The 72,089-nt window shown below is 35.4% G+C and overlaps 5 protein-coding genes across 7 annotated transcripts in view; 4 read left to right on the forward strand and 1 right to left on the reverse strand.

Annotated features, from left to right (window-relative positions):
* The first annotated feature begins 16,066 nt into the window (after positions 1–16,066).
* Positions 16,067–17,382, forward strand: LOC127813460 (probable inactive receptor kinase At3g08680). The gene is made up of 2 exons (XM_052354420.1): positions 16,067–16,538; positions 16,820–17,382. Exons 1-2 carry the CDS (start codon positions 16,067–16,069, stop codon positions 17,380–17,382), a joined length of 1,035 nt encoding a protein of 344 aa, XP_052210380.1.
* Positions 17,383–23,948: 6,566 nt separating this feature from the next.
* Positions 23,949–24,647, forward strand: LOC127813461 (secreted RxLR effector protein 161-like). The gene has a single exon (XM_052354421.1). It carries the CDS (start codon positions 23,949–23,951, stop codon positions 24,645–24,647), a length of 699 nt encoding a protein of 232 aa, XP_052210381.1.
* Positions 24,648–33,123: 8,476 nt separating this feature from the next.
* LOC127812651 (subtilisin-like protease SBT2.6) lies at positions 33,124–37,072 on the forward strand. Of its 3 annotated transcripts, none has more exons than XM_052353138.1 (3): positions 33,124–33,253; positions 33,411–33,558; positions 36,761–37,072. In XM_052353138.1, the coding sequence occupies exons 1-3, from the start codon at positions 33,177–33,179 to the stop codon at positions 36,815–36,817; spliced, it is 282 nt and encodes a 93-aa protein (XP_052209098.1). In that variant the 5' UTR covers positions 33,124–33,176; the 3' UTR covers positions 36,818–37,072. The 3 variants fall into 3 exon arrangements, with proteins under 3 accessions (XP_052209098.1, XP_052209099.1, XP_052209097.1); XM_052353139.1 differs by lacking the exon at positions 36,761–37,072 and adding an exon at positions 33,648–35,027; XM_052353137.1 differs by lacking the exon at positions 36,761–37,072 and adding an exon at positions 33,715–35,027.
* Positions 37,073–59,404: 22,332 nt separating this feature from the next.
* Positions 59,405–65,539, reverse strand: LOC127813210 (probable polygalacturonase). Its single transcript, XM_052354055.1, has 5 exons — positions 64,735–65,539; positions 62,372–62,492; positions 61,717–61,891; positions 61,002–61,072; positions 59,405–60,462 (listed from the first exon to the last, which is right to left on the reverse strand). The coding sequence occupies exons 1-5, from the start codon at positions 65,068–65,070 to the stop codon at positions 59,834–59,836; spliced, it is 1,332 nt and encodes a 443-aa protein (XP_052210015.1). The 5' UTR covers positions 65,071–65,539; the 3' UTR covers positions 59,405–59,833.
* Positions 65,540–70,375: 4,836 nt separating this feature from the next.
* The window catches only part of LOC127813545 (uncharacterized), a 1,956-nt gene continuing 242 nt past the window's right edge, over positions 70,376–72,089 (forward strand). The window contains exons 1-3 of the mRNA XM_052354564.1: positions 70,376–71,245; positions 71,683–71,823; positions 71,903–72,089. The exon at positions 71,903–72,089 is cut by the window's right edge and continues 242 nt beyond it. Coding sequence (XP_052210524.1) covers positions 71,140–71,245; positions 71,683–71,823; positions 71,903–71,994 — 339 coding nt within the window. The 5' untranslated portion in view covers positions 70,376–71,139 and the 3' untranslated portion in view covers positions 71,995–72,089. The remainder of the gene's footprint in view (positions 71,246–71,682; positions 71,824–71,902) is intronic.

The following is a 72,089-nucleotide window of genomic DNA, read 5'->3' on the forward strand; positions in this document are numbered from 1 at the left end:
TTTTAAATAGAATTATCTAATTTATTTCATATGTTAGTTTTAAAATTTTTAATTAAAATTTTATTTATTATTTATTATTTTTTATATTTTAAATAGAATTCTTTTATATTTTTAATAGAATTTTTTTAATTTTTTAATTTATACACATAAATATTTTCTTATGACAATAAGAAAATATTAAGTTTATTTTTAGTATATAAACTTAAAATATTTTATTAAGTTTATGTTTAGTATATATTTTTAGTATATAAACTTAAAATATTAAGAAAATATTTTTAGTATAGAAACTTAATATTTTTAGAAAATATTAAGTTTCTTAAAATATATGCTTTCTTAAATAGTAAGTTTATTTTTAGTATATAATTTTTTACGTATTTTATTTAAAATTACAATATTTTTCATTAAAAATATATCTAAACTTAAAAATAAAAAAATAAACATTATTTACACATGCACGAGTTTCCTAGTCCAATTATTACATATCAAAATAACTAAATAATTAATTAGTTGTAGTTTAATTATTTAATTAAGCATTACAAATAATATAAACAATTAAACTAAAACTAAACTAATTAATATAAAAATAAACTGCTAAACTAACACAAAAATAATAACTACAAATAAACTAACACAAAAATAAAATAACTACAACTAAACTAACACAAATAAATTATAATTAAACTAACAGAATATAATTAAAACTAAAACAAAATAAAAAACATAAAATACTTAGCTTGAGAGCACCGAAGATAACTGAAGAAGAAGAAGAACCAAGAAGACTGTGAAGAACCAAGGAGACAAAGAGACTGTGAAGAAGAAGAAAAACCAAGGAAACTGTGAATAAGAAGAAAAATTGAGACAGTGAGAGAAAGGGAGGGGGGTCGTTCAAAGGTGTGGAGGAAGAGTGGGAGGGAAAGGGGGGGCGGGGGTTATTTTAAAGGAACAACTGTGACAGGACATGTCAGTCGCATCACAGTTCTGCGACGGGACGTCAGTCCCCGTCACAGAACTGTGACGGGGCGTCAGTCCCGTCGCAATTCTGTGACGGGGCGTCAGTCCCCGTCGCAGAACTGCGACAGGACTGACATGTCCCGTCGCAATTCTGCGACGGGGCGTCAGTCTCGTCGCAGAACTGCGACGGAACATCAATCCCATCGCAGTTTTGCGACGGGAAACCTCGCTCCCGTCGCTGATTTGCAACGAGAGATTATTTTTCGTCACTATTTTGTGACGGGATACACTATCCCGTCACTGATATGAGACGGAAATAGATATCCCGTCACAATTTTGTGACGGTAATTTCAGACCGTCACTAAACCACTTTAGTGACGGCTTTCCATCACTAAACCCGTCACAAATTAGTGACGGGAGCATCCCCGTCACAAAATCCGTCACTAAAACTGATTTTTCTTGTAGTGAGAAAGAGGTCCAAAATGGGAGGTTCGGGAGACTTTCCTAACAGAGTAGTTGGGTACCCTCGGGAGAGTCTCTTAAGAGCCTCTCTTAGGTTCAAGAGGTACAATTTTTAAGGGATCCTCTGTAGTATAACACGAAGAGAATAGATCAAATTAAATTTAAGATTTTTGCTTAGAGATCTGTAATAGACAATCATGAAGGTCAAATGCCTCTCCACTTAACAATGTCAGTCTCTATAAATAAGGGGCAATCCTTCCGATCGATGTATATAAGAACTTCTATACAAACAACAATTGAATACTTCTTTGTTTTTCAGCTGAGTCAACTAACTTAAGTTTAAGTATCGGAAGGTTTGTACGGAAGACACCCCACCCCCTAACTGTCTTCTATTTTACAAGTCTTCAAAAGATTAGAGACTAAAGACAATCACTCTTGCGGTTATAAATTTGTGTTATATTTGGACAACAACTTATTTACAACTTATCTCATTTTTATTTTAATAATTTAAGTTATATATTATAACTAAAACTTATCAATTCCTTTTTTTTTTAGGTAAATTGATTGTTCTTTTCAAGTACAACTTTTCGATTTCTATTAAAACTAAAAAAATGGTAGGAAGGTAACTCAAGGCCACCTTAATTATCAAAGAACTCAAGAAATTGATCCCTTAAATCTATCCCCAAAAAAATCACCTCTTATGTGAATTGATAAATTAAACAGGATAATGGGGCAATGATTGGCAGTGGTTACTTTGATGGGAGGAACTACTTGCACCTACTACTTAAGCAGTTATCGTCCTCTCTCTTCCTATAAAAATACACAAAAAAATCACATAATTAAAGCGCATCCATCTTGAATGAATTCTATGAATTGAGTGACAAAGGTCTAGAAAGAGAAACTAGTCTATACCAAATTGCATTCGAAGACGATCCAAGTGTTGTAATTCTTTGATGTTTGAAGGTTCGAGATGACAACTTCATCATCAATCAACTCTGGCACGCAACTTTTGTTAACATTATGTATAGTATGAAATCATGTTAATTTTTAAGATTCTGATTATACAATTAAGAATACCAAATATGTAATTTCAATTAAACTATAAACCATATATATGTCACGAGACTATAATTAAATTGAACTCACAACGTCTCCTACCATGGCGATGGCCCCAGTCGGCTAAGCCCCTTCTTTTATTAAATTCTATACATATTTGGATGGTTTGTTTCAGTTTTGTCACAGGCAAGACCTACCATATATTTTACTTTTCCAGTTATTCTTGTCTTGGCAAGCTTGGTCCTTGCTTAAATCTCTTCAGGGTTATCTCCTAACCCTCTTTCTAGTTATAGATGCTCTTTATTTTTCTCTATTCATTGCGACCTTAATGATATATCAGTAAATATATATAATAAAGTAAAACCCACAACCTCAAGATGGAAGATGTTTCCAGCCATCTTAGATTTCAAAGTAAGAGAGTTGGAAGGTTCCAATAATATGCTATTTGACATGGAGATTGAAAAGATGGAAGATATAAAGTTGAAGCAAATGTATGATTCGAGGAATGCCAAAATGTTATCCTCTCTCTGCATTATATAGAGCTTGTGTGTGTGTGTGTGGATGAGATGCCCAAGCAACCAAGCATCTTTCATATTCTTTTAAATAAACAAAAAGATAGATAAATTTGTCTTCTGGCTGATTCAAGGGCCAATCCATCTTTTTCCTTTGGAATATAGATAGATCACTGTCTTATCTTCTCACCATAACTAGACATGTGTTCATGCTGTGGTTCAAGAATGTCAAAATGCTTTCACCACCATATATCACATGGTAGCTTGAACAAATTGGCTTTAAGAATACAGTAAGATGCCACTGAATTGATCCTCTTGCGTAGTGGATACACATATGATAACCTTAAACATAAATTTTATAAAGAAAAAGTTGGTATAATAATTGTAAAATAATGTATTAATTGAAATATCTTATAATTTCTACTATAATATTGCCACATCCTTGTGTATATGTGATTACTATAGAGAGACAATTCTATATTAGTGCAAGTCAATGGAGAGTTGTGATTTATAAATAAGGGGTCACTTTCTTTTACTCATAATTAAATTATGCATATCGTAACTTAGTTCTCATACAAAACAGATAATACTTCACATAGGAGAAGTAAGATTTTGATAGTATCATATGGGGTCTCGTCGATATACATATAATTCACCTAAGTTGAAGAAATTTCTATTGGGAAGAGACAATTTTGACCGTCTCAATATTAATTACAAGAGAATTAATCACTCTAATTTCATAACAAACCCTTTTAAAACAAAACCATATTAACTATACCCATGTGTCCTTTGATAAAAACAAATAATATGATCATCAAAACTTTAACAAATTGAATGAGTTTTTTCTTCATGAAAATCGTGCGGGGATAACATTTTTTTTTTTGGTTCCTTTCAACATGGGGCAACCTTGGTGGGACTGGATTTGGCAGAAAAAAGAATTGTGCCAAAGATATGAAGACCCCACCAATTAAATTGCATTGGGGGTCTCATGCATGTCTTCTCCACATCTCCCTTGTTGCCACATCCTCTTTCGCCACTTATATAAAGGGAGCTTCCCATCCAATCCATTGCCCCAAACCAAAACAAACTAAGTTGAAGGCCAATAGTAAAGGAGAGAGAGAGCTATATATAATATATAGGTTATGAGCGGTTAGCACAAGGCATTGGTTGCTCCCTCTCCCTCAAGGGCTTCTGGCCTGCGGCTGCGCGCTTAGAGAGGGCATGCGTTGCACCCTTCCCTTGTGCATGAATGCCTAGCTAGGAGCACATGAGGGGGACCGAACAAGCCATGTCTTGCCCCAACTAGTCTCTGCGGTGCCCCTGCCCGGTAAGCCACCATTTGTCTTTAGAAGGATCGAATTGTTATTTGCAGTCGATTATCTAAATAAGTATGTATCATTAGGTGCGTCCAGTCGCCCTTTTAGAATCCTATCTACACGACATAAATGTGGGGATCACGAGTAGGATAGTCGTGATAGCATAGGGATTTATCCGGAAGACAAATCAAAGGAAAAAGTCGCTCTTCACAAGATTATTCAAGCGAAATTTGGACACCTAAATCATAAAAAAAATGTATTATTAGGGGTGTGGTTTGTATCATGCAAGTTAAAAAATATATTTGATGATTAAAATTTAATTTTTTAAATTAATATTTGTACAAAGACAAGTTTAGGTGCATTGAAATAATTAGTTTTATATTAAATATAATAGGTTATGAGTTCAAATTTATTGGGAATTGTAATAGTCTCTTGTTAAAAAGATAATTGTGTCTCATATTTATCAATTGTTTATAAATTATGTGATTATTATTAGACAATTATTTTAATTATATTAAAAGGTGATTATTTAAGATTGAGTTTCGGTCCATATATATAGTAGCATAGAGTTATTTTTTATGGAGAATGTATGTTTATCTCTATTAATAAGTTTTTTGATTTTGTCTATAAATATAACTTGTGTCATTAGACACATAAGTGTATATAAGTATCAATTAGCAACATATGATATATAATTCTCTAACAAAATATTTGTGACACCTTATTGAAGAGGTGGGTATTAATTATATTACTTACTAGAGGCAAATACGATATGTGATTTATTTTCATTTTCCCTTGAAAATGAATATTAGAAAACTATTTTATATAAAATAAAGTTTTACAACGATATCAATAGACTTTCAAACAATGTTTAAGTTGCTTGGACCTAAGTCTCTAGGTGTTAAATATTATGGTCTCATTATACTTTGACTCTAGGATTAAATTGACCACTATCACTACAAGAGAATTAATTTTTTCCGGCGGTTAAAAAACCGCCGGAAAAAGTAAAAAAACCGCCGGTAAAAATTTTACCGGCGGTAATTTATTCTGCCGGAAATACGTCCGTCGGAAAATATTACCGGCGGTTTTCAACCGCCGGAAAAAAAAATTTACCGACAGTTTTGTTGAACCGCCGGTAAAAATAAGAATTCCCGGCGGTTACTCAATTCTGCCGGTAAAGCGAAAAAATTTCCGGCGGTTTTAAAACCGCCGGTAATGATATTATTATCGACGGTTTTAAACCGCTGGCAAAATAAAAACATTTCCGGCGGTTTAAAACCGCCGGTAATAATATCATTACCGGCGGTTTTAAAACCGCCGGAAATAATCTTATTACCGGCGGTTTTGAAACCGCCGGTAAAGGTGAACCGCCACAGAAAACCAAATTACACCAGCTAAAAATTTTTTTTTTACAACCTGTACCTATATCATTAATCAAATACAATCAAAATCAGTATAACAAAAAACTACCAATAATTTTAAAAGATCCACCCACTACACACAATACATATAATAATTGTATATAATAAATCTATTTAAATACCATTACAATTTTAAAAGATCAATCTTGTCTCATCTCATTACACAATATCATTTTTGCACATACAAATCAACCCTAAACTAAAACACATCTAAGTGACCTCAGATAACCCTTGATTACCACCATGCTGCTTCAACCAAAATTGCATATCATATTTTTTCAATCTGCATTGAAAAACAATAGATCTATAAGTATGTACATTAACTATGAAATTGCATAAAAAGATAATGCATCTGACATAGTAAATAGTAATTAGTAATTAGTCTAGATCTCAAATCTATATCACAGAGCCACAAAAGCATATTCTATTATATCCTGTTCTCATGGTTTCTTACCAAATAAAAAGGAAACAACAATATGCCGAGCAATTAATAACAGAACTTTTAAAGTTCACACTGGTGCCGGTCCTACAAGCCAAAATTTTGGCACATGCTTAGTTTGTCCTCACAGTGGCAGCCAAAATACGGATGCCCCCAAACTACTTCCAGCAATTAATGTCAAGCATATCCAGAGTTCTTGCACAAACAATCAATCTAGAGAGTTCTAAGAAATGGTAAGAAAGTACAATAAAGCAAAACATAAGTTCCCATTACAACAGTGTCGGGTTAAAGTACACTCCTAGGTTTACTGAAACAATGCCCGCTACAATTTGAACTACAGAACACAAACCCAAGAGAGGTAAAGGTAAATTCACAGAAACCCAAGTTCGAAATCCATCAAATTTTTTCTTAGTTGCCAAAAAACATAAAAGGAATCCATCAATATTCACCAAAATAAAAGAAAATTAGAATAAAATCAACCGCAAACAGGAGCAAACATATATAATATACATACCCTAAACATGCATTGGTTAAACAATAGATCTATAGTTTAACCAAGTACTCTTATTCCATGGGAATATTATTGATCTTGTGACTGTACTAGTGTGAAACACATTCTATTCTTCACGTGTGTGTATTGATTCATCAATAGTCCCACAGATAACAAGAATATCATATACATTAAACTACATGGTTAGATTTCATTTAAGTGGCACAACAGTAGCCTCACTTTTTCTAGGTTTTGGGTGGGAACGAGGAGGAGGGGGGGGGGGCTCAATGTAGAAGTATCATGGTTGCAGGTTGTGTCTGATTCCAAATCCAAAGATGAAATTTTTGCCGGCTTTGAAGTCCTTTTAAACTTTTCCTTTAGCCTATGATTCTCAACTCTATATTAGGTATGTTCAGTGAAACCATATAGCAACTCACAGACAAACATCTCTATTCTTAGAGCTGATGCATTCTAAGTTGTTGAATGTGGATCACATTTCTATTTCTTTTCCTTTTTTGTTTCCTCTCTCAGAATTAAATTATTTCAATGAGCTTACCCAGCCTAACTCATGAAAACAGAGATGAGCAGGCAAGAGCACGTGTAATGCCGTGTTCTACCTTGGAGATAGCTAGCTAGGGTGGGTAGAAATACAGAACTTAATTATTACAGATAGCTAGCTAGGGTGGGTAGAAATACAGAATTTTCCTATATATATTTATGTATAAGGCTACTCAACATAAGCATATCCAATGTTTGATCCAGGAACACGCTCTTACTCATGAAAACAACATTGATTGACATCTTGTTCCTCCTAAAGTATGTAATCTAAAAACAACAATGTGTGTCTTAATCATACTATGTGGGGTCAGCTACAAAAAATCTAGCTTTCCAATCATTTCTATCTATGGCCTTATCATCTCTAAGGCCCTTATAACCCATATTCACACCTAAGAGTCGTTCACCAAGTTTTTCTTAGTCTTCTCTATCTCTTTTGCTAATCGCTTGTCTTATAACCTGTGCAATATAAAAATAAGAAAAAAAAGACTACAACTTCATCGACTACTCAAGGTTTTAACTTAGAAAACAATCATGCAAAAGGTTTGGAGCAGGACAAGGTAATAGGGAATTTTACCTCTAAATGATGACCGCATTCTGGTGTCAATAATCCAGAAAACAATCATGCAAAAGGCCTAGTTTTCTAAATTTGTCATGTATTTCCTTAAGGTTGCGTATGGATAGGTTCATGACTTCATCATTTGGAATTTGAAAAATTCCAAATACATTTTTGGTTATATAATTGTTGGAAGCATTTGTATTTGGGTCCAAATCCAGGATTTGAAATGCAAGTATTTCAAAATGACAGAATCAAACATGGTCATTTGAAATTTCTCAATCCAAATGCAACATGGTCAAAATGTTTAGTGTTTATATATTCAAATAGTATTTGGATATATATATATGAACCAACATTTTTCTTTCTGCTTCCTAATGCAGCAGCTAAGCATTTCATATCAGATATCAGATTCAGGGGATTTGGTTATGCAATTAAAATTTCACCAATCCTTTTTAAAATTTGAGAGCACATACATCAGTAAATATCAGATATATGCAAACAACAATTGTGAGTAATTGAGGGGATTTGGATTTGGATTGACGAACAGATTCAGGGGCTCTGTTCGTCAATCCAAATCAAAGCAGAAGCTTCGAGGCTAACCTTTTTTGAGGGCAAAGGCGAAAGCAAGCGAGGGCGAGAGCGATTGAGGGCGAGCGACAGAGACAGAGACGAAGAGGGCGAGAGCGAGCAGCGAGGGCGAGAGCGCGCGACTGAGAGTGGGCGAGCGAGAGCGAGGCGAGGGAGAGAGAGGCAGCGACTCAGCGGCGAGAGCGAGGGCGAGTGAGCGAGCGAGAGAGACACGGCGAGGCCCGAGCGAGAGAGGGTTCTAGGGTTTGCAGGGGGGATTTTAGAAGATAAGGGGATGAGAGGAAGATTTGGGCGGGGGCGCGAGGGAGGGGTTAATTTTGGCGATGCTATATTAAATCATATCCCCGGCGGTTTCAAAAACCGCCTGGGATAGTGAACATCACCGGCGGTTTATAAAAACCGCCGGTGATGTGTACTCATTACCGGCGGTTCATAAAAACCGCCGGGGATTTTTATTATCCCCGGCGGTTTTTGAAACCGCCGGGGATTTTGGTGTATTCCCGACACTTCTTTAAACCGCCGGGAAAAATTCGCCGGCAATGCCCCATTTTCCTGTAGTGTATATAAGGGTTATATAAATTATTATATTTTCAAATCTGGCCTATATTAGGTATTATGATAGATGTCATCTTAATGTTATCTAATGTTGTTGCAATTTTATTAATAATGTCAACTCCATCCCTAATCAAGATAACTTATACAATTGCAAACACCCAAATGGAATCCTAAATTCAAATTTAAAGACCTTCACACAGCTGTTACAATTTATGTCTTTTTAAAACACAATAATTAATTTAGTCTTAAATTTTAAAATACAATAATTTATTTGAAACATTGTGCAAATTAAGGGTGTCAAAACAAGTAATCGGTTCGTTGAGTTACTAATAGCTTGTGATCTGTTAAGATTCAATCCAAACTTGATCAGTTAACTTATTAGATAAAAAACTCTCAACTCAAATCTGGATATGTTAACTAAACCAGTTAACCTATTAAAAACTTACTAATATTATAGCATGTATAGCTCAAGTTTACTTATTAACCTGTTTAAGTATATATTTAAATTTAAATATCAATCAAAAGATTTAAACTAAAAATAAAATAAAATAACTCACAAATTAGAATCATGCTACATGTACATCATTTTTGTACATCTTGGGCTACACAAGAGGTATTATGACCAAAATATCCTACACTTCTCCATGCGCCTCACACGCCTCTATACGTCTCATGAGAGATATTTTTGTCATTGGTACACCTTTGTGTAGCCTAATGTGTACACAAAAGTGTACCAATAACATTATTCCACAAATTATTGATGGAATGATTAGTTTTATTCTATTTTTGCTGAATGATCCAAAATAGTCAATAGTCAAGATATAAACTAATAATCGTACATCCATCGTCCATGATACAACTTAGAAAATGAACAAAATATTAAAATTTTGTGTGAAAAATGACTTGGCAAAAAATGAAAATTGAAAAAGTTGTTAAGGATATTTTAAAAATTAACAAATATTCTAATTAATAGGTTATAATGGGTCAATTTCAATTTTGAGTTTGGTGTTAACCTATTTAAACTTGTTTTATTATCAGATTGATTTTAGGTTTTTTTGAGTTAATTTATTATCAAGCTTAACCAATAAACTCTTATTGATCGACACAATAACAAGCAAAACTTGTTAAGCGTAACTCAAAATCGACTAATTTCATGTTAAAAATTTGGATCGGATCATCAAATCTAACTGATCTATTAACAACTCTGGTGCAAATATTATATATGCGAGGCCATATTCAAGATCTACTTGTGAATCTTTGGTCCTAAACTATTGCCACACCCCCTACAAACATACATTGATCCAACGGCCATGATCCTCAAGGCTACCAATTTTGATTCACTAAGCGTCATATGGCAAGTACATTCACTGGATACTGCCATACCCCTAAAGAGCTCGATTTGTTCACCTCCTTTAACGGGTGACCATCACTCTTAATATTTTTTAAAATAAAAAATAATATCAGTATTTTTTTGGGTAAAAAATAATAAAATCATACTTTTGAGGGTAAAAAATAATCTCAATGTTTTTTAGGGTAAAAAATAACGGAACTACAACACGGTGATAGTCACCCCCATTAAAGGGGTGAACAAAATCGCACTCCCGCTCCCCCTATTATTTTACTATTATTGCCATATATACATCCATACATATATGCATATATATATATATATCAAAAAATAATTAATTAAAATTTAAAGAAATAACGGGGTGGCCAATCTTCAATGAAGACTATTCAATGGATCCATCTTGGGATCTTGCAGACCCAAAAACTTGCAATTAATAAATTGGGTCCCCTTAACCAAACCGGACCAACCCATGAGACCCAAAAGGATGTGAATGTGATAACAGTGTAGATGTGGAGGATACTAAAAATGATTTGAAAATAATAAAAAGTTGAAAAAAAATTGAAAAATAATGAAAAGTTGAAAAAATAATATATTAAAATAATAAAAATACGTTCTTTTTGTTATTTTTAAAAATATATTTTTGAAAACAAAAAAAAATTACAAAGAAAACTCAAAACAACAAAAAGTTGTTTTAACTGTTTTCATTTAAAACAAACTCTAAATTCAAAATATATTTATTTATTCGTGTTTTATTATTGTAATGGAAAAAAATATTACAAAATTCATTAATTTTAAAATATATATATTTTTAATAATATATTAACATTAAATATTTCTAATTTACTGAATAATCAAATTTATTGAATAAAATATTATTAAAAAATTATTTTCAAAATTTCAAAGAGAACGCTTTTCTAATTTTTTGTTTTGAGAAATAATTTTTCAAAATGACAAAGAGAATACGTTTTGAATTTTCTAAAAATAGACTATCAAAATAAAAAATTAAAAATAAATTTAAAATTTAAGACTAAAAATAAAAAAATAAAAGAACGCAGCTTTAATTTATGAACTTACTTAGGATAGGTTGAGTTGGGTCAAATTTAGGCTTATGAGTCTAAACAATTGAGCCTAACAAAAGCTCATTGAGGTGACCCAATTTTAATATAGTTTTAAAATTAATTTAAAAAATTATCTTTATTTAATCAATGGGATACAAAAATTAAAAAAATATATATATCAATTTTAAAATAAAACATTAATAAGTTAGTAGTTAAGAGTTAAAAAGTTTGGAAATTGAAATTTTTTATCTTTTAATAGTTTTCATTTTTTAATTTTTAATGATCTAATTACATTTTTAAAAATATATTAAATTTTATAAATATCTAAAATTTATATAAAAGTTCTCCATTCAATAAGTAATATTATGAGTAATTTCTGAAACACTTGGTATGGACTAAACTTTACTGAGCAGGTTGACCCAATCTCCCAAAATTCAATAGGCCTAAAGCCGAGGACACCACAGCAAGGTCGTAGATCGCTGAAACCTGAGCTCTGACAGGAAGAATAAACAAGCTCCCAACAAGACCTTTAGCTCGCTAGCCAATCCAATCAACTCACAGGACAAAAAGACAGCGTGATAATCAGAGGCAATATTCGCCTGCTTTATTTAAAGCAAACCACATCCCTGGTAATGTGGAATTTACCCCCGATTTTGTAAAGCTGATAAGGACAAATTATCCCTTAGATATTATCCTTCTATATTTACAAGTCATCAAAATTGTAAACACCTCATTCTATAAATAGGGGTCGAAAAATTATTGTACAAGCATGATGAATTACATACTGTTAATCTGCTAAAATTATTAGATAACAGTAATGGAGTAGGCATCATTTTGGTCGAACCACGTAAAAACTCTCTTACGTATTGCTTGTTATTTGTACTATTTGTTTCTTTTCTTTACATTCATGTTTATCTTATTAGGCAGGCCAACAAACCACGGTCGACCAATTTCAAATATCGACAAGTACATATTTAAAATTTATTTAAGGTGATCATATATAATTGTGTATGAGACAAATTTATTTAAATACATTATTACACATCAAAACAAGTAGCAATATATATATATATATATATTGAGGGTCACTAGATAAAATATTCAATGTTATAGTCTATATAATAATGACATGGTATCATTATTGCATTAAATATTTTCTTGTCCTAATAGTCATGGACGAACCGGTACAAACTAAATGGATTCAAATCCATGTGAGAAAGGGATCTATTTCAAATAAGTTTAATCCTTTACAATAGAGATGATAAAATTGTTTATAAAATGTCGTTACACTCTCTATAAGAGATTAAAATTACGAAAATAGTGATAAAAACCCTTTAGACCAAATGAAATGAGCAGTGATTTAAGACAAATATAAACACCCACTAAAAGCATTCGATTCACACCTGATGGTCAATCTAATTAAAATCGACTTTGAAATCCCAACTTTTCAATAAATCTATTTTTACCTATCCTCCAATGATGGCTTGGGACTCAAGTTATGATCAATCTCCTTGGATGCTGATTGAGCTTTGGTTATTAATAATTTTGATAATTAATTTTATTGCTAGAAGTATCCTTTGCCCCCAAACATATATGACAATGTCAAAAAAAAAGGTTTCTCAAATAAATTAGCCAAAGACTAAACTATTTTTCTTTAAAAATAATATTTTAGTGTCAGACCGATTTTAATAAAGACCTGTGATGCATGAAAACACTTCCTCAGTGTTGTTTTGAAGTTTGTTGTACCAAAATGCTAAGAAACACGAAAAAAAAAATGATCTATTTTTACAATTTTATAAATATTTCAAAATTATTTTGTAATATTAAAAAAATATTGTAAATACGTTTCTGTCTATGAAAAGGTTAGAGATAGAATTTTTCAAAAAAAAAAAATTCTTATATTATATAATATAAAATTATATGAGGGTTGTGTTAGATAGCCGACAACTAACGTAAAACTTAGTCGAATGCAAAACATGAACTCTACATAAATTATGAAAAATCGTTGGGGCGTGGGCATAACCCTTCATAGCGACGAGCTACACTGCTCGCGTGTAGTGTTAAGTGAGTTAGGGTCGTTGCATTGGCGCTCGGATGTAGTGACAAATGAACAAAGGTCCCCGCATTTGCTTGGACAGAGTGGGTAAAGAAAGTAGTCCAAAATCAAAATAAAAACAAATTCAAAATAAAAAATAAATTCAAAGTCAAGGCTAAAAACAAAATCATAGATTAAGGATTGGGTCATGGAACATAGGAACATTAACAGGCAAAACTATGGAAGTGGTAAATGTGATGATTAGGAGAAAGATTAATATTATGTACCTTCAAGAGACGAGATGGGTAGGAAAAAAAGCAAAAATTTTATCAGAAACTAAATATAAAATATGGTACACAGGAAATGATCGAGCGAAAAATGGAGTGGAGATTATTATGGATAAAAGTTTAGTAGATGAGGTAGTGGATGTAAAGAAAATAGGGGATAGGATTATTATGGTGAAGGTTAGTCTAGCAAGAACGACTATGAATATCTTTAGTACATATGCACCACAAGCGGGGTTAGGTGAAAAGATAAAAGTAAAATTCTGGGAAGACCTAGAGGGACTCATACAAATGATAGCAAGAGGAGAGAAATTGATTATAGGAGATTACTTAAATAGGCACGTGGGTAGAGACAAAAATGGCTATAGAGAGGTACATGGAAGGTATGGATTCGGGAAAATTAATAATGAGGGTAAATTTATTCTAGATTTTGCTATGGCATATGGGTTCATCATAACCAATACTAGGTTCAAAAAATGGGACAAACACTTAATCACATATAAAAATGTCATATCAAGCACCCAAATAGATTATTTCCTCATGAGATAAGATGATCGATACTTAAATCAAAAAAGATGTTAGATGAGTAAAGGAAGAGTACTTTGGTTCCTATATACAAGAACAAAGAAGATGTTCAAAACTGTGAAAATTACAAAAGAATTAAGTTAATGAGTCATACCATGAAACTCTGGGAGAGAGTAATAGAGCAAAGGCTCAGAAAAGAAATAGAGGTCTCGAAAAATCAGTTTGATTTCATGCCTGGCAGGTCAACAATGGAAGCTATATACCTACTTAGGTGCCTAATGGAAATGTATTGGAATCATTAAAAGGACCTACATATGGTGTTTATAGATCTAGAAAAGGCCTATGATAGAGTTTTCAGAAAAGTATTATGGAGGGTTTTAGAGAAGAAAAGAGTCCGAATAGCCTATATACAAGCCTTTAAGGACATGTATTGTGATGCAGAGACAAGGGTCAGAACATGCAAAGGGGATACTGAACTGTTTAAAATTATAATTGGACTCCATCAAGGTTCTGCACTAAGTTCATACTTATTTGCTCTAATAATGGATGAACTCACTAAAGATATTCAAACAGAGGTGCCATGGTATATGCTATTTGCAGACGACATAGTGTTGGTGGATGAAACAAAAGAAGGAGTGAACACTAAGCTTGAGTTGTGGAGAAACAATTTAGAATCTAAGAGATTTAAATTATGGAAAAGAAAACATAATATATAGAATGTAAATTTAGTAAAAATGCAAGAGTAGATGATGTTGTAATAAAATTGGAAGACCAAATCTTATAAAGAAAAGACTATTTTCGATATTTGAGATCAGTGATTCAAAAAGATAGAGAAATTCACTAGAATGTCACACATAAAATTAAAGTAAGTTGACTAAAATGGAGAAATGCATCAGAGGTGTTATGTGATGGTAAAATCCCATTAAAACTGAAATGAAAATTCTATAGGACATCTATAAGACTAATCTTGTTGTATGGTTCAGAATGTTGGGCAATTAAATACCAGCATGAGTAAAATACTAGCGTAGCGGAGATGAGAATGTTAAGATGGATGTGCGGCCATACAAGAAAAGATAAAATTAGAAATGAAGTTATTCGTAATAAGGTAGGAGTGGTGCCAATTGAGGAGAAAATGAGAGAGAATAAATTAAAATGGTTTGATCATGTGAGAAGGAGACCAAGAGACGCTCTTGTGAGGAGAGTTGATGAAATGGAATAATTAATCAAAAAAAGAGATAGAGACAGAACCAAAAAGATTTTGGGAGAAATATTAAAATTTGATATGAAGTGTATGGATTTAAATGAAGATATCACAAAAGATAGAAATATATGGAAGTTTAGAATTCATGTAACTGACCCCACATAGTGGGATAAAGACTAGATATGTTGTTGTTGTTGTTTTTTCGTATTTTTTATTTTGGCTTTCGTTCTAATTATATAAAGAATGTAAAACAATGTTCATGGCCCAAGGTCAAATATTTGAGTTAAAATATTATATATCCGAAGCCATATTCAACGCCAACTTGGTGAATCTTTGGTCCTAAAATATCGTCACATCCGACAAACAAACATTGATCCAACGGCCATGATCCTCCAATAAGGGTGCCAATTTCGATCTTATAACCGTCGTATGGCATGTATATTCACCAAAGTTCACCCCATTATCATTGCCATATATACATACAGATATTAAATAATAATTAATTAAAATTTAAGGAAATGATGATGGTGCCACCAATATTCAATGAAGAGTATTTCAATGGATCCGTCTTGGGATCTTGCGGACCCAAATGCTTACAAAAAACAAATTCCATAATCTGCATGCATGTATTCGATGAGACCTAAGAATCCATTGAATCAAGCTCCATCTATAAACTCGCCCAGATGATCTCTCCTCAACCACTCTCCAAAGATGCTGTCCAGAGCCTTCACGAAGCCCAGCAGCCACAAGCAGAGCCCCAGAAACGATGAGCAGCAGAGCCACAGATCAGTGTCCATTCATGAGTACGAGGACTGCATCTTCGGCTTCATGGACATCGACGTGCCCTTGATCGTCTGCGACGGGCATGACCGGGATGCCGGCGGCGAGGCGGCGTACTTGACGCTGAGGGAGGTGTTGAGGGCGTCGGTCGGGATGATCGGCGAGGGCCTGCTGGGGATGACGGAGAAGGTGGTGCTAGACCGCGGTAGGGTTTGCGCGGTGAAGAGGTTCCGGAAGTTGAGCGTTCGTAGAGGCGAGTTCGGGCGGAGCATCCAGCGGCTGGCGCTGGCGAGCCGGCGTTGCCAATATCTGGTGCCGGTGAGGGCGTACATGTATGCCAAGAGGATGAAGTTCGTCGTCTCCGATTACTATCCCATGGGAAGCCTCGCCGACTTGCTTGATGGTATGCCCCAATTCATCATTTCTTGCTGGTTTCTTCACTTGTTCTTGTCCAATTTGTCTTTGTCTATAACTTAAATAATAGTTATTAGATTGATGTACGTAGCTCTTCAACATTCATAGATAGAGAAATATGAACAATCTCATTCAAGTTGCTCATTCTTCAAAGCTATGATTTATGGATGTATATATATGTTGTCATATATCTTGTGCATAAATTTATGCAAAAATGATGTACATTTATCATAAAACTTCACGAAAAATGAATATATGCCAATGTTATAGGTGCCAGAAAACATGGGCACACAGCTCTGGGTTGGAATCAGAGGCTGACCATAATCCTCAACATATCCCTGGCCATTGCCTTCATCCATTCCCAGTCTCCAGGCCAAGACAAGCGCCTCCCCATGAACGTCCATGGCAACATCAAGCCCTCCAACGTCCTCATCAACGTCGACTTCACCGCCTGCCTCTCCGACTACGGCCTCGCCCAGCTGGCGGAGCGCCTGGAAGTTTCCGACACCAGCTGGCAGCTCAAGCCGCCCCCTCGGCCCCCCCAACCCGCGCCTTGCGCCACCGCCCTCTCCCAGGAGAACGACATCTACAACTTTGGGGTCATAATGTTGGACTTGCTTGGAGGGATTAAGTCTATGAAAAGATGCAGCAAAGAGGAGAGAGTAGAGATTAGAAGGGGGAAGTTTGATCTTCTTGAGGCTCCAATGGAAGGGAAAGGGAGAGAGGAAGCCATGAAGGTTTTCGAGGTTGCATTGGCTTGCACCGATCCATCCCCTGAGGCTAGGCCTTCCATAGATCGCCTACTCTTCGACTTGGGGAATGTATGCTATTAGTTAATTAGGAATCGACATAGAAGTGTTTTGATGGCGAGTCTCCGTAATAACAGTTATTTTTTTGTGATTAAAAAGTTTTCAAATTTACAACTTGTACAAAGTAGGAAACTTTAGCACTGATTATGTCCCTTTTGGTACAACAGCTCATAAATGGATTTAGAGTAATATTAGGAATCATCACTAATAATAATGTGTCATATCTTCATTGGAAGATATGTTATGTTAAGTAGAGAAGACAATAACGCGTCATTTCCTTAATCTCTTTCAATTAGGAGACGCTACGTAACTGTTGACATCATTATCAGTTATGACTCTTAATATTATTCGTCTCTATAACTATGTATAGATTGATTGTGTTATATGAATCGTTAGGGCAAAGGATATAAAAGAAAATATTGGGCCATAAATTCAAACAATGAAAGAAAGATGGCTGAGGATGTCAGTTTCTCTTTTTTTTCAAAGGGTAATTATGTAAAAGCACTTTTAGTTTTGTTCTAATTTTATAATGAATTTTTAATTTTTACAATAAACTTTTTATTTAATCACAAAATTAAAAGTTCGTTATAAAATTGAAATAAACAATTGCTTAGATCTACTGGTCTTATGAGTTCTGCTTTTCCTATTGAAATAAACTTTTTATTTTTCTAAAATATTTTTATATATATCTTACTTAAAAAACAATCAAATAAGTTATTTCTTAATTTAAACTTATTTCCTAATTTGGGTTTGTAATGCATGGGCTAATTAATGCCCTAGCTAAGGTCTTTTGACCTGTTTTATACATTATTTTTCTTTTACACTCAATTTAATTGCTAATGGTCACCCTTTATATATTTTATTTTATCTAGCACATTCCACTTCTCTAAGTATAAATATATATAGCGGTAGAATGTAAAACAAAAAAAAAAAAAAATACTATCACAACAAATATGACAATGATTTTTTTATGAACTATGCTATATGTACTAATGGGATGACAAACTCGATGATTGAATCAGATCCGATGACTTCATCATCGATCATCAAAGTGTCACCGAGGGGGAAGCCTGATCATGAAGGCTGATCGGACTTGTTTTATGAAATATGGGACTTCATCCAAAGATGACAGAGGCTAATTAGGTGAGGGTATTTTTGTTATTTAATACCTTCGGTCATCCTTTTAGTAACTCAATTATTTATATAACTAGCATTTTTTTTTTTATTACGAGTCACATCGATTCATATTGTTTCTTTTTTTTTTTGCAAATGTAAAATATATTTTTAATATATAATCATTAGTTATAATATGTAATAAAATTACAAACTCCACTTAAAAGACTAATTATTTCAAACTATTAACCAAATTAGTATATATTGGCATGACACATGAGCAAAGATTGGCCATATGGCAAGGAGATAAGATCAAAAATACTCCAAGTAGAAGCATTTTTGTCTTAGATACATATAGAGTCGCTCCAAGCAAAAATACTATCTGATTCTTTCTTGTTATAGGTTGATCATTTGATAGAGACTTGTTGAATTTTACTAAGAAATGTTTTGGAGATCTTTAAGGCTTTCTAACCTTATATTTAACATATTATAATAATTGCCTCGTATGATACAAATTCTTGTTTATAACAGCTCGTTAACATCAATTTGTCTATTTTACATTAAATGGATTATTTTGATTTGTTGTTACTTTCAGATTGAAAAGAGTCGACACCAAATCTGTATGAGTCTCCAACATCTATTAATAAGAACTATAAGTGGAATCTCTTTAATGCTTCAAGCCTTCACCTTTTATCAATTATTTCTAAGATTCAAGCATTTTAATTTAGTTCTAAAAGGATTTTTTTTAAGGGCTATATTAAGGGTGTCTCTGAGTTTAAGTGGACTTGAGATCGAACAGAATCATTGTGATTGATTTAGTTTGGTTTCATCTTTTTAGTAGAGTGGTTCCTTTTGAGTCCAGATTTTTTAGTTTATAGATTCCATTCGAAAGAATAAAATTAAGTGTCACTAAACTATATGCTCTAAAAAATTAAATAAATAAAGTAATTATTTTTAATTCATTACATTGAAAAAAAACTAAGAGTATGAAATAAGAATAATACTAGAAGTCACTACTGATGGCGAGAGTGTTATCAGTGATGTAGCATTTTCTCATTAAAGAAGAGTAAAAAGACTATATGTTATCATCTTATCTGAATATCTTTTTCAATGAAAATGCAACACATGAAGCCCCTAGGGCATAGATCAACTAGCAAAGGAAGAATGTGCTGGGGTGTTGTTCTTTGGACCCCTAGGTTCTGTGTTCGAGTCCTGACCAAAAGATAGTTCAGTAGGTAAGGAGCGACCCTAAAAAATGAAAAATACTTGCCGCCCTCACATTTGCGGTCGTGCTAGGAGTCGAAACATGTCTGCTGGATTCCCTGATTTACCTCTGCTGAAATTGTGGGGCCAAACAGCGGGAGCGCTCGTGATGGTGTGTTAACCAAAAAAAAAAAATGCAACACATGACTGATTACACTATCATCGTTATCACTTCTAACATTACTTATTAAATAATTATGTTTTAAAGATAGAATAATATAAGTAATTTTCTTCGTTCAGCTCCTCGCCGTCAGTGAGCCGTTGCGCTCCTTCCACCGCTGCTAGTGTTATTGGAACTCACTGTCGGTTATTGTAGGACCGTCACCGGCCACCTTCGCCACTTGTCGTCACTGGAAATAGCTGTAGATTTTCCCAACCATCGCCGCACCAGATCGCCGGCGCATGTTTTTTTCCAATCAATTCTTTCTCCTCCGACCACCAAAATCTCCATATTTCCTCTTTTCCTCACCCTCTCGCTTGTCTCGATCTCGGAAAACCACCGGTTATAAAGCCAAAGTCTTTCATCTTAATTTGCTGCGTGTCAAGACCGATTTATCACTGGAAAATGCGTCAATCCTCGCCATTTTTTTTTTTTTTCCGAATTTCCAGTTCTTGATTAATTCTCCACAAATCCCGACCAGAATTTGGAAACCTCAGCAAGATTTCGGGGATGTTTTGTGACGAATACCTCAATTTCCCCAATTCCGTATTGGTGTGAAAGGTAAAAAATGTTGAAAATAAATTATTCAATATATAGAGCCACAAATGTATTTTAAAATGTGTAATCCTATCTTAAGATTTATCCAATTAAAAGTGATTTATAAAGTTTATTTTTGGTCTATTAGGTATTAAACTATCATAGAACTAATGTGTAGAGACAGAAGTTATATTTCTAAATTGATGAGGGGTCAATTTGAAAATATAAGAAGTTGTTAACTGCTATATAAATGGGTTATGGTCCTCAATTGATTAAGTAGTTTTATCTCTCTACATCCCCATCAACAGAGAAATTCTAAGAAATTACGAATCAATTAGAAGATCAAAAAACCTGTTTTGATCAATTATCACAATGGATACAGGTACACTTCCGTTTATTGTTTATTTTGTTTTTAGTAATTTGACATGAATGTTCTTCGAATTTGGATAATAATTCTACAAGTGGTATCAAAGCAGTTTCATGTTAAATCATTAAGAATCGTATTGTTTTTATCCATGATTTACTTTTCACGTTATGGTATTTGAGTTTTTTCATGGATTCAATTTTTAAAATAAAGTTTTTACATTTGGTTGCGGCACAGTAAAAGACTACGCCGATAAGGAACAGTCGCAGCCATCTGGCCGCGGCAACAAGAAAATCAAAGTCGTGGCCAGTGGCCACGGCATCAAGATGGCAGCGGCCAAATGGCCTCTGCATTAAAGTCATGAAAGCAGCGGCCAGTGGCCGCCCATTCCAAGAAGCCGTAGGGAATGATCCACAAATATCTGTATGAATCAATTCTAAGACGTCTGAAGTTTTGTTGGCACCTAATCTCTTAGTTTTGGTCTATTTTCCCTTGATGCAATCAATGTAGATATCAAAATCTGTGAAGTCGAGGGAATCCAAAATGCCATTAGACACAAGTTTCCCAATTCTAGCTTTTGAGATATGACCTAATCGCTTGTGCCATAATGACGCTGAATTTTCTTTGTTTAATTTGCGTTTAGTACCCCGAGATTCCACATGCAAGGTTTCATAACATGACGCAATAGTATCAAGCAAATATAGGTTATCATATGCACATAATGAACTAGTACCAATAACATTTGAATGTAATGGAAGACTAAACTGATTGTTTCCAAAAGAACAATAATATCCAGATTTGTCCAATAAAGAAACAGAAACCAAATTCCATCTAAAAGACGGTACAACAAAAGTGTCTTTCAAATCCAAATAATAACCAATTGCTAATAATAACCTAAAAGTTCCTATTACATCAGCTTCCACTGATTTGCCATCACCAACAAAAATGTATCTTTCACCATCAGTTGGCTTTCGGTAGCTTGGGCAACCCTGCATAGAAATACTTTTGTGAGTAGTAGCACCAGAATCTAACCACCATATGTTTCTAGGTACTGAAGCTAAATTAACCTCAGAACAGACCAAAGTAAGAATTGTACCTTTCTTTGCACGCCAAGCATGATATTTGGCATAATCTTTCTTCACATGTCCAGGCTTATTGCAAAAGAAACAACTCTTATTGTCTTGCTATTGTTTCTTCTGTGCTGGACCCGTAGGAGCAGCTTCATTTCTTTTTTTTTTCTTTTCTTTTCTTTTCTTTCCCTTATCTTTAAAGGTGTTTTCCAAGTGAGCACTTTCAATGGACCATTCCCTACGACTTCTTGGAATGGTCAACAATATTTTATCTCATTCATATATAGACGATTACTCACGTTATGGGTACCTATATCTCATTCATGAGAAATCTCAGTCTTTGGACGTGTTCAAAGCTTTTAAAGCTGAAGTTGAGAATCAACTCAACAAAATGATTAAAATCGTCAGGTCTGATCGTGGTGGTGAGTACTATGGCAGATATGACGATTCAAGCGAACAACGTCCAGGATCATTTGCTAAATTCCTAGATGAATGTGGAATCGTCCCACAATACACTATGCCAGGATCTCCTAGCATGAATGGTGTAGCTGAAAGACGAAACAGAACTCTTAAGGATATGGTGAGGAGTATGATTAGTCATTTTACCTTACCAAAATTATTCTGGGGAGAAGCACTAAAGACTGCAGCTTATATTCTAAATAGAGTTCCAACTAAAGTAGTTGTCAAAACACCTTATGAGCTTTGGATAGGCAAAAAGCCTAATTTAAAGCATTTTCACATTTGGGGATGTCCAGCTAAGGCAAGGCCTTATAGGCCACATGAAAAGAAATTGGACTCCAAAATAGTGAGCAATTACTTTATTGGTTATTCTGAGCGATCTAGGGGCTACAAATTTTATGATCCCATACTTAAGTCAATTTTTGAAACGGGAACTGCAACATTTTTTGAGGATATTGAGTTTGGGGGGAGAAATAAGGTTAGAGACATTACCTTTGAGGAGGAATCAGTTTCGTTTCCTACTATTATTTTTGATAATGTACAAGCTTCTATACTTGTCATTGATCAAGAAAGCAATGTTGAACAACTTCCCATTTAGAATGAAGTAATTATTCCTGAAGAACAAACTCAACAACCTCATGAACTAAGGAGATCCACTAAAGAAAGAAGAAGTGCTATCCTAGACGATTATATAGTATTTCTTCAAGAACGTGAGGAAGATATTGGAATGGTGGATGATGATCCAATTAATGTCCATAAAGCCTTGTAAGATTCTAACTCTCAAAAGTGGATTGATGCCATGAATGAGGAGTACAAGTCAATGCAAGACAATAAAGTTTGGGATCTTGTCCCATTACCAGTAGGTGCGAAACCCATTGGTTGTAAATGGATATTTAAAACCAAGAGGGATTCGAAAGGTAATGTGAAAAGATATAAAGCTCGTCTTGTAGCTAAAGGCTTTACCCAAAAGGAAGGCATTGACTACAAAGAGACTTTTTCTTCGGTTTCTACGAAAGACTCTTTTAGGACTATTATGGCACTTGTTACACATTTTGATCTTGAGTTACATCAAATGGATGTTAAGACTGCGTTTCTCAATGGCGACATTGATGAAACGATCTATATGGTGCAACTAGAAAACTTTGTGTCAGGAGACCCAAAGAATATGGTTTGCAAATTAAAGAAATCCATCTATGGGCTCAAACAAGCTTCCCGTCAATGGTACCACAAATTTCATCAAGTCATTATCTCATTTGGTTTTGAGGTTAATGCTATGGATGATTATGTGTATCAAAAAGTCAATGGGAGTAAACATATTTTCCTGGTTGTGTATGTTGATGACATATTGCTTGCCACTAATGATATATGCTTGTTGCATGAAACCAAGAGATATCTATCAAAAAATTTTGAGATGAAAGATCTTGGTGATGCCTCTTTTATATTAAGGATTCAGATACACTGAGATCGTTCTCGGTATATTCTTGGATTACCACAAAAGAGCTATATCAATAAGGTGATTAAAAGATTTGGCATACAGAATTGTAAGCCAGGTGACACCCCAGTCGCTAAGAGAGACAAATTTAATCTTAGTCGGTGCCCTAAGAATCAACTTGAAGTTAAGGAGATGCAAAAGATTCCCTATGCGTCAGCTGTCGGGAGTCTAATGTATGCTCAAGTTTGTACACGTCCGGATATAGCATTCATTGTTGGCATGTTAGGCAGATATTTAAACAACCCTGGCATGGATCATTGGAAAGCAGCAAAACAGGTTATGAGATACTTGCAGAGAACAAAAGATTACATGCTCACATATAGGAGATCGGATCAATTGGAGATCATAGGGTATTCCGACTCTGATTTTGCCGGATGCCAAGACAGTAGAAGCTCCACTTCAGGCTACATTTATCTACTAGCTGGAGGAGCCATTTCTTGGAGGAGTGCCAAGCAAACACTCATAGCATCTTCCACCATGGAAGCAGAATTCATGGCGTGTTATGAGGCATCCAACCATGGAATATGGCTGCGAAATTTTGTCACTAGGCTACGCATTTTGGATGGTATAGAAAGACCACTTAAGTTATATTATAATAATAAATCAGCAGTTCTGTATTCCAATAACAGTAAGAGCTCATCTAAGTCTAAGCATATTGACATAAAGTTGCTAGTTGTGAAGGAAAGAGTGCAGAGTGAACAGATTTCCATAGAACACATTAGGACAAACTCCATGATTGCGAATCCGCTTACCAAAGGATTACCACCTAAGATCTTTCATGAGCACACTGTTCATATGGGTGTTGTATTGTGTGAGGATATCATGTTTTAGTGGGAGTTTGTATTCTCATTGTTTTATGTTTGTTTATAAAGACATTCTTGTATTTGAATATTTTCTATACAGAAATAAAGTATTCGGTTCATTTCACTCTGATATATTATATTCAGTATTGATCTCACTAAAGAATAAGGTAGGACCAGTTGGAAATAGACATGTTTGGATCACATCACATGTAATTTTCATGCTACATATCCATGATTGATCTATGTAGTTTGGTTGTATTGGTATACGTGACCATTGATGAATTTAGTCACGCTAAATGTGACGAAGATCACTTTGATCCTATATCAGTATAATTAATGGACAAGATTATTTGGAAATACCCTTAATAGTGATAGGAAAAATTTTGGAGCTCATAAGCTTGTGCACATTTGTAAGGTTACATATGTGGCCCAGTGGGAGATTGTTGAAAATAAATTATTCAATATATAGGGCCACAAATGTATTTTGAAATGTGTAATGCTATCTTAAGATTTAGTCAATTAAAAGTGATCTATAAAGTTTATTTTTGGGCTATTGGGTACTAAACTATCATGGAATTAATGTGTAGAGACAGAAGTTATATTTCTAAATTGATGAGGGGCCGATTTGGAAATATTAGAAGTTGTTAGCTACTATATAAAGGGGTTATGGTCCCCAATTGATTAAGTAGTTTTATCTCTCTACATCCCCATCAACAGAGAAATTCTAAGAAACTACGAATCAATTGGAAGATCAAAAGACTCCTTTTGATCAATCATCACAATTGATACAGGTAAACTTTCGTTTATTGTTTATTTTGTTCTTAGTGATTTGACATGAATGTTTTTGGAATTTGGATAATAATTCTACAAAAAATAAATACTAAAAGTAACATTTTTCTCTCCTTCCTCTATAAGGCCCATCAAATCGTTCAGCTGATTTCATACTCATTTGCTTGAAATTTGAGTCTAAAAGTCATATTTTAAACTGTTCATTAATTCTCATAATTTATTTTTTTATAATTTTTCGAACTCAATTATTTTCATTCCAACCATTGATATTGAAACCTGAGATCATCACAGTGCTTTCGATTATGTTCATTTTGGGACCTATTTTTTAATTTGTCTCAATTTGATCTTGATCGAATTTTACATAGGTTGGAGGTAGGTTACTCGATTCACTCGTTATGTATTTTAACTAATTTTAAGCTTAAATAACTTTTAATCCATATTTCTAGTAACATTGGGTCATACAACTCCATCTTTATGTTATTTATGAAGCCTAATATTGAGTTTGACTCAATTTGATCTAGTTTGCTCGAATTTCATGTCCAAAATTCGAATCCAAAATTAGAAATATTTGACTTATTTATTATTTTCTATAAATTACACTTGTAACCTACCCCTAGGGCAGTTCCCCCAAACAAGTCTTTGGGAGGCTTCTTGGAGGGAAAGGCAATCATTCTTGGGAGAAGCCTTATCCTGAATTAGCCTCGAAGACTTGTTCCACATGTATACTCGGACGAACAGTCTTTATGGATAAGTTTTTAAGGAAATCACCATTTTGTCACATCACTTTACCTCATGTTATTCTACACAACGTGGCATGCCCTTCTTCGAGTCTCCTTCCTTCAAGGGACCATTCCCCCGAGGGGGAAGGATTTTCACCAAGGTTTCTTTGAGCTTAACCCCAAGAGAATCATAGGGCCGTAATCTGAGGAGTCACTCATCCATTGCACATGCTTGTCATATGTCCTAGTTGCATACCGATGCACATAAATACCCTTTGGCACTTTGTGTTCAAGGATAATTTTCTACTTCTAGACTTTTCAGGTGAACTGAACGACTTTTCCACTCAATTTGTTTTGGAAAAGCCTTATTCTTTAAGACAACTTGCTACACCATTTTTCCACACCAATTGCATATTGTATCCATACTACATAGTGTATTCTAGACTTCACTATAACACTATCTAACTTAAACATCGAAGGGCTTGCATAGAGAAATTCCTACATGCCTTTTAATTGCTTTCTGTCTAGCAGACCATTCCTTTGGTGACACTTCTTAGGGGATATTTTCTTGTTCTCCTAGAGAGCGAATCAAACACTCTTGCGGCTATGTTCCATAGGCCTTGCATCATTTGCTTGGCCCTATCGATTTCTTGTTGAGCTCCCCCAAAATAAACAAATGTTACTTGTTGTAGTCCAAAATCAACAATTTGGAGTTGTTTGTAGGTTATGAGCAAAACATTAAATCAATGACGAATGCAAAGTGCGCTCGAGTTAAAGAACCCCCCCCTCCCCCCAGTTAGCCCTTGAAACCCGAAAAGTAGATGTCTTTTCTAGCAAAATATGAAAAGCTCAAAATGAGTTATAAGGAGTTGAAAATGAGACATAAAGAAAATTCAAAGGTGCTTGAGGACATGCCAAGCTTATTACAAGATCTTTTTTCTACTATTGAGTTACCTTCCTCAATTTGACACTTGGCCTCATGGAAAGACAGGTAGTCCTATAACTCTGCCAAGGGCCATTTTCTCGCTTGATTCCATCTGAAGATAGATACACGACCAAGCAAAGAAAAGTATGGAGGGTTGTGGACCTAGAAGAGGGTGCCCCAAAGGGACAATATCGTGCATCACATAGACAAGATTGTGCCTCATAGATCACTCTAAGGTCCCAAGTCAGGGAGATCATTGAGGAAATTCTGAAGTAGGAATAGATTGTTTATACCCAAAACAAAGACCACCAAGAGGGAACGTCAATTCAATGCCAACTTGGTAAAGTTAGTGCTCATTTAAAATATGAGCCTACAGAATTTCCTACTTGCTCTGAAAGGCGAAATTCCATTTACCGCAAGTAACAATTAGGATCCCTTACGCTTTCTCAACGGGATGATGCTACAATGAGCTGTACTTGGTCTACTATTGTACATTATCAGTGTGGGCAAGAGCATTTTAGAAGGAGAGATCCCTTTTATCTACTCAACATTTGCTAGGAGTGAAACAAAACATTGAAGCAATATCTAGATTGATTCAACAATGCTATTTTGGAGGTCCATAAAATACATGTTGACATGGCAATCTCAGCACTCATGTAGGGGACTACTTTCATCCCTCTGAAGGAATCTTTGGCAACCAACCAGCCCATATCATTGGTCGACCTCTTGCTACGTGCCAACAAGTTCATAGTGTAAGTGAAGATACTTGAAAAGAGTAGCTCCTCAAGTGAAGAGGAAAGAGGCGATAGAGAGAGGCTAATCAAAATCCATCTTGGCTTACTCAAAGTAAAGGCTCGGAAGATTAATGCAATCGTCAAGGCAAGGTTCCAAACTTTCACACCTTTCTCAGAATCCCTCACTATCATACTCTTTGATATGAGACTCACAGGGCTAATTCACTTTTCTCATCCCAGAAGCCTTGAGGAAAGGACTCGAACACTTTATACGAGTTCCATAAATGCTCGAGTCACTGAAATGAGGGAAGTAGCGACCTAAAGAATCAATTGGAATTTCTAGCATGTACTGAGAAGTTTGACCAATCCATCCTCAATCGATCACGCCAATCCTAAACTCAAGTTTAGGGGATAAAAGAGTGGGATTATTGGTGAAGAATTGTGTTTGACAAATCTTCAAGAACTTTCTTAATGTACTACCATGAACGTATGCGAGATATGCTCAATCATGTAAACAAAAATATGTGTGTAACACACTACATCCGTGGATGTAGACTTGTAAATAACTCTAAGAGTGTTAAAATAAAAAAATATATTGATAACTTTTAATCTTTTTGGTCTAGTTAGAAAAAATATTTTTATATATTTACTAAAGTTGGTTTTTGCTATGGAAGAAAATAAAATAATTAAAATTTATCACAAAAGTATTCTTCATATAATTGATATTAAAAAAAATAAAAAATCACAATAAAATCTAGCAATCGTCTGAATAAGTTGACTGATATATTTTGGGTGGCTGGACAAAGTTTGGGGATGGTGAGTAGAGATGGCAAACGGGCCGGACCGGGCCAAATCGGCCCTCTTAAAAACGGGCTAGCAGATTGCTGGCCCTAGCCCGACCCTACACGGGCCCGCGGGCTAAACGGGCCAGCCCAGCTCGCCCGGAGACTAAGAGCGAGGGGCGCGGGCGAGCGAGGGCAAGGGCAAGACGAGGGTGAGGGCAAGGGCGAGACAGAGGGCGAGATAGAGGGCGAGCGACGGCGAGGAGGCGCGGGCGAGACAGAGGGCGAGCGAGGGCGAGGGTGAGGGGCGCGGGCGAGGGCGAGACAAGGGCGAAGGCGAGGGCGAGACGAGGGTGAGGGCGAGGGCGAGACGAGGGTGAGCGCGAGGGTGACAGAAGGCGAGGGCGAGACAGAGGGCGGCGACTGGTGAGCGAGGGCGAGATAGAGGGTGAGGGCGAGGGCTGTTTGGGGGGAAGGGTTGTGTGGCCGATTAGCGGGCCAAGCGGGCCAGCCCGGCCTGCCACCATTTGGCCCTGCCGGGCCTAAGTGGGCCGGGCCAAATCGGCTCGGCCTTAAATGGGCCAGCAAAATGCTGGCCCTAGCCCGGTGCCGGGCCAGCCCGTCGGGCCAAACCCATTTTGCCATCTCTAATGGTGAGTTCTCAAATTTACAATTTTTTTAAAGTAATTTTTATTATTTCATCGTTATCATTGTCGAGATATAATAATAAATTTATAATTACAAGAGAGTGAGTTTTTAATCTCTTAGAAACCTATAAAAAAGAAAATAATCACGAACACGGGATGTCTTTCACACGGGGCCTTCAATGTTTAAGTTAGTCACTATGAAAAAATATATAAAAGCAAAAGAAATATAATTTGAGTAGACTTATGGTCGTATATTGATTGGAGAAATCACTTATTTATAGAAGTTAAAGATAATAATTGAAAGAGTATTTACATTTCTTTCTTTCAAATTATTTATTCTAGATTTTCAAACAAAGATATCAAATGTGGGTTAAAATATTTTTGGATCCAAGAGCACTCGAGAGAGCCTCTTGGAGACTCTGGATGGGGCCTCCCAAGGGGCACACAAAACTGGCCTCCAGGAGAATCTCTTAGGAATTATTTTGTGGATAGGGTTTCCTAAGCTTCCGTCCTCAACCTTCTCCCTCCTAGCCTTATCTTTGACTTCAACCAATTTTCTTGGACACAACATTAGTAATTAATATTTAATATTTTTTGGTTTTGAATATTTATTAAATCAATTAAATTCTAACACCTTATTTGAATTTCGGACACCACCAAATTTAGTAACTTTCTCAAATTTATTATAATTTAAATAATTCGTTACAATTTAATATTTAACTTTTAACATTTGTTAAATCAATTAAAAAATTTGACAATTCAAATGAGTTTCAAGGACCACCAAACAAGTCTCTAAACTCTTAAAATCAAAATAGAAAAGAAAAGTCAAAGTTGCCGGCACATCAATGTGTTTTTCATCTTTTGGCCGGTTGACGATTGACCACATCACGTGGGATGAATATAAAGAGCACATCTATTGGTTCTTTGTCTTCTAATGAGTGGTGCCTCAACCCGAGTGCAATTTTGTTCACCCCTCTGACGGGGTGAACATCACCCTCATATTTTTTGTGAAGGTGAAAAAAATAACGAAACGATATATAATGAGATAATTGTCGTTTCGTTATTTTTTCACTCTCACACTTGCATGAGGGTGATGTTCACCCCCATTAAAGGGGGTGAACAAAATCACACTCCCTCAACTCACCCAACAATGGCATTCAAACAACTACTTTAAAATAACTTTTTGAATTATTTAAGTTGGTCTTTGCCATAATTTTAGAATATTTGATTTAAGTTCGAGTCCTCTTTGGAGCACATGAAATGTATCTTTTAGCTAAATTCTTAAAAACTCATGTTGGTTTGGAATTGTCGTTTTTACGCACTCTCGTTGTTCGTGTCTTTAATTTTGATAGAATAGACAAAATACAAGTAAAGATTTTATCTCATTGTACAAGACAAGTAATAGAAATTATGACTTATTGGTACGAATTTTAACTTATTATAAGCCAATTATTTGACATGTGCTCGAGAGAAAAGTCATGTTTGTTTGTTATGATGCATGGTGGAGTGGTGTAACTTTATGTACCACATGTAGTAGATGTGATAGTGTGATAGGGTTTGCAAGCATTAAGTGCCTCTTTTCTAGCTATTGTACAGCTCTGGTTATTATTGAGGTTTATCTAGTTCATGTGGACAAGACGATTTACTTGGGCTATGAAAATTAGTTAGGTTAAAGGTCCAGATATTTGATATTATAAAAAATAAAATAAACTATTAAAAGTGATTTAAATAATGACTAACATTCTATGTTACATATGAGACTATATATGAATTTAAATTTTTTATATCATTTAATGACTAACCATATTACCTTATAAAAAAATTGTCTCCGAACTCAACAGAAAGATCTATCAAAGGCCTAAATACCTTGCAAGATTGGAGGGTTTTTTTTGCAAATAAACAAACACTTAAAGAGTACGAGGTTTTTTGTATTTATTTTTAATTTTGTTAAGAAGAGAACAAATGTAGAGTTAATTTTTTTAAGCCTCTGTTGGTTTGAGTTCGATATTAAAATATAGCACATTTAGCCTTTACGGGTATAGCACAATAATAAAATACAAGAAAGATAACAAGAGCATTAGAAGCACGAATTCTTATAATGTTTGGAAAGAGAGAATTATTAATAAAAGACAATATTAGTTGTAAGGCATCAGTAAAATTAAACTTAAATGTAAATCGTTCATGTGGAGGTAGGATTATAGTGCACCCTGTCGTCCCTCCAGAAGTTCCATTCGCATGACGTAAAAATGGGGTCTATAAGGAGAATCGTTGTTTTTCAAAAATTTATTTTGAGTGTGTATAAATTGTGACGAAGTTTAAATTTATTCAAAAAGCAAATTAAGAGAGAAGACCACTTTCATCATAATTATTTAAGTGAAGATCGGACACCAAAATCATAATATATATATATAGCTCCCTAGACTTAGTGTAACAAAGTACCATTTTAATGCTATTATTATATGCAAATAGAAGACTTTTAATTAAGTCGATATTGTGTATGAATGCAGAATAGTCAACTCAATTGCTTAATGGTCTGACGACCAATCAGGAACGCAATCTGAGGCATTTATTGTATAGTTTTAATTGTCATTGGACTTTCCATTCATCTATATTAAATGTTATTGGAACATTTGTTTATTACATTTTTAATAATTTATATTAATGTGACATGTAACATACTAAAAAATAAATATAAATATCATAAATAATAGACTAAGATTATACACTTCCATAATTTTGAACTCCTTTCCAATGACACAATTTATAGTAAGGTAAAAATATTTCAACCATTTCTCCTACATCTTTTATATATTTTATGCTGCAAAGAATGTATCATCTCAATTGGTAATTTAGATTAAAATATTTTATTTTTTATTTAATTTTTTTTATGATGCTCGGAATATGTCTTACCAAAAATTATTACGAAAAAAATATTTGAATTGAGGTCAAGAAAAAATTTGCAGTTTCTTGTCAAAAAGTTAATTATTTGCATCTACCTAAAATTATATATTTAGTCTAATATATCTCGGTTTTTTTTCAATTCCCAACAACCTTTTTTGTCTTATTAGTACAATGGTTAAAAAAAAAAAGAAAATTAATATATGAAGTTGGGGTCAATATAGTAAAATCACCTATAAGAAAATTAAAGTACCAACAAGTCCCCTAAATAATTTTGGCACACAAATGAGTTCTCAATAAAGGTAGTTGTTGAAATGAGTAAGATGAAATTGTATCAAAATAAGTTTAGAATAATTTTCGGACCAAAAGATGGAATGATCAAGATAAGGATGAGAAGTATTTCAAATTTTTTTATTAAACTATTTGTTAATTTTTTCGAAATGTATTAGAAAATATATACTTCATTTTTTTTATTTGTATGGTCTAAAATATGTTTATCTTGAAAAGAGAGATAAGCATATTTAAAAAATATCAGATAAAAAATTACGTGACTTCTTTTTTAGTAGTCATCGTATAAGTTTAACAAATATATTAGAAATAATAATTTTTCATATTTTATTTTTTTCGATTTATATCTTAATTAACAAATACTATCTAAAACGGGAGTGATTTTTCATAATTTTTCATCACATATATATATATATATAAATATGTGTGTGTATGTGTTATATTATAAATTAAGAATTTTGTGCAAGGCATTAGTGATTTACGGGTCACATTGACTACCCAAAATTTATATGGTTCTCCCGCTATCAGTGGCTGCTCATTGCTCACTTTAACCAATGATAATAAGAAATAAATAAATATATTGCTATAACATATTTAAACTATATTTTTTCCAAAAAAAAAAAAAAGGAGAATGTAATAATTCGAAAATGACATGATGATTGTTGGCATTTGCAACTTTCATCTATAAATAGCTTGCCCTATAACTCATTGCATAGGCTTCCTGAACGAGCAGCAGAGAGAGAGAGAGAGAGAGGGAGAGAGAGGGTGTGTGTAAATGGGGAGCAAGAAGACTGAGTTGTACTTCGTCTTTATGAACTACGATGCCGAATATGAGCGTCTTCGATCTAACAGGTCACTTTAATTCATTTCTCCATCATTATCGTATGATCATCATCATTCACACTGTGTGTGTGTGTGTGTGGTGTGTGTGTATTTTCTTCTTGCCTGATGAATAAATTAATGCATCCATGAACATATTGATGTTGAAGCTTTGAGCCTTGATAATCAGAACCAAGAGAGGGGCAAATGAGCTGGATCTCTACTTGAGCAGGAAGCACGATGAGTTACTGGCCACAACCTTGGCTCCTGGAACTTACAAGAAGACTTCATCTTTGGTCATTGTCGATGGCTTTGCAGTCGAAATCACTGATGATCAGGTGAGATGATCCCTGCTCTAGGCTTCTAGCTAGGCTCTAGCTAGATCATAGCTTCCATATTAATTAATAAAAATTAATTGTTAATGCAGCCAAAATGATGGGTTAATTAATGGAGTTATTGTTTACATGGGGTTTTAATTCTGCGTGTACAAGCAGGCCAATGTGCTTAGATCTGCAGAAGGAGTGAGACTTGTGGAGAAGAATCAAGAGGTTGCCTAGCTAGCTAGCTCTCTAGGAAGGAGAGGAAAATGAAGCCTTGGCGATAAATTCCATGTTTTTCTTAGCTAAATATACTTATATATATGGGGCAGTTTATTAATTAGCCCTTGATGCCATTAATTATCATGCAAAAGATTAGCTCTCTCTCTCTCTCTCTCTCTCTCTCTCTCTCTCTCTCACTCACTCACTCACACTCACTCACTCACACACACAAACTCGCAGATACCTAACGGGTATGAAGCATTTTGGATGTGCCAGAACAATCATCTTTAGGAAGAAGCTCTAAGAGCCATTGGGTTTATTAGGGTTGCAAAAGCAGCTAAATTAACAAATGATTAATTCTGCTTGTGTTGATTTAAAAGAATATTGATATTTTTTTATCGATAAAACAAGTCAATTCATCTGTCAAGAGCCCCTGATGAATAAAAAGGACAAAAATGTTAAAAGAGAACAAAGAAGGTTGAATATAGGACAAAAATGTTAAAAAAGAACAAAGGAGGAGAGATTTCACCCTCCAACAAAATGAGTCACCTCAATCTGTCTTTAGAAACCATCCTTACTTGACATGAAAATTATTTGAAGACAATGGTATAATTTAAAAGAATTACAATTCTTATTCTAAAATAATAAGATAACAAATATTTAAAAACATACGAGATCGATCACCTTATAAAAAATAGAAATAAAAATAATATTATATTTTATTTAATTTAACTAATTCAAGACTTCGTGATTCTTATGATATCATAATCACGCACATCTTTCAAACCTTCCTAACAAAATCCATTAAGTGGATAAAATACAAGCAACGTTCTTAGTATACAAAACTTCGAATTACAAAATTTAGACGGATGATTGTATTAATTTTTTTTATCATAAGTTATTTTATATATACATATATATACTATAAAGGGTTTTTCCTTGAGAGAAAATTAATGAAATAAGAGACAGATGGAGTCAAGTGTTGAGAGTGAGAGAGGAGAAGTTGATGTGATGGATATTGGCAGGCATCTATCTATCTATCTATATATCTATATAATCTCACAGCCACAGGACAGGAGAGGAAGCACCTTTATCTTGTTAAGGTTAGAAAGGAGCAGAGCAGAGGCCAAGTTGGGGATGCCCCCATTTTCAACAAAGTAGGAGAGAAAAACGCTGACGCGTGGGTCCTGTCTTCACATGCTTCAGCTTTATTATTAATTCCCTTGCTAGCTACTTATAAGATTTCAACTTTGTGCGGTACTGTCTCATTATTTACTGTCACCATTTATTTTGAAAAAATTTATGATGTTTAAAGGAAGTTTTGTATAATATAAATGATATATTATATAATATATCATTCACATTATTGTATAAGATACAAATTAATAGCATGAAAGTCTCAACGTCTCCAACTTCCTCAACCTCTATTCAAATACCAAGTTATCTTTACTTCTGTTTTAGATAGGATTTTGTATATTTTTTTTCTGTTTTAGATAGAGCTTATTTTCTGTTTAGATAGAGTCGTGTATATCTTTTCCTATTTTATAGATTCTATCCCTTTGTAACTCATATATAAATATCTATGGGATTAATATAAGATTATCTTTCCAGCAGAGTTCTGCAAACCTCTTTATGGTATCAGAGCTATCTTGTACAAAACAGGACCATCCTCATCTTTTGTTTCTTCCTAAACCATGGCCGAGGGTCCCTACTCCACTACAAACACCCACCCCAGCTGAAACCACCATCCCCATCACCCAACAACCCTCCCAAGTCATTGCCATCAATGTCGCTACTCAACTCCCACTTAAGCTCACTAGCCTCAACTATCCCTCTTGGAGGACTCAACTTCAATCCGTACTATACGGTTACGACCTTGACAGCTATGTTGATGGCATTAATCCGTGTCCTCCTCCAACTGTTGGAAACAACCCCAATCCTGCTCATCGCTTGTGGAAGCGCCAGCACAGCTTGCTCCACCACGCTATCCTTGCTTCCGTTACTGAGACAATTGTTCCCTTAATTACGCCTGAAACAATTGCAGCGGAGGCATGATCTAGGTTGGAGAAGACCTATGCCAGCAAGTCCCACACCCGTATCATGGGACTTTGTGAGATTCTTGCCAACACCAGCACTGAAAATAGAAGCATTGCTGGCTACATGCTGATAGTTAAGAGCATTTTTGAGACTCTAACCCTTGCAGGTTTACCACTATCTGACGCCGAGTTAATCCACTCTACTCTCCAAGGTCTTGGTCCTGAGTTCCTCCACCTTGAAGCTGCCATTAGAGCTCGTGACACTCATCTCCTTTGAGGAACTCCATGACAAGCTTGCTGATCATGAAATCACATCCAAAAAGAGTGTTACCGAGCACAATGGTAGCCCATCACAGCACAGTACACTCAACACAGCCACCAATCCAATAATCGAGATAGGAACGTCCATGGCAACCCTAAAGGAGGTATGTCATATCAGTCCAACAATCGTATTGGCCACTCTAATAACAGGTCAACACCATATGAAGGACGTGCCTCCAACAATTCTCAACCAAGCAGTCAGTCCTGGAACCAAACTCAAAATACAAGGCCACGGATTGTTTTCCAGTTATGTGACAAACTGGGACATGGTGCTAAAACCTGCAAGTCTCACTTCACACCCCCACTCCCCAGGTTAATTTTACACAGTCCAATCCGGGGGCTGCTCCAACCACTAATTGGGTCGTTGACTCTGGTGCTTCCCACCACATTACATATGATCTTCAGAATCTTAATTTCATTACACTCCAACTATGGTGGTAATGATGATATTGTCATTGGTTATGGTAATTCTATCCCTATCACTCAACACTGGTTTCACTCAGCTTGTTACTCCCCAAACCATTTTTCAGCTAAATAATGTTTTATGTGCTCCCCAAATTTCCAAAAACTTGTTATCTGTGTCACAATTTTATAACCAAAATAACACCTCCATTGAATTTTCCCCTCATTGTTTTGTTGTGAAGAACTTGAGGACGGGAGCATCGCTGGCACAAGGACTGAATAATGGGCATGTCTACTAGTGGCCCTCTTCCATTACCACCAATAAATTAAGCTCAAGGATTTTCAAATCATCCATGCATGCAGCAGTGGCATCTCCGCCTCGGACATCCCTTTTCCTGGATTCTCAAACATCTTGTCTCCAGTACTTCATTACCTCATTCAGATTCTAGTCTCGGTTCCTGTAATTCATGCCTTTGTAATAAGAGTCACAAGTTACCGTTTGGTACCTCCTCACTTTCATGTGATAAACCTCTTGAAGTTGTGTACACAGATGTATGGGGTCCAGCCCCTATCCAATCCTTTGACATCTTTAAGTACTATGTCATTTTTGTAGACTACTTCACCAAGTATACCTGACTTTATTTGCTGAAGAAAAAATCGGAGGTTTCCACTATTTTTGCAAAATTCAAATTAGTAGTAGAAAATTTCTTTCACACAAAAATAAAAACCCTCTACTCTGATGGTGGTGGTGAATTTCAAAGCCTCACTCCTCTACTTAATCAGCATGGTATACAGCATCTTAAATCCCCTCCCTACTCCCTAAGCTAGTAGGCACTGATGAGCACCGTCATCGTCTCATTGTTAATACTGGCTTGGCGTTTCTCCATCATGCCAACATGTCTCTTAATCACTAGTTCTCAGCTTTTCTAACTTCCACATATCTCATGAATCGTGTTCCCACCCCTGCTCCACAAACTCTTTGGTTACATGCCTAATTATCAAGACCTTCGCGTCGATGGGTGTCTCTGCTACCCTTGGTTGCGTCACTACACCGCACATAAACTTGAACCACGATCTCAACCCTGTGTGTTCATTGGCTATTCAGTGAGTTTAAGAGAATGATGGCTTGGTTTTCATCCGATATCTTCTCATCTATATTGGCTAAGCCTATTGTGATTACTTTAAAGTCATCTAGGTTTCTTCTAAAGATTTTGAGGGATCCATTTGAAACCAAAAAGCTGTTCTTTTAAGTAGATTTTTTATTTGACAATGTCTTAGTCATGTAAAGAGATTCAAGTTTAAGCCAAACCTTTGCTGCAATGTCCTCCTTATCAATTTGGTGAAGGACGTTGTCAGCCAAGTTTAGGATCAATAGACTATAGGCAATCTTGAGTGTGACTTGCTTTTCTTGAGGGGTCATGGCAGTATTATCATATTTGAGATTTTGGGACCCAAGGCAAAATGTAAAAATGGGCTCCCGAGGGCGAGCCACCGAGACTGAGAAACTTTGACGGAGTGAGTGAGAGCCAGTGAGCGATGGACAGCGAGCCACCGACCACGAGGGCGAGCAACCAAGCAGAGCAACTAGAGGCAAGAGAGCGAGGGCGAAGAGCAAAGAAGTAGCGAGAGGAGAGAGAGGCAACAAGCAATGGAGCAACGAAACCGATGGAGCAACGAGGGCAAGGGCAACGAAGGGAGTGACGGAGCGAGAGAGGCAGGGCAACGAGTAAGTCAGCGAAAGCGAGAGAGGGAGAAGGGCAGAGGCAAAGCTTTGTAGAGGGGGAGGGGGTGGGCGGCTGGGTCTAGGCAGTGGGCTCTTACAAAGAGGGAGATTTTCAATTTATGGGCCTTAAATAGTCAAATTTTCATAGGTCTTAAAGGCAACCGCTTCATGAGCCTCATGAAAGGTCTGGCCCAAGGTCATGGTCGCGAGAAGATCTTTTTCTCCATTCAAGGCTATGGCGCATTAATTTCTGTTAGACAAGAATGGCTCTCACCTTCTTCCACCACGTGTTGAAGTCATGCGACCATCAAATTTCTCGATCTCCATTCTCAAAGAGCCTGTCTCCTTTCTATTCTTGATTTCACTTTGAAACTTTGTACGTGAACCCCTTTGAATCTTGAAGCCTTTAACCAGCTATGATACCACGTGTGGAGTCTTTGTCATCCAATAGCTCATTGAACACAGAGAATACAAAAGCAAGAAGATAAAAAGTACAATAAAGAAAAGAAACATGCACGCATAATAAGAACGCTGGTTTTACGTGTTCAAATTCCGTAAATGGAATCCTACAACATGATTCCCCTAGTCAATCCAATAGAACAACCGGGTGAATTACAGAATACAAATGAACAAGAAAATCTCTCTGTATCTCTCAAGAACTCACCGAGTACAAGCTTGAAATGCCCCAACCAAAAAGCACTCACAGCTCTCTTTTGTCTCTCAATTCCAATGCTATACACTTTTGAGAACATTGATACACGACAGCTTTCTTAGCCCCTCTTTTGCCCGTTTTGTTCTTATTTATAGACGCGAACTGTTAGTTCCAATGTCAAGGGTAGTTACAATTAGGCGTTAGTAGTTTAGGAGATAACTGCTGGAGTTGTAGTCTCCAACGGCTAATACTAATTTTAATAGACTCAATTTTGAGTCATTTACCTAACAAAGTTTTTTGTCTAAATTTTGATATAAAAAAGAAAAAAAGGCTCTATTTTTTAAGAACCTGAATAGGAAAAAACTAAATCAAGCAATTTGGTTTCATTTCAGTTTTTATTCAATCTCGATCCAATTCCAATTTGGCTATTTTCATATACATTCTTCAGAAATATGATCCCATCCAATAACTTCTTTGAGGAGATTTGTAGCAACATTTGGTAGCCTAAATAGCACAACAAAACATGTCAAATTGCTGGATTGTTAGTTTAGCTTGTCTTATTCACATAAGCCTCACTTGTTGGCATCAAGAACAAAGAATGCTTCTTCTCACCAACAAGAACAACATCAACTATACCACATTTCTCACATTATCAAGTATCACATTATTTGACCCAGACAAAATATATTTTCCAAAATTAGTAATTTGAGAAACTGAAACTAAATTTTTCTTCAAACTTGGGAACATGATAGATATCATTTAGCATGACACTGCCAGTGCCATCCTTTGCATTATTATCAACACCAATCTTTAGAATGTTGTTTTTTACTACCAAATGAGTTATCAGTTACAACAACTGCTGATTCTCCATTATGTTGTGATGGCCTCCAAAATAGTAAATCATTGTAAATCACATGATATGAGAAACCATAATCAATGATCCAATGTTTCTTGTAATCACTATAGTTGACAAGGGTTTGAATTGGTGTCAACTTAGGAAAAAAAACATCTTCACTTTCATCTACTTCAATATACATTACAAGATATTCGAGATTTAGGGACGAAAATTTCCATTGCCATTTTGCGATGGAATTGCAACAGATTTTGAAAAAATAATTTCGTAGAATTAGCGACAGATTAGCGATGCAAATTAGTGATGGAATAATATTCTATTGCTAATGTATAAAAAAAATATTAAAAATAAAAAAAAATTAAATTTTTAGCGACGAAATTCATAATCCGTCACTAAATTTAGCGACGGGCATTATTTTCCGTCGCTAGATTTGAATAATTTAAAAAAAAATTACAATTAAAATTTTATTTAGCGACGGATTATAAAATCTATCGCTAATTGCGATGGAAAATTATTTCTACCACTAAATAAAATTTTAATTTTAATTTTTTTAAATTATTCAAATCTATATATTAAAACAAAATAAAAGGCGGGAATCTCCCCGCCTATTTCCTATAGCCAAATCACATCCCCCCAAATCCCCAAAAAGAACCCCCCCCCCCAAATCCCTAAATCGCTCGCATCCCTTTGTGTCCCAAAGCCATCGTCACTCCAACCTCGCCATCGCCACTCACGTTGTCGTCGCCGCTCCAACCCTGCCGTCGCCACTCCAGCCCTGCTACCGTCGCTGCCTCTCCAGCCTCGTTCGTCGTTGCTGCTTCTGCCACTGCCGCTCCAGCCCCGCCACTGTCGTCGTTGCTGCTTCCACCTCCGTTCGCCGCCACAGCCGCCTCCAACTCGATCAAGCTTCGCCTCCGTCTTTTCCACTGCCAAATCCACGTTGACTGCCTCAAAGGTATATATGTATATATATATATATATTCTATGTGTGTATATGTATTCTGTATGTGTGTATATGTATTCTGTATGTGTGTGTATATGTATTCAACCATCTTGTAGGTGTATTCTATGTGTGTGTGTGTGTATATATATATATATATTTATACGAGTTAGGCATTTTAATGTTCAGTACGGTTTTTGCTTGAATGAATGACTGTGCGGTTATATGTATTCGTCATTTTCTTATATTTCGTGGTTATTGGTATTTTTCTTATCGGTATGGACTATGCAATAATAATCTTACTTGCAATTTCATCAACATTTTTACAATCTGATCAATCTTCTGGTGATAAGAACTTCTAATGCTGGATCCAATGAATTTCTAATGCTTTTGAATAGACTTTGTGATTTTTCTGATTGATAAGAACTTCTGAAATGTGTAGGAATTAAATGTGCAATTAGAGATTTGGTAGGGCATTGTAATTTTCGATAATTATAACACTGAGCAAACCATAAAAATTGCAATGCTCTGATGTAGAAGAGGCAACAATATATTTTCTTAGGCATTTGAATCCCTAAATAGTAAAAAAACATAAAGCCGTATGTCACCACCACTATAGTGTATTTTACTGAAAGCTTGATATGTGTTCTGCAATGTTGTGGGTACGAAAAATCGTACCAGAGCCGTAAGTCCAGTTTGTTTGAAGTAACCTACATAACTAAGTATAGCACACGTTTCCCCCCTTTTAGATTTTAGGTGTTTTCTCGTCCTAAATCTCAAATAAAACATCTGCTACGTCAAGTGTCTATTTTGAATTGTTATATTGACATTGATCTCAGGACAAATCTGAATCGCCTCTAGAAAGCCGCTTGCCCGATGGGAAAAAAGGTTAGTTCAGTTCACCTGGCATTTAATATCCCATGGATGCAAGCATAACAAATGATTGGTTGGTTTCTAAATTTTTTCATCCTATGTTCAGGTGCTAACTGTAACACCCCGCTCTAATCAATGGGCATTATAAATGCAGAAAACATCATCATGGATTTCGAGGATATATATCTTTTTCACAAACACAGCGTCTGTATATGAATAGTACACCAAGTAAGTTCCCAGGAAAGAGAGGTGAGTCACAAAGGGACACACTTAAATACCAAATCTTTCCTTAGCTAGAACTTTCCTAAACATACACATCCATTACATAACACTTTAAATCCGAAATTTCCCCGATAATCTCGATTACCTTCTCAGCATATCAAGCTTAGAAATATCAAGCTAAGACAGGTAATATCTTTACACAAAACAAATACGGAAGCTAGATCGAAACCTGATGTAGTACATAATCTAAAATCATCTCATATATAATATCCAAAACTTTATCATCGTCTAACATGACATCATCATAATGGAAAGCATATAATCCAAAATACATGCTATGATACGCCTACAAGTTGTCGTCAATCCTCAGCAATTCCTTTCCCTTTTGCACTGTTACCTTCACCTAGAACGTTGAATATTCCAAGGACAAAAGTCCAAAAATTAGATGCTGAATCATCTAAGTGAGAATTCAAAAACATTTTCATGAATGTATGCAAGATATGAAACAACATAAAATCATGACAAAACCCGGCCCAAGAGAATCCCACACAGCACTTAACCCTAACAGGGGAAAATGCAATCTCTCTAAAGACAACACAACAACATCGACACATTGGCACAACACAGTCCTGGCTTAAGAGGGAGCAACGTCAATGCATGAACCCGGGAACCACCCCGTCATTATTACGTTCCCACTCAGAAGCTTATGGAGCACAAGTCAACACAAATCCTGGCCAAATGATGATCAACACTAATCTTGGGAATCCACGTCCACGTCGGAAACAATACTACCGCGCAAAGGCCTCATGGGGCCCTACCTACTCGCAACCCCGCCATACTGCTGGTCAGGGTTGGTGTCCACTCTCAACCCCGCCATTTGTCGATTCACGTGGGTGGTGTCCACTCTCAGCCCAAGTCGACAAACTGGGTATTTTTCCTTGGCATGCTTCCTTAGTACTGTCACTTCAAGTGCCACATCATAAGTTGACATCCCATCCCATATGTACAACCCGTCACCCTAATGTAACTTCTCTCGCTACCAAGCTCGGCATAAAAACCGAAGCGGTCATCCCAGCACACAGCTCGAGATACCCCTATTTGACAAACACACTTGTGGACTCACAGCTACACTATCCGGATAACATCCTAGGTTAACATCCCATAAAAACATGCCAATGCCACAAAAACATAACTCAATGCATAAACAACATTTCATGTACACAATTTATCGCACAAAATTCAATGCACATGCATAAAACATGTCGGGATATACCCGAATGAAAACAATCATCACAGGTTAAAACCATTCACACGCAACAAAACATTTGCATGGATCAAATCGAGTTTATAAGAGAAGAACCACTTTGAATAAACATGTTTGGGGTTTAGAACTCTCACAAATCAAAACCAAGTTTTATGCAGATAGAAATTCTCACCTTTGACAAAATGCAGGATACCTTGAAAAATGCACACTACCTCAGTTTGCGTGCCCAACCTCGATTTTCGTGTCAAACTCAAAATTTGCACAAATCACATAACTTTAATCCTCAAGGCACCCTAATCAACATATAATAATCAAAAACCTATTTTTCTCATAATTTCCATATTGTTTTCTATTTTTCTCTTATTTTTGCCTCTAAAAATCCAAATAAATATCTCTCAAGCTATTTTCTCCAATCTTTATTCACAAAAAATCATAATAACCTATTAACATCAAGAGAAAAATACTGGACTTACCCGATGTTGCATTTTCACGCAAAATGAGGCTCTTTGATGTTAGAATCGAGACACCGAAAACTCCAAATCAAAATATTTTTCTACAAGATCTAGATCTCGATTTTAGAGGAATTTTGAAATTTATTTCACAATTTTTAGAGCTTGGATGAGCCCTCATGCTTCGCTCGAAGTTTCTCACGCGCCTTCAGTCGCGGGGCCCAGCTGGCGCATGTCCCACGCGCCGATCGTCTTCTTCCTCAGCTCGCTGGATAGCAACGCGATGCTCTGGTTTTTGGCCCATATCTTCTTCATCCAACCTCTGATTGACCCCCTATTTGAACCTATGGCTTCCTCTTTTCGCCCTCTATCGGATAAAAGAAAAAAAATCCCACAAACAGAGCCATTTTCTGACTGCTCAAGCTCGTTTTTCCGACAAAATTTATTTTTCCGACGAGGCTTTGGATCTCACTCATCTCTCAATAAAAATGGCTCAAATTGCACAGAAATGATGCTTAGGACATGAGCAACAAAAGCCCCTTATCTGATTCTCCCAATTTATTCTCGAATTTGCAGATCTACAAAATTAATTTTCCAAAGGCATTTGGCTATTGCTATTTATAGGTGTTCCCGAGCCTCCAAACGCTCAAGGCTTGCTAACCCGACCCCTCTGAGGCTTCTACTTCCCTTGGATCAACCTATTTGCTGCTAAAACCGACCATGATGATGACTTGCAGAGCTTCCAAGATCCGACCGAAAACTTAGTCGGAAATCTTCCAAATCCAACCACCACGTGCCCAATTATCGACCCAAACCCGACCCAAAGGCATCCCCGACCCATTTGGCTCCATTCCCCATGGTGGGTAGGCGCTGGTCGGTGACCAGAATTGGTCTCTCGGCCATGGCAGGAAGGTTCCTAGCTTCAAGTTTCAAATATTGCACTTTTGCCCACCTAATTTTGTCTCTTATGCCTTGGCCCATTTTCACAAAGCCCATGAACTTTCCAATATTTCCATTGAGTCCCTCAAGTCATAAAAACTTTCATTCCTTCTCGAAAGATTCCAAAAACTCGCCATCTCGACCTCCCTCCGACGAATTCAGTAAACTGCACTTTGGCCCGAATATTTGTTTTAGCCCCAAATCCATTAGTTTCTTACTGAAACCACTGAAGGGTTATTTTACACCCCAAATATGAATACCCTCAGGGTTTCATTGTCTTTTCGGAGGCCCCCTACAATAATTCGATTTTACAGCCTATCCCGAAGCTGTATTTTTAGCTGTACTGAAAACTATTCCCGACCCAAATTCTTTCGATACCATAAATGATATCTCAAATTACTCGACACTTCCATATCATTTTATTTAGGCATCTCGGCTCCAGGGTGCTCCATGCAGTCGATTCGGTCAATTTCTCGACTATTCTAATACCTATTTTCCTCAAATTCGATTTTTCTAGTAAGATACTATTTCTTATATAACCCAACGTTCTCGGGTATTACACTAACCATCTGAGAGTTGTATTTGGACACATGGGTCTCAGTGATAAAGATATTATTTTTCTTGTCTGGTGGTCATACCCTGGTAAATTTGATTACAGCTCCTCATGTTTGTTTCTAAAATATCGCTTACAAAGTCTATTCGTGGTATGGAAATCTTTCATAATGAGTAAATAAAAAAAAAAATCAAAGGAGGTTCATGGCCAAGGGCTGGTGTTATGGTCTTGTTACAATTGTTCTGATGGTGGACCATGTTCTTGGCTTGGTTTGCCCTATTCAATAGAGAAGGTGTCACAAGGAGATTTAAGGGACCGTGGACCACCAATCCATTAATTTTGGACAATTCCTACTTCAAGTAAGCCTATACTTCAAAGGAGGTTCACGGCCAAGGGCTGGTGTTATGGTTTTGTTACAATTGTTCTGATGGTGAACCATGTTCTTGGCTTGGTCTGCCCTATTCAACATGGAAGGTGTCACAAGGAGATTTGAGGGACCATGGACCACCAATCCACTAATTTTGGACAATTCCTACTTCAAGTAAGCCTATACTTCTCCATTGGTTATTATTTACGCTAGGAGATAGTATCCAATTAATATTTAAATTTCTGCTTGGATGTATAGAAGAAAAGGGATCCTTTTTTTATTATTATCTTATTTTTTTTTCTTTGCCTTTTTGGTTTACCAATGTCAATGTAAGCTGATACAATCACCTTGCCTTGGTTCACAAATTATATATTAATTTAAATATAATAGTCTGATTAATAGTTCTTGATATGTTGTTGCAATGATTACTGAGAAATTATTTTACTCCGAGAACTCTATTGCTTAGAGTTGATCATTTCAAAGTAAGATCATCTTTATTTTAGAACCAATTTTCTTATTGCTATATTCAAAAACCATTGTTGTTATGTTTGCAATTTGTAAGTCAATTATATCTTAAATAAAATAGAAATTGTTCAATATCAATTCTAATTGATAATTAAAAATTTGTTGGTTTTGAAGGCATAATGTTTACAATCTCAATAAAATAATTTCTATTTTTTATTTTTTATTTTTAATAAAATAATTATTTTTTATTTTTTATATGTTTAGCTACGGAAATTAATATTTTTTATTTTTTTATTTTTTTCATAAAACAATTTTTTTAATTTTAAATTTTTTATTTTTTAATATTATTTAGTGACGGAAATTATCGCTAAATTTAAAAAAAAGTACAACATCGGCAACAGAAATATTTTCGTTGCTAAATTTAAAAAATTTCATTTAGCGACGGAAAAATTTTCATCTTTAATTTGTCGTTATTTTGGCGACAAATCCATTCCTAAAAAAATTTAGCGACGAGGACTTCAACGACGATATGTTTCGTCGCTAAACTAATTTAGCAATAAATTTTTGGACTTTAGTGATTAAAATATTTAGTTGCTAAAACCCGAAATTCTTATAGTGAATGGTTAAGCATTTCTTCCATTTGAGTTCATCTTCTTCTTCCTCTTCATTTTAGCTTTTGTTTTGGATAGTGTAACATCCGGGATTTTTCATATTCAAATTGAATCATAAAAAGTTAGGGGCAAAATCATAATTTTAAAATATAGGTAGAAGTGTAAGTCTAAAAGTCTTGAAAATTGGTGGAATTTGAGAATAGCCTAGGGACCTAAATGTCATGGATTTCAAACTCTTATTAAATATAGTTTTGGATTTCAAAAATTATTTAAATGTGGCTTTGGATTTCAAATCTAATTTAAATCCAACTTTAGGACACATGTCATCATTTGGATGAAACATATGGAGGTAATCATGATATAGGACACATGTCACCATTTCGATGGAAACACATGGATATTAATAATTATAAGGGACACGTGGCACAAAGTGATTAGTCGAAAGGTAATTATGAGTCATGATGAGGGGACAAGTGGCACAAAGTGATTAGCCACAAATTAGAATGTAATTATGAGTTATGATGAGGGTGCTTGGGTGACAAGACGTGGCGAAACACAATTAGCCAAAAACGTTTATAAATAGGACCTTTGGAATGAGTTTTAGGGAATTTCAAATCATTCAAAGCCAAATTTATTTCATATTGAGAGGTGTGAAGGTGAAGAGTGTGTTCTTGAGAGGGAGGGGGAGATTCTGCAAGAAAAACAAGGGAAATCAGTGAAGGAACAAAGGAGATACGAACCTTGTCGGAGAAACTGTGCATTTTTGGAAGCTAGGCCGAATCTCTGGAAAACAGCAAGGTAAGTCCCCTTTTTTTTCGATATTCCTGTAGAGGGATGAAAGAGGAGCATGTAGAAAAAAACGGGGGTCGAATCGGAGTTAAAACGAAGAAGATATGGCCAAAACACGAAAAGTGCACAAAGTTGGCCGAAAAATAAGGGTGGTGCATAGCCAATCTTCCTGGGGCGCATGAGAGGGTGTCCCAGCTCCTTTTTTCCTGAAATTTCACACAAAACCACAATAAATCATGTAGATTAATAATATGTAAAATTATTTGATGTTTAGGTTGCAGGAACTGGTATTTTCTGCAAAAAAATCATTAGATTCATCGCTAATCAAGCAAGCTTCTACTTCCTATGCAAGCTTCTACTCCTTTATTTCCTTTATGCAAGCTCCCACTCCTTTATTTCTTTTATGCAAACTCTTAACCTTATCTAAAGTTATTCTCTCTTTTGACTACATGTAAGTTATCGTTGTGAGTCTTCCTCATATTATTCTCTTCGTTATGAACGGTTTAGTTCGGTTTATTTATTTGGTTTGTAACATAAGTTCCGGTTGAGTCATGTCCATACTCTAAACGAGGGTTTTGATTCATCCTCAAATTCTTCAAGAATGATGCTTCACTGTTAAGATCAAAGTACACGAGGAATTATGTCTCCTTGCAAAAGGGATGGTTATGTTAAGTGTCTCAAAGGGAAAAGTGCATGAAGAGTCATGGAGAAGCTTATGAAATGCTAAGTCTAAAAGAAAATGTAAGTAAATGTTGGCCATAGGTATTAAAGGGTATTAGGTACAAAGCTACTGACTGTTGACCGTGGGTCGTGGCAGCCGATGGCTAGATGTATGGACGCCAGTCATCAGCTGTAATGATAAGCGAGAAACAAGCCAGAAAAGCTAGTACTACCAAATTCCCACCTTAACTTGTGCATATCATAATATTATGTGATGCATGGGGTTTGGACTGAATTCATTTGGAGAGACATGCTTTGTGTGTGATGGGGTGTGTGAACATTGACATGACCTTGGTTGGCCTAAGAGCCAGTTTGGGTACTCTAGGCGAGCATATGCATTTAGAGCATTTCGCATGTGTGTATTCTTATGTGGGCGCAGTATGGCCTGATGCTTGGTTTATGGGGGCCTAGACATCACGTTTATATTGCAAATGCCAGTGCATTTCTATTATGTGGCATTACATGGTGAGCAAGAGTAGCTATGATGAGTGAGGGGGTTATGAAAGACTAGGGGTTCGAGTCCCACAACAACTTATGAAATACTGGGGGTTTGAGTCCCACAGCATTTACGATACGAGAGACTGGGGGTTCGAGTCCCACAGCAACTTGTGATCTTGATATGGTTGGGTTCACGGTTCTAATATGACATGATGGCCAGTCCGTGGCAACTGGAGGTTTGTATGTGGGACTTGGGAGCCAATGTGTGCATTTTATGTGGGCCCTAAGGACCGGATATGTGCGGATTATTTTATGTTTATGCAATTAGAGCTAATGCACATATTGTATATGGCATGATATGTTACTACATTGGCATGAAACACATGGGGTGTAGGAAAAGTTCTACTCTTAACATGTTGTCTTCATACTATTATGCTTGTGGGCCTTGCGGCTCACACTGCTTACGTCATTCCAGGTAAGAGCAGGAGGCCAAGCAAGGATGGGGTAGGCGATACTCCAGGCGGGGGTTAGACGTGTACAAAGCAGTTCCGACCAAAAAGTCCTAGTGTTGTCTCTTTATTATGGATGTTGTAATGTGATATCATGTTAGGTTTAATGTTTCTTAATGTAATTGATCTCGATATATGCTATGAATGTATTAAGTGGATTGATGAGGCAGTAGAAGAGTTTTGTTATCAAAAGAAAAATACGTTAGCTGTTGTATTTTCACAAAGACTCCAGTAGGTGCCAACTATTCTGACGCTTCCCCTTGTATTCCTCGATCGAGGTTTCCAAGGAAGAGGTCGCCATGAGTTTTTGGTAGTCGTACTGGCATTGTGTCCCCGAAAAAGGATATATAAATATTAATTATAGAGATGAGGGCATTACAGTTAGCTTCACACAACAATTTTTTTTTATGTGTCCAATCTCCGCACATCTATAACACTTGATAAAGTTGTTTACTTGTACACTACCACCAGTAACCTTATTTGAATTTGATGTATTTTTCCTAGTAAACTTTTTCTCTTGAGAAAAGAACATTATTAGGTTTAGGACTAAAATTATTAGTCATATGATTATCCAAAACCTCTTGATTAGATAGTAAATTATCCAAAGAGCTAAAATGAAGACAATTCCATATAGTAGTGTTGTAGGTAGTTTAATATATACGCAGATATGTACTGGACCTGATATTGCATATATAATAATATGATAATTGTAACTCAAAATTCTAATTTATTTGTGATTGATTTTTTAATTTGACTGTGATTATGATGTTGTCAAATTTGATTTTATGTGGGGTTTATCTTATCTGGAAAAAGATCTTTATTAATCATCTTTTGATCAGGATATGATTTTCTGTGTATATTTATAGATGATTTTAGATCTACAAATAGGTATCCAGATCACATGGAACATTAAAGCGTGTGATAATATCACTTTTGTATTAACAATTATTTACTTAGTGATATTTTTGTTCTTTTCATCCGTAATTTTTCCCAATTTAAGTTTTTCACGTAAAATTATGTGTTCGTGTGTAGTTGATTGGTTTAATTGTAGTTTATTATCGAACTAATTTCGTAAGTAAGTATTCTTGGCAAGCATTTGTCTAATCTTTGAAAAGGGACATTGGGTAGCTGTAAAAAAAGGGATGAGATACTTATAGAAAACTAGAAATCATATGCTAATCTATAAAAAGTTGATCACCTTGAGGTTATAGGTCATGTAGATGAAGATTTAGGTGATTGTTCAAATGACAAAAAGTTTACATGTTATATTTTTATGCTTGTAAGTGGTGCAATATCTTGAAAGAATTTCAAGGAATCTTTAGTAGGTTTATCCAATATGCAAGCTGAGGTACTTGCATGCTATATGAAGTTGGTGTTCATGTTAAATGGCTAAGAAATTTTATTGATTCCATCTCCAAGCCAATAAAGATTCATTATAATAATGTTTAAACAATGTTCTTTACAAAGAACACAAAGAATTCATCAAGTGGTGTAAGAATATAAAGTTAAAGTTTTTCGAGTTAAGGGAATGAGTCGACAATGGTGATGTTCAATATGAACACATTACCACTGATTGTATGCTAGCAGCTAGCTGATCCATTAGTCTGAAGGGCTTAGGCTTGTTGATTTTGATAAGCATGTCAAGAATAGGAGAATTTTAAATTTTTTTTTATATATTTAGTTAGTAGGAGTTGATACATGCAATTTATTGTTACTATGGTTATATTTAGTTGATATTTTGTTTACCCATCATGTACAACTGATTTTATCAAACATATAGATATGCATTTTTCATTATATTATTATGTTTTATGTTATGAGCTCACAGAGCCGGCCCAACCAATCTAGGGGCTCTAGGCAAAAAAATTTATCGAGGCCTTCTTAAGAATATTATTTTTTTATAAAAAAATAAATAATATATTTTTTTACTAAAAAATTTTATCATTTCATTAAATTAAAAAAAATTGAAGTTCAATCAACTACAAAATCTGATAATTTCTTAATGATAGTGAATTTTTAACTAAAATATAATATCTCGAAGATTAAAAAATGCTAAACAACCTACTATAATAAACAAAGAAAAAATAAAATTAAGTTTTTCTTGAAACTCTAAGAAGGTTAGTGCAACTCGAGTAAAAAACTATACATTCCTGATTTTCCTATAGAAGAAAATAAAATAAAGTATTAAACTGATAACATTAAAAAGGTAAAGTTCACCAATAATGAGCAAATTTTATTCCACAAATATGCATTGAACTATAATTAGTTTTATGTAAAATTAAATTTTCTTGCTTTTTGAGATACAAAATCGTTGATTAAATCTCCATAATTAAGTTTATCTAATAAACCATGTTTAATGGATAATATAGCTAATCTATTTAATATTTCTTATGACATAGTTGACCTCAAATATGATTTTATCAATTTCAATTTTGAAATTTTTTTCACAGCACAAGCCATTGAAACTTGAATTGTGAATAATATTCTATAAGCAATAATATATGCATTTGGAAAATAATTAACTATTTTGATGTTGTGAAGAATTTTCAATGTACTATTTTTTTTCTTTTAAAAAGTTTCTCTTAACACTCTTAATTCTAAAAATAAATCTAAACCATCTATATCAGAAAGTCCATCAAATTTAAGAACATTTTTAATATTCAAACAATATCCTTTTATGACATCTTCATCCATTGATTTTAATTTCTTAAAATTGCATAAAATTTTTTCATATATTCCAATTACTCAAACCTATTTCGAAGTGAAGAAATGACTTGATCAATTGTGTACATAAAATAATCAACTTTAAAGGATTTTTCAACAGATTTTATTTTATCATCATTGATATTTTTATCAAATTGTATTTTGTATTTAATTTTTTAATAAAATATTTATTATTAAAAATAAAAATTTATATAAATAATAGATTTTTAAAATTTGGAGCCCTCCTAATTTGGGGGCCCCAGGCGGCCGCCTAGCTGGCCTTACTATAGGGCTGGCTCCGTGAGCTCATAAAGATGTAAAATTTATCTCAAGATAACAATTACAATTTTTAGATACTATGTTTCTTTGTTTTAGAAGCATACCATAAAAGGCAAAGGTTTTGGTCATAAATAGGACTAAATGTCATTTCTCATTGAGACTTTACTATTGTGATAATGAGAGTCTTACATTGCCTAAATATGTGATGATTGTCATGATTCAATGTTAAATATTTTTTTAAATGAGGTTTTAGACTGACACGTTTTAAATATGTGATCACTAAAATTTATTCAACTCGAGAATCATTTTATTAACTAAAATTTTAATAAAAATATTAAAAGGGCTATACTAATTGAAATTTTGGGTTGTGAAAAATGAGTTGATCAAACCAGTAAAGTCCACTTGAAATGATCTAATTAGGTTTTTGAGTTTAGATCCATCTCAACATTTATTTATGTGTAATATAAAAAAGTGTAAAGAGCCTCCAAGTTATTAGGCAACTTAATACGAGAGCCCATTAAAGAAACTCTAAAGTTATGTCTCTATTGTTTACCTCATTAAGAACTACCATAAAAATATGGGAGAGAGAAAGAGAGCATCTAGTCAAAACATGTGAATTTTCTCATATCCCTTCGATCTATTAATACCCACCAATAGTTCACCTAAGGAAGATCCAAATGGATGCAGATTTTGATATTTCTTTAACCTTCTTTCTTTTGTGTGTTTTGTTTTGAGTATTGAATAACATATTACATACAACATATATTACATACATATATACATACATACGTGAATATATATATTGTTAAAATTGGATCATGTAAACTGTCGACGTTCAAATTCAATCGATCGTAATTCGTAGGCCTGCAATAAGAAAAATAAGTCAAAATGCCAGGAGGGAGGATTATAAGTAGAAACAAAAGCCAAAGGAATTTTACGTGGTTCGGTCGAAACGATACCTACTCCACGATTGTCCTCTGAGTATTCCAACAGAGTAATAATATGTAATTAATTTTTTATCCTCCCCTTTACAATGGTGTTCCGACCTCTCTTTTAGTGAGGGGTGTTTACAATTGCATAAAATACAAAAGCGTAGGGTTGATATCATGGAGAACAAGATGTCATTATCATCTCTATAAAATCGGGAGTGAGCTCCGTATTACCAAGGATACTGTTTGCATCAGATTAAGCAGGTGAGTCTCTGTCTCCGTTTATTCAGCAACAATGCTGTTACGCGAGCTAAATAGTTTGACCGGCGAGCTGAACGATTAGGCCAGTGAGCTAGAAACATTGTGGGCAGCTCGTTAGGTATATCACTGAGAGCTCGCTAGAAGCATTGCTTGGGAGATCGCTTGATTCCGTTATCTGAGATTGGATTTCAACGATGTATAAGCTTGCCTAACGAGCTCGGCTGAGTCTACTAAGCTTTAGGCAATTGGACTGCCTATTAGACTCGGTCTAGCCCATAAGATGTGATGCGAGAAATACCTGTAACATAAACCACACACAAAAAAATCAAGAAAAATATAATACAAAAAATTAACATAATTTGGCCTTGATAAACCTATATCTACGATCTCATCACAAGGGAATAATCCAAAAATCAAGTAATTCTGCACAAAGATAATATAAAACCCTTTTCAAATATCGTAACTCTAAATAATTAGTAACTCACATCCCAAGAACTCTGGTTATTTATTCTATGACACAATCACAACCTTTTCTAAGCCAAATAACTAGTCGAACACCCCAGGGACTTTGTTTACTTAGCTAAGGGACTTTCACACACTTGAGACACAAAATCACAATAATTCAATTATAGCATTTCATATATTATTCATGTGGTGCATTTACAAATAAATTAAAGATTGTCTATTTATAGGTTAGAGCTCACAACCCTAGTAAGATTAGATCTTACATACCTAATTAGATTATGTTCTATATGAAAGACAAAAAATCTAATATGAATTTTAAGAGTTATATAACATATACATATAAATATGCGTACGCCAATATACATATATACATATCTATATATTCTATTATATTAGCAAAAAGTGTATTTTACATTCATGTCTATATTGTTATGGAAATATAACAATTAAAACTTGTTTGTTTTGGGAAAACTCCGGGAACAGTCAGTAAGGCAGTGGCAAGGAAGGTTAGGTATGTCTAGGGAACATCAATAGTAAGCAAACAATTAGGAGGGGCTTGATCTACTATCCAGGAAAGTAGAAAAGAGCAAGAAGGCTCTGAATAAAGTTACTCGAGGGGGCCACCTGAAGGGATCTGCAAAAGATTGGCCCCGAAAAGAAGTCCATGTCTTTGATTGAATAGGGCTCTGAGAGAGACTTGAAGTCGCAAAAGGGCTTCAAAAGAAGAAGAGAACCTTCGAGTAAGTTAGGCTCTGGGGAGTTGTATAGTGTGTAGTATGGAAAGGGTCTTTCGATGGGCTTCCGACGAGCTGAGTCTAACCTTCCAAAATGGTTTTTAGATCTGTAAGACAGAAGACAACTAGAAGGCGCGCACGAATCTCTTATGCATGGGCCCTAAATCAAATATAGTTATGGTGTTGAAGAAGTGCATATGTCATGCGAATGCAATATGTAGGTGACGTGTCTAAATAGCTAGGGGGCTTCGAATAGGTTGTGCTGAAGAATCTTTGGCATGGCCAAATGGTATGTCTGAAGAGTCGAAGAGAAGTTTCTAGTTTTCAAAGAAGGATCTAGATTAAGACTTAGAACCCTGAAAGATAAGGGGTCAAAGGGTATTTATGCCTCTCGAGTGACTGGGACACATGGCACTCCAAGACACGTGGGCATGCGTGCACGGAGACATGTGGCAGAACCCTCATCGATAAAGGTGCATAGGTATTTAAATGTCTTGGGTTAGACTAAAAGAGACCCCTCCAAAGACTGGTTGTTAGAAGGAAAGAGGCCCAAAAGGAGGCAAACTAGGTTATTAAGGAACAACCTAGGTTAAACTTGTGGAAGAAAAGTCTCCCGAAGACCTCCGAGAGGTAGCTTGACTGGATGCTCAAGGAGATGGATATAGGGGTGAGCAAGAGTTCAGGTAAATCGAACCAAACCGACAAGTTAGATCGATTTGGTTCGATTTTTCACCTATAACGGTTCAGTTCATTTATTTCCCTCAAGATTTTCAGTTATTTAGTTCGGTTCGGTTCCATTATTTCTTCCAAGAATTTTGGTTATTCGATTCAATTTGTTTGGTATTATTAACTGAAAAATCAAACCGAACCGATAACTCAACTCTCTTTTATTAGGTTGGATTCGATTTATTTGGTAAGAATTTTGATTAAGTTACGACTCAAAATCTAGTTAGTTCGATTTCGATTATTTTAATTAGTTTAGATAATTCAATCGATTTGATTCGATTATATGTCTTATTAATTCAATTCGAATAATAATTTTTATCAATTCAATTTGATTATAATTGATTGCATCCCCAAGTGAATGGGCTAAGCCCTTTAAGGAGACAAGTCCCCGCTTAAAGGACCTGGCCAGGTCTTCGAGATGCCCTGAATGCCCTTCTGAGAGAGGTGACCCTCCTGGGCAATGTCACCACCCTCGGGGGGAACTCTATAAATCCCCTATAATTTAACACCATTTGTACGTACACCTTTATAATTTTAAAGCATCATTAAGCATACTTTTACCTTACCAAAGACATTAACTATACTCTAGCCAAATTAATTAATTAATATTTTACTAAAGTTAAATAAAAGCTAAAATTAACTACTCTCCTGTGTCAGGTTGCCAACGAAGACGACCTCTTATCAACCACCAACGCCCGCCACCCAACCCCTCGTCAAGCATCAATAAGTCACCACCTCTAATTTTCTTAGCTCTTAGCTCTTGGCCCGTCTGTATCTCTCTTTCTCTAATTTTCTCTATTGCTCTCCCTCTGTTTCTCCTAGCCCCCATCACTGTCACAACTACTCTCTCTCTCTCTCTCTCTCTCTCTCTGTTTCTCTCGCGCTCTCTTTGGTTCTGAACCACCACTAACACACGCAAAGAGGGTTTACTTTCTAAAATATTCTTTACTACCTTCACCGGATCCCTCAAAAATAAATTTATTTCAATTTAGTCTCCTGATTTTTATTATTATTTTTTTTTTGTATAGCCCCAATAGAATTTGTTTCAACCAATATAATTATTCAGGTTAGATGCTGTCCAGAAAATATTCCCAGAGGGATGTGTTGATTCACCTTTTTAAAAAAATTGGTGACAGTTTGATGTATGTGTTTAATTTTTTTAAGTAAATATATTAATTGATGATGGTCAATTAATATTTAAAAGCGATCGAGATAAGTCAATTTGATCAGGAATAAAACAAAATGAGATAAATTCTCATTTTAAAATAAATAAAATTATTTTTAAGTAAGATAATTTCAGAATTAGAATTTCAGTTAATATTTATCTCTTAAACCTTATTAGTTAAGGTTTTTTTCTCTGTAAATAAAAGTCCTTACATGAGGTTTGGGACACAAAAAATTATTGAGTATGGCATATTGTGAGTATTATTATAGAATAGTAGATATTTACGTTGTGACTAGAGTGCACTTTTCGTCCTATAATTATGCACCTAACCCGAAAGTTTGAGAAAGCTCGTGACATGACAAATTTTAAAGATTCAAATTTTTTAGAGTTAATCAAGTATTTATTTTTGTGATATTTATGATTTATTATAACTAACAATTTTAAATTTGTCAAGATCAACAAGAAATAAACACAATCACAAGAACACAAAATTTTATAGAACTTTGACTAGCAAATGATTTTTAGGTTTCATTCAAGAGTTAATAATTTCAATTATAATCCTAAATTTTATACAAGAGCCAAAAAAACCTTGAATAGAACTTGGCCTTTGTATAGAAGGTAGAAAAGCTCTCAATAAATCACCTTAACCTTTATAAAGAAACTAGAAAATCATGCAATAAATCACTTTGCAAACAAAACAACCTTTGATGTAAGTAATATAAATCTCACAGAGAATATCAATACAAAACTTACAAATCATATAATACAAAGACACTGACTAAACTCAGCTATTCTTTCAGTGTAGTTATTCCAAAAAAGTGTTGTCCTGCTTTTGTAGATCGAAAAAATTCAATTGACCCTGGCACAAATGGGATATTTGGGATATTGGAGTCTTTTGGTCAACAGCTAGATGGAGTGGCAAGAGTCCCTAATAGGTGGCGAACAGATTGATTCTTCAAGCTCTAATGGATTTCATTTGGAAGGAGTGCAATAACAAGTGTTTTCGTGATCAAAAAAGATCAACATTCCAACTGGCTCACTTGATTCAATGTGCAGTGTGGGCCTGCCTAGTGACTATTCGTTTTAGGTTGTCCCCTCAGAGTTATACTTTTCATCATGTCTGGCGGCTTTCAAGAGACCATACCTCTTCCCCTCAGACTTATGCTTTGTTGATTCCCATTTTACTTGGGTTATTTGATGTCCAGGCTTTGGTATCCCAGATGTTTTATTTGTTGCCTTGTCATATTTTGATGGGATTTTGTACCTCTTTTGGCCTGTTTTCCTTTTGTACATATTTTAGTTTTCTTCAATTTTTCTCTTCTTTTTATGTTTATTTTATTTTTATCTTTATTTTATTTTATTTTACCCAGAGGGTGATCGTTGTTGTCTTGTTTCCCTTAGTTTTTTGGTGGTCCGGGGCTTGCCTTGTCTTTGGTTTGTAATCTTTTTTAGCGTATTTTATTCTATATATTTCTTATTTACTGGGGAAAAAAAATATCTCTCTTGTATTCTTGAACTTTCTATATCTTCATTTGAAACATGAGAAGACTTTTTTTAAACAGAGTCTTCCCAACTAGGGGTAGAACAATGGAGAAAGCTGAAATGTCTTCAATAAGTGCCTTTATTTTTCATCAAAAGACAATGAGATATATTTTACAAAGATAATAAATCCTGTAAAATTAATCCCAAGAATGATAATATCTTCCAAGGCTAAAAGCAATCAAGTCAACATAAATTAAAATGGAAATTGATACATGAACAATAAGAAATAACACAAAAGCTTAATTAACTAAAATAAGAAAAATCTTCAACATTTTTTACTTCTTTGAAAATGTAAGAGATCAATAGGACACATCTCAAAAGAGAGTGAGTGGTTCAAACATATAAGAATCAAATGAGAGTTTTTGGTCCAAGTGCCCATGGATGCGATAGTGTTAAGATGTTTGTAATTTTTAAGATGTATGAAGAAACCCTTTAGATTTCTGTAAGCTTTTAGAATGTCTAAACAACTTTAATTCAAAAGTTTAAATAAACTTTAAGAACAAGAACACTTACCAAACATTATTCGAACATCTGTACCTCTTAGTTCAGATGTTTAAATATATTTTGGACATGCATCAAATGTAATGAACGTTCTAAAATTTTAATATTTTTTATATTTATATTTTAAATCACAAATTTTAAGTGTATATAACATTTACTTAATGATTGATAAACATAGTGAGTTTTTAAATATTAAAATGTTAAAAAATTAACTATTAAATGTCAAATTTTACTAATTATATTTATAAACTATAATTAGATTTGGGGACCATTAGATTCCCGAACTCTTTCCTATGAAAAATAGTTATGATGTGTGTTAATATGTAAGCATAGTTTTAAAATTCGTAGAATCACATTTTTAAATGCTAATGTGTAAACAAATGGCACGGGCTATGGACTTGTCAAAGTCAACTAATTATGTTTAACTTACCGTGTACGCTAACCCACTGAATGCGGCGGCGCAATCAAAAGCATAATTGACTACCGCACCTGATCCCAGCCCCGAGCGAAGCACATATAGCCGGTGAATACCTGCCGCCTTGCACGCGCTGCCCGCTCCTCGCTTCAAAGAACCAACGTGTGTGAAACCTCACCTTGCACGCGCTAACTGCCCGTAGAAATATGTATCCCAACAGCCCTATATATACAGATTCCCGATTCTGCGTTTCCTCTCCAAATTCGCATTCCTGGTCTCAGCCATGGCCAAACTCGCCTTTGCACTCACCGTTCTATTGTTCTTCTTCGCCTTCGCATACGCTGAACTGCCGCGAAATGACGTCGCCGATCCCGATCTATCAAGTTCTTTACCGGATTCCGACGCCAATCCGGCCATTCTCCTGCCCGTGGACAAGCCAGACACTGAACCGATCAAAGCCGTCGAGTCAACGCCGCTCGAAGTGGAGGCCGCTAGATCCAGCGAGGATCTGCCGGTATCCAACGCGCAAACCGAAGTGAGGATCTTCCGGATCCGCCCGATCAACCGCCGGTTCTCCCGCCGCGGTTGCCGGCACGCGATGTTCAAGCAAGGAGGACCCCATGAGATCTCGTTCGGCAACGACATGATAATGTCCGGCGGCAAGGGCAAGGACTTCGATCCGGAGATGATCCGGGGCGGCGATCGCCCGATCCCGGCCCGGGGGATGAGGTTCCACCGCCACGGCCCTCCCCACCGCGAGGTGGTGCCGTGGTTCCTCTCCAACAGGCGCAACGACGACGACGTGTTTGTCAAGCACAGCTTAAGGGAACCATTCCGCCTCAAGCACGAGGAACATCGCCATGAGAAGGAAAGCGAGGACAGAGAGGTAGAGGAGGAGGAGGAGGAGGAATACAGAGGTAGAAAGGAAGGCGGCTTCTTGAAGCACTTTCGCAAGTTCCTGAACCAGTTTGATTTCTGAGAGTCCATATACACCTTATGGTATACATATACATATGTTTTTCCCAATTCCCAGTAGCTATGTATGAATGTCGTGGTTTAGCTGTTTCGCCCCTTCTGTATATAGATTTGCATCTATCTCGAGATGTAGAAGCATATGCGTACGTTTAAATAAAGAAAAGGCGTGAGTTTTTTTACTGCAAAATGCACTATTAAGTACAATAGATAGGTAACACTCATTAGAACAACTACCATATATTCTACAACAATTTCAGAAGGGAATTGAACATGTTTGATGAGTGGCGGCAAGTTCTGAGCATGGCCAAGGGCTGACCTTGACGGCGCTGCCAACAACATCAGAGCATTGCCACGGGGTTTTTATTGGTGGTGTTCCTAGGTTGATGTTAGAGAGACAAATACCTGTGAAAGGGGAATTCTTTATGCCGTGAATTGAGCCTGGCTGCTGGACGTTCTCGCCCCAGACGTCTTTAATTGTGATGTCCTTCACCACCGGCAGAGCGTTCGGGTTGAACTTGTCGTCAGGGTGGTCCCCGACATCGCCGGCGATCTTGATACCCTTTCGGACGTTTTCCATGTACACGTTTGACACTGTAATGTTTCTAATGATCCCTCCTCTGCCGATGTTGGTCTTCACATGGATGCCGACTCCCATGTTGTAGAGGGTAATGTGCTCAGCCAATACATCCAGTATTCCACCGGAAGTTTCGCTTCCAACTGCTATGCCGGAAAACGGGGATGAACCTGTTATCCGCCGGATGGTGATGTCGTGGCTGGGGATGCCATAAGCAATTCCATACTCGTCCCACCCGCTCTTAACTGCCACAAGGTCGTCGCCCGTGGAAATGTACGAGTCCTCAATGCAAACATGGTGGCTTGAATCTGCTCGAATTCACCAGAACAATATACAGATGGTTATAATTCACTGAATGAAAGATCTCATTCTAACTAACTTAATAATCTAACATGTCTGCCAGCTTAATAATTTGGGTCACCTCCAGCTCCAGGATCGGACAGTAAAAAGAAAGAGTGAGATGACATCAAGTTTTCCTTCTAATAACATATGAAGAAAAACAAAATATCCAGTTTCTATCCACAGAAGAGGCCTGCCCCTGATACTCAGCAACCAAATAAGGATCCATGGGTCCTTTTTATGCACCGCCACCATGCACAAACATGGCAGCGACGGGGCACTACACTAGCTAGGGACCATATCAAAGTAATGAATTATGCATTCCCAAGTTTAAGGAAAAAGGTCTTATCTTCCTTGGGCGAGATATAGCAAATCATAAATACAACTTAAGTGTGTTTGTGTGCCCAGTTAGCAGAGTAATACATATGTAACAGAAAAAAAAATGAAAAAGAATATTTAAGGAACAAATAGGGTGAAGAAAATATCGCAACTGTTTTACAGAGCGTACCTGGATCAATTCCATCGGTGTTAGGAGAGTCAGGTGGAGCCAGTATGGTCACATATCGAATAACAACATTGCTGTTGAGAAGAAATTAACAGTCAGGCCAACAGTAGTCCCACACCTATGCAATTTTCAAGAACTTGTACTATATCAAGTAGATGTCGTCAATAAAGCACAAAATCTTAGCTCCACAATAAAGTTTTGAAGTAACTCATGTTTCAAGATCATTTGGTATTATGGAAAAAGACCAAATTGGTAAGCAAACTATAGCTAAGCCAGGAAGTGGCTCCAAAACCAAGTCAACTATATACTTTTGAATTGCATCTGATCAGGTGGACATTATCATTCTCTGATAACACCTACGCGCTTAATATTGAGCATTGTGGATTTAGTCCCCACATAATTATAGATAAAAATGCAAACATCATGACTCAATAAGCACTTATGATCTGATGCTAGGACTTTATGAAATAGATCATAATAAGATCAAGATAGAGAAAATACGATGCATCATACATGAAATCAACCCCAAGCATGAAACAACAGATACGCAATCTCATTCTCTTATGAATGAATGATAGCATCATTAAGTGAACAGGATAGATAAATGGTAATATATGTATTATTATTAAAATAAATCTTGTATACGAGATATTGCTTATCTGAAAAAAAAAAAAAAAAAAAAAAAGATGACTGAACGCAACGCAACATTCAACATTACCTGCAATAGACAGGGTGAATGTTCCAAAAGGGGGAGTTCTTGAAAATGACATTAGAAATGATAATGCTCCTGGAGTTTATAAGTTCAATAAGATTTGGTCTAGTAAATTGGAGGGTTCTCTGCCTCCACATGTTCCACCAGAAAGCTCCCTGGCCATCAATCGTTCCATTTTCACCTAAAGAAAGAACCACTTTGTCAAATCTAAAAAACCTAAGACCGTACTTAGCAAAAGAGCAATAGGAAAGGAAATGTTTAAAAATAAGAATAATAGTAGAGGATGTCAAAATTACTTAATTACAGAAAGGCAGGTCACACAGATGAAAATAACATGCTTAAAAGCATGCCGTGCAGGTCAAAAAAAATATGCAAAGCCCTAACCCAACTCAAAAAAATCTTGTCCCACCTAATGCTACAATAATTTTCTTGAACATTGCAATTGATTGAGCGCTATTTTCAGCTATATTCATAAAATCAGGAAAAGGAACAAGGTATTATGGCCCTCATTTGAGAATAATAAAAGCATGTCATGCAGTGTGTCACATGTGTGGCGAGTTCTAATTAGTAATACTATGCACTTGTATAATGGATTAGGCAGGCTGCTGTAGGCTGGGAATAGCCACAATCAAAAGATAATAAGTGTTATGCTTATACTGACCAGTGATGACCACATCACGAAGCCCATCTCCATGGATAAGGCTCATATATCTTCCTCCAGGACGTTCCCTCCCTCTTCCATATGAAGGCAAGGGCGCAATCAAAGGCCAATGTTTTGCATCCTAAAGCACCAAAGGCGGAAGAGTTGCAAATCAGTGTAATATAAAAACATTTTCAAGCTGCATTTATACCATTTTTTTAAAAAAGCAAAGAGAATATACCACAGCCAAATTACCGGTTCTCTTTTTTGTTTTTTTTCCTTACTGTACCTTTATTTTTTCCAGGTAAATAACACATTTTGCTGATACATGTACATGTATCCAGTGGCGTAAATGGCTAAGTAACTCCAACAGAGCACGTTAAAACTAAGAGCCAGAGTGAACTTCAGATTGACACCTGGATTAACTACTTACTAGGACTTCTAAAAATCATTTAGTTATATCTTCAGCATTTCAAAACCAATGTCTTAAGTGGAGACTGTGTTCTATAGAACATAACCAAACTTTTCAATTAAATACACACTAGCAGAGAAAGAGAGAGCAAATAATGTTGTAACAGTTGTTAAACTAGTATGGGATCAATTTCCTTTTTTTTAATTATAATGCAAAAGGATAAGTGCACAATTCAAAGTGCAAGGAACACTTTACAAAAATGGTATTTGAAATACTTGCCAAAAGGAAAATTTCTGTCATGGGTTGCTGCGATAATTTAATAGAGGAACCCACAGAAAAGCTTGCAAATCTTAGAAGTTGGGACCACTAATGTTCCTGTCAGACATGCTAAGAAGTTTCAGTAATCAAGATTAAGACCAATGGTGTGCCATAAGATAGGTAGATCAAACTCATACTATCAGAATAACGGCATTGCCTGCATTTTAGTTATCTATGTATACAAATCTAAGGTTAGAACATTACCTAAATGGAAAAGGGGATCTAGTATAAAATGGGGCATAGATTGATGAATGGAAGATAGTAACATTGCAGCTGTGAGTAGCAGGATATACGTACTTTTTTTAAATAATATTTTGCGGTCATAATATGTGGTGGATGATCCAACCATACTAACAGTTCATAACCATATAGAACAGAAGCTATATTAATTTCCGTTTTCTCAGAAAAAAAAAAAACAAAACTTTCCATTTGATATCCATAATTTTACTTGGTGATAGTTGCAACAAAGAGAGAGACAAATACATTTGTCACTGTGCTCGCTAGAGCAAGCATGGAATCACCACATTATTAAAAAATCAATAATGAGCTCATCAAATTAAGCATGGAATCAGCACATTATTGAAAAAAATAAATAAATAACATCGTCACACATACCAACAACCCCCCCTCCCCCGCGTCATGCCATATAGCTGTCCAGACTCCAGCCATCCTGGTTGTCACGCATCTAAATAACATCCACATGCAACCACATCAACCATTTATCACTGGACCCACCATGGGTTTTGGCAATCCTTTAATTTCCATACACTCTATATGCAAATTTTTTATTGTGTAGCCCCACCTTAAAACACCACTTTAAACTCGATCCAAACACCAATGTGGTCAAGTGGAAAGAAAAGGGAAGGGTGACCCATTCCACCACGAGGCACAGTGCAAATCTCAGTATGCTTGGCACATAGACCCTATTCCTCATACAAATTATAATTATTTGACCATCATTCCTAGAGCTGTAATGCTACATTGGAGCTAAGATTTTTTGGAAAGAAAAGAAAAGGGGAAAAAAATCATTTTCCATTTTATCAGAAAAATCTTCTAAACATAGCTCCTGGACCTTCTTTTTTTTTGGCTCAAATGTACTCGTGTACTTTACAAATGCTTTGATCTTATAACCTACGTACTGTTAGTTACCTCATAGGGTAAAAACGAACCAATTTGTAAAGTATAAATGTGTAATTAAGTCAAAAATAAGTTCATGGACTAAAGTGATAAATCGCAAAAAGTTCAGAGCTAAATTAAGCTTTATGCAAATGAAGAAACCAACAAAGTCACACCATCCTAAGACTGCTATAATCTAAGCAGGCCTAACTGCAGTCTTCTATAGAATCACAATGATAGTCTCAGCAGTCGGCACTAATGCTACGCTATTCTATCAGAAATTTTTATTCAGAAATCCTCCTCGGAACGATATCAATGCGGCGCAAATTGCCACGTTATCCTGGTTAGCATCAAGCATTATACATATGATAATTGCAAACTATGGCGCTTAAGCTAGGCTAGAATTCGAAGACGACCAAATTCCTTGGCCAACTCAGACATCTTCTACATTACTAATTTACAATTTTACACCATAAAAAGTGATCACAAACACTAACATCGGTAACAATCCCAAAATCATTTTAACCAGCGAAAGTACCTGAGTAGCTTTGATCACGGCACCTCTGGCCAAGTAAAGCGTCATGTGGCTTGTAAGGTTGAAGCTCCCCGTTAAATACACCCCAGGAGGTATGTACAGAAGCGTGCCTCCCCGCCGCCTCAGATGCTCAATCCGATAAATCGCCTCCATAAACGCTTTCGTGTTCAGCGTCCGTCCGTCGCCGACGGCGCCAAAGTCTGTAATCGATATCTTATCATTCCGATACCTCATCGGCACCAATCCAGAGCAAGTCACAACATCCGCAAAAGCCTCGCGGCTCGCTAAAATCGAAATGGCCGCGAAGCAAACTAAAATCGAGAAAACAAGTCGGAGCATTTTCAGAATCAAGAAATTCCAAGGCTCAACTGAGATAAAACTTCAAAAATATGTGAAAGTAACGAATCCGGTTGAAAATTTTCCTAGAAAATGAGGTGCTTGAAGGCGGAACAACAAAATGTATCCGAAAGAACCAAAGAGAAACTCCAGAAATCACTTTAAAGAGTGATAGATCTGCAAATGATCCAAGAAGAAAGCTCCAAAGACGCAGTTAATGAAGATTAAACTGCAGCAGAAGATCGCAGAAATCAAATAAACAAAAATGCATAGAGTGAGATCGGGCGGCGGCGGACCGATGATTGCGAGTCACAAGAACTGATCGGACGGCTGAAAATCGCCGTTCTAGGTGGCGGCTGAGTTAGCAAATCGGAGCTCTGTCGGCGAGTGGTTGTCTCCGACTTCCGAGAAGAGGAGAGACAGAGAGAGAGAGAGAGTGAGTGCTTGGTTCCGCACTTTGCAGAGCGTTACAAGCTTCCCTCCCTTACTTATTATTGTAGTGTTTTTTTTTATTTAATTTATTTGTTTATATTGGCTTTATATGGGGAAAATAATAAATAAGCAACGGATAGTTAATAATGTGCACGTGAGATCCAGGATAGGAGCTGGCAAGGCGTAATTGCTGCATCCATTCCAGCTCCACATAATTATTTTTAAATTTATATCATATTTATTTGTAAAATTATCAATTCATTTTGAAAAATTATCATCACTTTTATGATGTAAATATGTTTATAATTCAATAGACTAAGTAAAAGTAGAATTTTATCTCACTCCACCGGGTAATATTCATATACCAACGTTTATGTTCATACTTTATATTCAAAGTGGAATTTATATTCAAAATTTTTGATTCGTCACTACTCCATATGTATCAGTGTGGTGCTCTCAATTGGTTCTTTTTTATTTTAAGTTTTTCTTATTGATCTCAGTGTTTAAATTTGTCTGAAATTTATTTAAAATTATTATTCTTACGCGATCCCCATCGCTCATGTCTTTGATTTTCACATAAAAGGTAAACCGCAAGTGATGACTTTACCTCATTGCGCAGAGCAAGAAATTGAACCCACGACTTACTAATACGAATACCAATTTATTATGGTCTAACCACTTGACCTATACTTTGAAGGCTTGTTTAAAACTTCCTTCATCTATAAAATGAATGTGGGGTTTAGTTTCTTGATAAATCTTTTAATACTCAAATCAATCATGTACTCAAAAGTTCATGACGTAATAATAATATAATCAATATATAATTATTAAGATATTTAATGTCGACGTTTAAAATTAGTCGACTGTGATCCGTCAACCCACACTGATAAAATAAACGCAAATGCAAAGAGAATAAACAAATAGCACAAAAATAACGAATGATACACAAGAGAGAATTTTACGTGGTTCAACCAGAATGATACCTAATTCACGATTGTTCTCTGAAAATTTTGGCAGAGTAATAGTATGTAATTGATCATGCCCATGCAATGATTTTTTAACCCCTATTTATAGAGTTGGGTATTTACAATTTGAATGACTTCTAAATATGGAATGATAATATTATGGGGATAATATGTCCTTATCAGTTCCACAAAATCAAGAATAGATTCCTTATTATTAGGGATTTGGTTTGTTTTAAATAAGGCAGACGGACACTGCCTTCGATTATTACGCAACTTTTTTCTCCTGCGAGCTGATCGGATTGACCAGCGAGCTAAAGGCCTTATTGGGAGCTCGCTTACTCTCGCTATCAAAGCTTGGGTTTCAGCGATCTGCGTCCTTACTGAGATGTCCTCGGCCTTAGGCCCATTAGATTTCAAGAGGTTGGGCCGAGCTGTTCGGTCAAGTCCAGTCTATAAGAGATGGTTCAAAAAATACCTATTAACATCTAATTTTTGAAAAAACCACCTTTATATATAGACTTAATGCAGAGACAACAAAAATTCAAAATTATGCATGTAGATGATCTAAGTTGATCCCCAAAATAATCTAAATTTTATCATCCTCTTCTTTCCATCTTTCTAACATTCATCTTGTTACCAAGCGAAAAGGAGAAACTGGATGTCTGGTAACTAGTCACGAGCTCTGAAAATAAAAATACATTTTAGTCATATTTTATGATATTTTTATTTAATATTTTATTTTAATTTTACATGTGATGGCGGTATGACACGATTCAACCCATATTAATAGGTTCTTTTTCAATAAGTAAGATTATATGGCTTGAGTCCTAGTAAGAGAACAACTAAATTTACGAAACTCAAACTTGAAACCGCATATTCACACTCACTATCCACTTATTATCATTAAGAAAAAATTGAATATATTATTTAATATCATGTACTCAATAACCACCTTTGTTGTTGTGTTCAAAAAAGTAGGCTCAAGCCCAAAAAAAAAAAGACTCCAAAGGCTACTGAAGGAAGAAATCTACGAAAACAACAAGTCATAGGTATATGAAATTATTGAATGATCGAGAGGCTAAAGAGACATCAATCGAGTGACAAAGACTAAATGACTGAGACTAAAAGACAATCGAGTGATATCAATCAACAGCCACTCTCAAGGCCTACGAGAGACCCTATCCAGAATATACACATTATTCAACCACTAATATTTAGGAGACTCTCATAGGCCACTTAAACATAGAAGTCTCTCTTCTAACTAGGAGTGTGCAAACGGTTGATTTGGCTATCAAACAAACTAAAAGTCAATAATCAAAAAAATTGAACTGCTTTAAAAAATGAAACCGAATCAGTCGGATAAATCAAAAAATGGAACAAATTGAAAATCAAAAAAATAAAACAAAAATTGAAAAAACTAAACTGGCCAAATAAATAGAACAAATATAAAAAAACAAAAATAGCCGAACAAACTGAAAAAAAAAATTGAAGAAGTCAACAAAATCGAAAATCACAAAAAAAAAAAAAACAAAAAACCCTAATTTAACTCACCTCTATGGGCTGCCAATCAGAACAAAGAAAACGAGAAAGGATGAATCGATCGCGAGTCGCTAGTTGGAGAAAAGAAACGATAGGTTGATCTCGATCACAACTTACAAGTTGCCAATTAAAGCAAAGATGAGGACAAGGACAACAGTAATCGATAGGAGACGAAGACAACAACATCGACAGGCAAAGACAAAGGGAAAAGCAGTGGAAAGAAGGTCGAAAGCGAAAGGGACTCGATTTTTGGTTCTACTTGTGAGTCTCCGATTGGAGCAAAAAGAAAGATAGAGATGACGACTAGCAACGAGACATTAGGGTGATGGTCATTGGTTGAAGGCTGAAGGCGAAGCCACAAAAAAGAAAATTGAAGATGGAAGAAGGAAGGTTAAAGGCGAAGGGTTTTCTCTTCTGACTTTGTTCTTCATTTATTCTTCGGTGCACATACTTGGGCTAAAAATGACATCGTTTTGTAAATTCAATTATTTTCAACACAAAAATCAAACCAAACAAAACTAAGTGAAATTTTCAAAAACTAAAATCAAACCGAATTGAAGTTTATCAAAAACTAAAGAAAATTGACAATTTCTTTTGATTTAGTTCGATTACTTCAATTAAATCGAAATTTTGCACACTTCTACTCCCAACCATTTGAGAGACTCTTTTGAAATATTACAAACCTTGAGAGACTTAATCTTCAAACACTATTCTCGCAAGACCATGAAAAAATGGGTCAAACTTATCTCTGATATGCTCGCCTACAAATTTGAGAGATGTTCGAGATACCCACCGAAGAATGCAACCTTTCTGGTATCCTCCTCTCTATAAATAAGAGAACCCTCATCCGATTGAAGTACACTCACAACTTTGCTTAGACTATAAGTCTCTTTGTATTCAATATTCTACATTTTAGGCACAAGACTGACTTAAACACTAAAGGGTATGCGCGAGAGACACCCCTAACCAATTTCTTTCTTTGCATTTCTTCTCGAGACTACATCTAAAACACTCTTTTGTTGTAAATAAATTTATTGTTATATTTTGATTTGACTAGTACTTTTGGGTAAAATATCAAAAAAGTCAAATCTATTTTAAGTACAGTTAAATAAAAAAATTAATATTTTTAAAATGAGTTAAAATTAGCTGATGTAATTTAAAATAATTCGAATAAGTTATTGTACTTTCATATTTAGGAGACAAATTAATTATTATCATATACGTGTTTTAACGTCACATTTTAATTCTATTAACAATTGCAACTTTTTTTAATCAAAATGTTTTATCATATACAATGGCCAGTTTGGCAATAAGTCTTGTAACATAGTGATATATTTGTCTGTTTCTAAAGTACGATGGTCAAATTTGGGTTCAAGACCAAAATATATTAACTTATTTAATACTTCAACCTCATATTTTAATTAAATATTTGTTTACTTAACAAAAAAAATTAAATTTATTTTTAATATTATTTTTTTATTTTTCTTAAGTTTTTAAAATAATATGGTCAAATTATCTTCTTTTTTTTTTAATTTCAATTTCAGAAGAAATAATTGAAATTTGAAATTACTAAAAATTATGAAAATGTAAAAAGTAAAATCAACCGATAAAGTACTTGGATTCTCCCACCTTATGCATGGCAGCTTTACGTAAAGGCTCTGCCTTTGCCTTTGCCTTTGCCTTTGCCCGTGACCAAAGCCGGCTGAAACCAGGAACGTCCATGAACCCTAGCATCGACTCATTTAGCTAATTAATGACTTGATTAAGCATAAGATTTTTTTTCCAACATGATTACATGGTACTATACTCGTTTAAAATATATTATATAAGAAGAATTTATATGATATCCATTGATTATAAACTATGTGGAGTATTACAAAAAAACGTTTCAAAATCAAAATCAGAATAAAATGACTGTGACAATAATTATTTTCATTTAAATATCAAAGCTATGACCATTTTGCATCATGCTTATATGAAAATATCTACGTTAAAATTTCTAAGTATTTAAATGTTATGGATGTATTGAATACTCTTGGTTTAATATACCTCTCTAATAATTTCTGTAACGTAGCATTTGGTATAAGAGAAACTTTTAGATTTATGAAATTCATGATTTCTAATATACATTCTTATATTTGGTTTAAACGTAACATTATTGAGAATCTATGTTATTTTTTTTAAAATTATATTTATTTTATTTTTTATTTTAAAATGATAAATTCCTTCTAATATATAAAATATTGGATTAAGCTACTACTAGAGAAACGTTTACCGACAATTTTATCGAAATATTTATTTAATTTTTAATTTATTTTTTCAATTTTTATCTTTTCAGAAGCCCGCCTATTTTCTCTCTCTCTTCCATTTTCGCTCCCTCTCTCACTCACTGTTTCACAGTCTCTCCCACTCTCCATCTCAAACCCACTGCTGCAAAGAGCACCTCCCGTTGCCCCCCCCGCTTGCCTAGCCACCGCCGCGAGCACCTTCCGCCGTTGCACCCCCCACCACCGCGAGCATCTTTCTCTATCGCCCCTCCCTCCACCGTCGCCTCCTAGACGGTCGCCCCCACCCCCTAACCCCCCGCTATTTGCACTTCCTTCCGTCAACCTTACCCGCTGGCCCCTCCGACCAACCGTCGCCACCCGAAGATTGCCCCCTCACTGCCGTTTGTCCCCACCCACTACCGCTTGCACCACACATAATAGGGAGCTAGGGTTTGTAAAGACGGCCAAATCGTTTCTTTTGCTTGAGAGCTGTGAAAGTTCTGATTGTGATTGCAATTCATTTATCGCGATTCCGTTTTCAGGTGTCTTCTCTTTCTGTGCCACGCATCTATTTGTGCAAATGTATGTGTATATATTTTGATATGTACTCGTTCATTGGATGTTATTGTTGTATTTGATCTTCTTCCCTCTCTGTATCTGTACCCGTGATCATTTTTTTTTTTAATTGTACTCTCTGCAAATGATTTTGTTGTTGTATTGATATGTGTTGCTGTTAACAAGGAACCTTTGGTGCCAACTGATGTATTGGACATGTTTACAGGTTGTAAATTTTTTTGAATTCACAACTGAGCTTTTTGGATCAGCATTTCCTTGCATTGGAGCAAGTAATCCTGTGTGAATTGTCAAAGATGTCTCAAAAAGGGTTGATGGAGCAGGATTTGAGCAAGCTGGATGTGACAAAATTGCATCCACTTTCACCTGAAGTTATTTCTCGTCAGGCCACCATAAATATTGGTAATTTCATTTGCAAATCATTTTGACTACTTTCAGAATACATTAAGTTGCGATTTTGGTGTTTTTGGGGAGATTTGGTTTCTCTTTTCATGGCAAATTAATTTTAGCAAAAGATTTATTAGATTAACACGTAAATGCACTAGATAAGAATAAGAACATAAACAAAGGTTTAAGATACATTAACAAGAATAGATGGATGAAAATTAAAAATTCAACTTGGATAAAGCTATTGGATTTGCAATATTTAGCAGTTTTGTGTGATTAACAGAAATTTGATTTATTCTACTTTGTTTAACAAGTCGCAGAATTGTTTTATTCAGGAAACGTAGTTCATAATTCTAAAGATGAATGTTTCGAAGTCCGTGATGAATTGCTAGGCACAGAAAATCATGATGTGTGCAATGAAATGTTTCTAAAGATGATTTTTTTTTTTTCAGTTGCAGGTACAAAGTCAAGGGTATATAGTTTCCAACCATCTGGAGCACCTTACATGCATCAACATGTACAATATGTTCAACAACTATCACTATCACCCCTAAGGCCTACTGTATTTTCTAATATTGTATTTGATGCTTCAGGTATTCCAATACTAATTGTAGAAATATGTTGTTTCAATATTACAGGGAGTTGTCCATTAATTTTTTTTCCTGTATGCAGGTAATGCAGTACAACATATTAATCAAATATTTGCAAGGATAGTCAAGAGCATGAGTTTTATAAATCTCATCGTTAAACCAAGTGTGAAGTGAAAGATCTAACATTTTAGTCACCTTGGAGATTTCATTATTGTACTTTTGATTTTTGAAGTTATGTACTCAGTAATCAAACTAATTTTCATTAAGAA

The sequence above is a fragment of the Diospyros lotus genome, chromosome 11 (assembly GCF_014633365.1).
Source record: "Diospyros lotus cultivar Yz01 chromosome 11, ASM1463336v1, whole genome shotgun sequence".
Classification (NCBI taxonomy): Eukaryota; Viridiplantae; Streptophyta; class Magnoliopsida; order Ericales; family Ebenaceae; genus Diospyros; species Diospyros lotus.

Coding starts and splice junctions, on each gene's coding strand:
- LOC127813460 (XM_052354420.1), top strand. CDS start 16,067: ATGCTGTCCAGAGCCTTCACGAAGCCCAGCAGCCACAAGCAGAGCCCC. Junction 16,539..16,819: donor CCTCGCCGACTTGCTTGATG/GTATGCCCCAAT, acceptor CCAATGTTATAG/GTGCCAGAAAACATGGGCAC.
- LOC127813461 (XM_052354421.1), top strand. CDS start 23,949: ATGCAAAAGATTCCCTATGCGTCAGCTGTCGGGAGTCTAATGTATGCT.
- LOC127812651 (XM_052353137.1), top strand. CDS start 33,177: ATGGGGAGCAAGAAGACTGAGTTGTACTTCGTCTTTATGAACTACGAT. Junction 33,254..33,410: donor GAGCGTCTTCGATCTAACAG/GTCACTTTAATT, acceptor CTTGATAATCAG/AACCAAGAGAGGGGCAAATG. Junction 33,559..33,714: donor TCGAAATCACTGATGATCAG/GTGAGATGATCC, acceptor GTGTACAAGCAG/GCCAATGTGCTTAGATCTGC.
- LOC127813210 (XM_052354055.1), bottom strand. CDS start 65,070: ATGCTCCGACTTGTTTTCTCGATTTTAGTTTGCTTCGCGGCCATTTCG. Junction 61,892..62,371: donor TCGTGATGTGGTCATCACTG/GTCAGTATAAGC, acceptor TTCTTTCTTTAG/GTGAAAATGGAACGATTGAT. Junction 61,073..61,716: donor ATTCACCCTGTCTATTGCAG/GTAATGTTGAAT, acceptor TCTTCTCAACAG/CAATGTTGTTATTCGATATG.